The sequence below is a fragment of the Cygnus atratus genome, chromosome 5 (assembly GCF_013377495.2).
Source record: "Cygnus atratus isolate AKBS03 ecotype Queensland, Australia chromosome 5, CAtr_DNAZoo_HiC_assembly, whole genome shotgun sequence".
NCBI classification, from domain to species: domain Eukaryota; kingdom Metazoa; phylum Chordata; class Aves; order Anseriformes; family Anatidae; genus Cygnus; species Cygnus atratus.
Window position 1 is genome coordinate 15,056,426 of NC_066366.1, and position 72,089 is coordinate 15,128,514.

The following is a 72,089-nucleotide window of genomic DNA, read 5'->3' on the forward strand; positions in this document are numbered from 1 at the left end:
CCCTCTTTTAAGGAGCCCCTTGGTCCATACAGCAATGCAGCAATCTGTGCCTCATGCCTCCTGAATGAGGATTTATAGCTAAAGATATAATTTCTCTATTCCTCCTCTATAGTCTACAAATGTAAGGATAGTAATTTTGAAGTAGTATGAAGATAATGGCAGTAGCTCACAAGTAACGAGAAGAATAAGCTTGCTTTTTTGTCACCTAACTGAATGTATGACTGATTTTTTTCTTCCCTTCTAGATCCCAAGCATGCACAGCCTACTGCCATTAGAGTCTAATTAGCCTGACTTCCCTTTGACTGCAGCATTTTGCCCATGTTTTGCTCCCAGATACAGAATCTGATCCTGGGTTTTCTATTGTTTACTTTTCTTTCTGCTATTCTTTTTATTTGTTCTCTCCCTTTTCTCAGTCATTCTTCCACTATCCTCTCTTGTAATTTAGTACCAAGATCATGTGCAAACAAACAAAAAAAAAAATCAGAAAAAAATGCAAAATTGCCTACTTAGAAAGTATTATTTTTAATTGCGAGAGTTGCAGAGGAGCATGCATACTTGATTTTTTTGTCAGGAATTCTGTGCATAAAAAGAAATAGCAAATTTTTAGAAGACCCTTCTGTTTGGAACAAACAGTTGAGAAGAACTCTGTCTCTTCCAGGGACTGAATGTTCTATGGACATGTATTAAGAAAATCTAAGAAATATTGGATTACATATATGTGCATATGAAAGCTAATAAGCCATTCATATAGAAATATCTTAGGTCTAGATAATGCTATTATGTAATTTGTACTACTCAATTTAAGTCTATAAAACATATATGTAACTAAATTTGATCCTAACTCTTTGCCAGATTATGAGCTTTGGAAATAATGAAAATACAGCTTCCTTGCCATAGTACGTTCTGGCTTTCCACAGTAACATAAAATTTCCTTTCTTCTGAGTTCTGCAACAAGACTGAGGGGAGAGAAAAGTTAATGATGCCGTAAAAAGAAGTGACTTGCTTCAACAAAAGGAATGAAAGCTCCTATAATACCAGCACATTTCCTGCCACAGAACTTCACTGAAGTATTATCAGAAATTATATGGAATGTTACATAGTCTATGTCTGAACAGACTAAATTATAAACTTACACGGGGCTTACAATGCTTAAATTTCCCAAGCAACAACAAATAACTACTTAAATGATAGTTTATGGCAATCAGAAAACACAAGTGAGACCTTAGTTAACTCAGCATCCAATACAAATAGTAACGGCAAGAGGAAAAGGACAAAGTTCTCTTCAAACACATTTTTTTTCATTTCACAAAACACAGAAAAACAAAAGGGAAAATGAAGAGCATGAAGCAATGAAGCTTAAATCCTATCAGAAAGGAAAACTTGTGTCTTATTTGATACAGAGAACCTTTTCTTTTCCCTAACTAGAGAGGAATAGTTACAATGATCAAAGGAGACAATCTATACAAAATATTTACCCTTGGCTACATAAGCAGTCACAACAGCAATTTTGCTAGATTTATATATTTTATTCTAGAGACCCCAGTTTTTATATATATATATTTTTTTGCCACTTTTGTTCAAAGAATTATGGGCCACTGCCTACACAGGGAGAAGAGTAGATTGGGTTAAGTAATTAGTTGAGTGTCATGGCATCATCCTAAATTTAATTATCTGCTCTGCCTAAGACTTCCATTAGGATCTTGAGCAAGATTACACCCAACTAATGTCCAGGTTTTTGTTTACCTGTGTTACACAGTTAATCAGCTGAACTGGGAACAAAAGGCAGAAATATTTACTTTCAATCTCCTGTTCTCCCCAGACAAACTTCCACCTTAACAAAGAAGAAATGGTTTGAATCACAGGATGTATTTCAATGTTTCTCACATTTCCCATTTTTTTTTCCTTGCAAAGGAGACAAAATACTATAGGTAGCTGTTCTCCAGTAGAAAGATAATTTCACCAATCATGATATCTCCTGTGCTTATCTGTATTTTAGCCATCTAGTGTTTTTGTTGTTGTTGTTTATTTTTTATTCTGAAGCCTAAATTTTTTTTCTAGATTCCCTACACAGGTTTTGTGTTTCTCAAAAATTTAATCTCCTCTCTGCTCCTCTCCTTTCCAAACACACCATTTTATACTTTCCTTGCTAAAACTAACCTAAAACTAATTAACAGGGTGTCTGGTAGCCTCAGGGAGTGGGCAAAGAATATCTAAGGCCTTTAGCATTTAATTATTTGAACTTTTGAATTGAAATTCTCTTCCAGGAGTTATCTTGGTTCAGATGTAACTTCCTCTTTTTATTGCTCTATCATTTCTTGCCACTCAGGTCTTAGTAGCTTCCATTTAATCCTATTCTGTCAGTTAAATATTATCTTCAGAATAATATTTGTGATTATATCACACTCTCATTTTTATATCGCGCGTGTGTGTGTGTGTACCAGCAAAAGATTCTTTTCCTTCCTATGCCTATATTAGAAAAAATTTCATTTACCCCACTGACATCTTTCTTTTTAGTGCAACAATGCTTAGAAACTTCATTTGAAATTTGCAGCTAAGAATTTAAACAGGTGAGAGAGTTGAGTGAGAAAATAAAAAAAATAGGCACTAATAAGTGAAGTGATATGCTCAAGCAGGTCAGTGAAAGAGATTAGTTAATAGCAGGTACTCTAAGGTCAACATGCTGCCACCAACATATGACTAAAAGTAAATATCAGCCATATAATCAGTTCTGTGCTCATTTCTCAAGACCTGTGTTGGATGCAATGCTACCCCATTTTTGTGCATAGGGAAACTTTTTTAAAAATGCTTTTTAAAGTAGTTTTAAATTAATACATAACTTGTGGTGAAATGCCAGCCTGCATGTGGGGATTGCCAACGCTGTAACCAATTACTCTGTCCAGATAAATAATGTCAGTATACTACTGTCTTCAGTAGTGTTCAGGTGACTGAAACATGTTAGTACTTAATTTTCAAAGCTGGCAGTGCAGTGCCCATTTAAATCACAAATCTTGTACTGCAGGTATCCACAGCCTTTTATTTCGTGCCAATTACTGCATGAATGGTTAAAATGATCTAGTTTATTTTAGGGATTAAAAACAGCTAAAATTCCTTTTTTACATTTTGCATGAATACACATGAACTTTATAAGGTCTAAAGGTGCAGTCACTGGATAAATGTTTAAAGCTCCTCTTATTGTTTTGCAGCTGGTGCCTTTTTCTGAAGTATATTTCCTGTGCTGCAGACTCTGAATAAAAGCATTTCATTTTAAGAATGCAATTAGAAACACATCTGTTGTTCTAGGACCTTTATATTGAGCAAGTCCTCTATAAACCAGGCAGGAAGATTTTTAAAAACCCATTTTCAGCATACATAATCTCTCTGCCTTCCACCACCTTATTATATTAGAAAACACAATTAAGCATCAAGCTTCCCGTTTTGATCCCACAACATATAAGACCTGGTAACTGACATCTCATTCACTTCACTAGGCTTTGGACACAAACAAAACAATTATTTTTCAGGTGACTTATTTCTCTGGACCTTCAAAAAAACACCACCATATAAGGAGCCTGGGGCTAGGTAGTGGGACTTAGAGTCCTATCCTTCTTCGTGGAGTTTCAAATGAATCATAGAATGACTTGCAGCTTCACTTTTAGCCCAGGGAGTCTTAAGCTCTGCCAGTCTTTTTAAAAGCAAATGCAAGCTTTTGCTGAGGGTGGAGCTGATTTCAAACTTGCTCTCTTCCTTTATTCCACTACTGGGCAGAGCATTCCCATATCAGTTAAACTCAGAAATTAGTAACTGAAAGATGAGTATGAAAAGCTTCCTAACCTCTTAACCCTTAAATGTTTCCCATTAAGACAGTATAACTGAGCATATAATTAATCGAGTGGACATACTCCTGATCCAGTTACACAACAAGCCAGGTTCAAAAGCTTAACTGTTTGAAAAAGAACGTACAGGACTGAAACTTGGGCACTGTTCTGTACATGAGGTGGACACTGCAAGCCAAATTACAAGGTAGGAAGAATATAAGTAATCTGAGTCTTTGTATTCTAGCATCTTCAGTTTAATACACTATTGAACATAATTGTGTGTCTTTGACTTCTCTTCATGCTGGTGCCAGTCAAAAATCACAACACTGAGAATAAAAATGAACAAACATACAGGTAGCTACAGAGTTATTTTCACTCCTAATCCAGAACCATTAACTATGTTCACTCTAGTGACTCCTTAGGTACCCCTACAGATAAACAATGGATTCCCCAAATGTAAGAAACTAGCTTACTGATCAGCACACTGATGAGCTTAGCAGTTTCCTTGTTAAACAATGCACCCAGAAAAAAATAAAATAAAACAAAATATCACTAAGACTGTATTATTTATCCCTAATTCAGTCCTTAAAAATCTACCATTAGTGTAATTTCTCTGAGAAAGTAGGGTTCCTGGTACATTTGATTAGAGATTCTGATTTAGAAAGGGGTGCCCACGAAGCCAGAAATTTTAGCTTAGAAAATGAACATGCTATCTGGGCATGAGAAAACAAAAGAGCTCTATGGATCTGGGCCAAATCTCTCCTTTTCACACTCATAAATGCTGTTCAATTCACACCTAGCAAAACATTCTCTTGCACACCAAGGAAGGATTTCCTTCTGTTATTAGTTTGATGCTTTAGATATTAGTGGTTCACTCTCAGATTTTGTAAAAGACAGCTTCTTAAACTCTGAAGTATATGGTTTAGGAATGATAGTCACAGGGTTAATTATTCTTTGCGAGGTGCCATTCTTATGATGCCCTCTAATAGTGTCTCTTAATCAGCTTTGCATTGGCGCTTAACTAAAAATATCTAGAGGATAGAGTTAACGAGTACTAAACAACCCTCAAAGAACTTAAAGAAAATTTTTTTACTTGTTATTAAAAAAAAAACAATCTTAACATACTATCAAGTATTTTTAATCAATTTTTTTTTCTTCTAATTCAAATAACTGAAATAAACATGTATGCGTAGAATTTTCTTTAGACTATTTGGAACGTAGAATATATTTTCTCCTATTGATATTCCTGCAAGTCAAGGTAGTGACTTTGTGGATTCACTGCTCCTTATATTTAGAAATAAAATAATTCTTTAATAATTTAGTAACTTTTTAAAGAAAATCCATAAAAGTCTGCATTACTGTAGTGATGGTGAATAGCCATGCAACAATGAATATCTTTATTAATTGCAATATTTCAAATATTTATGTTGCATGACAATGTGTAATAGGGTATTCATGATTTTTAATTGTAGGTTCTGACACTCATATGATGCAACAGATAATAAGGGTTTAAATTTTTTTCAGGTAAAGGAAAATTCCTTCTCAAAATACTTCTTGCAGTTAAATCCTCTTCCAGGTGAGAAGGTCTTGTGCTTACCCTGAGCCTGCAACAGTAATTTGTTCTAAGATTTTCTTGATTCAAACTTCTCTCACACTAATGTTCTTACAGTCTTACTTCTTACCATTTTACTACCTCATTGTTCTTTGGTTTATGTTATGCAGAACATTGTTATATATTACAACACTTCAAGTACTGCTTATAGACACAATTACTACTTTCTTCCCTCATCAGTTCTTTCCTTTCTCATACTAGCCAGTGTTGTCATTGTTTAGTGTTTGAAATGTCTTTCTTAAAGTAGGCTCACTTTTTAAATGACTTCAAATACAGGACCATTGTCAAATTTGATTATTGGCCTATGGTCCTGAAAATAAAAGAAGGATCTTTTATACTGATCTGCTAATTGAATGGAACTTGTGTAAACATAAATGTTTCCCTTGTTAGCCTGTGTCTCCTGAAGTGCTTGAATGAGAGAATGGGAGCCACCAGAGTACCTTGGCTCATGACTATAAATTACAGCAGATCATATACTGTATTCAAAAGGTCTCTGGCTATCCAGCAAGTAGGGGTGCAAGAGAAACCCCTTTGCAGGGTAAACTCCTTAGCATTGCAAAAGTAGTTGTATGTGTAGTTAGTCCTATTCACTCTCCCAGACACCTTCCCAGGAGCAACATTGCCTACATGCTTAAGTCTTCAGACCAAAAATGGTTTAGGTAAATAAGTATGCACTTTTTCTTTTAAAACAGACACACAGACTCTAAGATCTACAAAAAACATGTTTAATAATGTGCTGGAAAAAAAGTACTCTTACTTTTTGACCAATAAAAATTAACTACAAAATAAAAAATGAGTAGGAGTTGTCACAAATTAAATAACTCTTTTAGTAAAGCAAGTAATTTTTTGCTATTTACTTAATATGAAAAAAGAGTTTATATAGAGTCAGTGAAAACAGATTTTTGTATTCCACCAAGTGTAAACTTTGCAAAGGTAGGTGTGTTAGATTTGGCATTAATCCACAATTTTATCCACACATCATCAACAGAGATCAGCTGAGGTTCTAAAAATCTATCCCTGGAGCTCTGGCACAAAGCATGGCTCATTGCCCCTTCACTTGACTTATCAGTTTACTGCTGGCACTGTATAATTTATCTGTGGTTAGTACTGTTGCATAGTAGTGAACTTTAGGATCCATCTCTGCTTTGGAGATCTCACTAAGTTAAAAGTAACACTTTTCTTTCCTATAGTCACTATACTATATGGTTAGAGGAAAAAAAAAAAAAAAAAGCTTTGGTTTACTACATGAAAAACAGATTTGAGAATTCTGACTCTCCTGTTTCCAGGTATGTGTTTGGCAAATCATGTTATTCATCTGTGACAGGAAAAGGATAATCATGTTTTCTTTAAAGAGATGATTAAATTCTGTGAAGGTGCATTCACAGCACAGATTAGCAGCATCAGCCTCTATTCAGTTAATAGTCATCATTAACTGTTCTTTCCTTATCCTTTATTTCAAAGATGAAGCAAACGTTGTTATTAGATGTTTGTACTAACATGCAAGTACCTCAGAAAGATGTGGATTTTAATTATCACAACATATGATTGTTTTCAACTGCATCTATGGATTCATCATCTGAGTTAGCACACCACTACGATGTAGCTTGGAGAAGCAATCAAAACGCAAGCAACTGCCACCAGATCTGATGGCGGTAGGCAGCTTTGAGGTTACCACTCCTCAAAACACTTATTTTCTTTTTTATCCTGTTCTATGTGGAAATGTTTACTTCTAAAGAACCTCTTAAAATAAATAATAGTAATATTGCTTCTGATGCTCTTAGATCAATTAAAATTGCCATAGGAGTCTGAGAAGAATGGTTTTCAGAACCTGTTGTCCCAGGATGTGTGATTCAGTTTGTCTCAATTACCTGTAATTGAAGGAAAGTCTCAGAACTTCCTTTCTGGTCCAGTTGCCTAGTTAGTAAAGCCTATAAAGAAATTCAAACACTTCAAAAAAGTTTTAACTAGAAGTATAACCGTTAGAAGGCCTCTAACTATTTCACATACTGGGTAGCATTTCCCCCTCACACATTTTTCTGAGATTAAGCTGCCAATCCTCTTCTTTGACTTGTTTTTCTATCCCTTAGATATAAATAGATCACTGTAGACTTCCACAGAGGCAGAAAACCATCCACCTGTACGTAATTGCACCACAGAAACCCTGAAACTCAACAGAACTTCAAGGCTTCATTGTTTTGTACCCTACTTCCATGTACAAAGTTAGCCTTTCTGAAGGCCTCTTTTCCTCATTTCACTAAAGGTACAGGTCTTTCTCCCTGTGACAAATGAGATTACTGTATTATCATTCTGATTCTAGTAGGTTTTCAGTCAGCTACAGCCTTAACCAAATCACTAATCTATCCTCCACAAAATCTTCAAGCTTCCTTTCTTGCTTAGCAGTTCTTTACAGTGAGTAGGTGTAGTAAGCTGGCACACAGCTGGTAACATCTCCATTTAACCCATATAAGTGGATCCCATGTTTTTGTAAATGAGATCATTATTGCGATATAGTGGCTGGCTTCCATGTTTTCATTGTTCTGGAGGTTAATCATAGTTCTTATTGAAGTAATAAAACTATGTACAGCTTGCTTGCTTTTTGCTGTTCATTCTGCCAGTCATCTATCTACCTATTTATCTTGAAAGCCTGGAGTCTTTGTTTCCTTCTTCATCACACAGTTTTATCAATTTTTTTCCTGTTCTGCAAATTTCTATGCTTTACTTACCTAGAAAGATGAGGCTGCAGTTCTTTACTGTCTAGACTGTATTACTAACTAATATAGATATTTTACTTTTCATTTTTCATGACAGGCTTACATATGTGCACATAATTGCTAAATATTTCCTGTATCATAAGGCAAAGAACACCCTGACTTTGGAAAATGACCTCATACAGAGCAGAAAGTTACTGATTTCCATCACTGTGGGATTGCAGCTATTTCTTTTGTTCTTAGCCATAAGAAGCATGAAAATAGAATTTATTAGTGCGAGGAATGTATCCATCTTTCAAAAATACATTTCATTATAACTCTGGTAAGCAATTTTAACCCAAATTTACCATTGCTTTAAATATAAACCTATTTTGATAGTGTTCTTCAATGTTACATATTCCTAAGTTAAAAAAATCATAGAAATTATGATTATAGCAGAGGTTTATAACTTGCAAAAACATTGAATATATTATTTTTCTATATTATTCTATTCTTAGGTCACCGCTAATCAGTTTATTAATCATATTTCTTGGATTTCAAATTTTATTAATCCTAGAACTCTTAGCTCAATATGAGTAAAAAAAAAATTAAAATAATCCTCCATTTCTTGTGCATGCATCTTTTAAACACCTCCGGACATGTTATGGACATTTATTTTTCAATGTGAGCAATGCAAGGTGAGGCAAACAGTGAAGAGGAGAGACCTGGATAAGGTCCCATGTGCCTTGTCATATTTGCATTTCCTGATGAGAGACAACTGTACACACTTGGTGTTTAATACCCTGGTTTCCACAAGGGAACATGAATTCATTTGAGGTTCATGTTTTTTATCAACTGAAGAAAAAAAAAAATCACTAAATATATATACACTTTATATATGTATATCTTTGGTAATGATAGAAGTGTTCTTGATGACTGTGACTGCAAAATAAAAATGTTATTTCTGCTTCCACATTGGGAGAATGTAAAGAAGAGTTCATAACTCATTTTTCACAAGAAAACATTTCTCTGGTTGGATATGTGGCTGTGAGGGACTTTGGGGTCTAAACAGCCACAAGAAATCACATTAAAAAAAAAAAAAAAAAAAAAGGTATTTTAGGAATTCTGGTTCTTATAGGGAAATTCTTATTTCACTAAATTTAATGGCAAATTTCCCCCTGACCATAATTGAACAGGACTTTTCTGGGTGCCTTCACTATGTGGGGTCTCTGTTCTAATTGTTAAATCACAAGTCCTGCTTGATTAAATTTATAGATTTACATATTTGATATAAATATAAGATATATTTATATATATACTAAGCTGTGATTGTTTGGAAGGTGAAAATTCACATTGTCCCCACATTGTCCCTTCATCAGGCATTTGTTCCTTGCAGCATTTTATTTGCAAATTCCAATCAGAAACACATCTGTCATTTCCAGATACCTTTCCCTGTAAGCGATCATAAACTAAATCATTCCACAGTAATTTACCCACTCCTGTTCCCTCTGTCACCAACATTCAGTCTAAAGCAGAAAATGCCTTATTAATTCCATAGCAGTATCTTTTTTTTTTTTTTTTTTCTCCCCTTTCTTTTAAAACTACGTCAATCACACTGAAATTGTGAATATAAAATATCTGGAAAAAAAAAAAAAAAAAGTCCTGCTGGATAAACGTATTTGTGAACAGAGAAGCGTCAAATTCAGTGCTTCAGAAAATTCTATCAACACCTAAAATCATACAGAAGCCAAATCAAAGGTCACAGAAATCTCTGATTTTGGATAAAGCAATGCCAGAAAGAATCACTACTTGCCACAAAAACCTCTAAATGAGTAAACAAGATAAACCGACAAAACATATATGTGCATCTTTTAAAATGGCATGGGGCATGACCAGCCCAGAAGTATTCCTGGAAGTGCAGAAAACACTCACAGGTCTAAAAATGTTGACAGAAGACTCAGGAACATTGTTTAGACATATGGGTTTCCATTCACAGTCTCTCCCTTTCTTTTTGGAGTTTGTTACCTGACCAGCCTGGTTTATGATCTGAATATTACTGCATTTTTATCTTAACTAGGATTACTACAGCACGTTCTTCTAATGAAATGAGACTTTGTGTATTTCAGATATGAAACAAAACTTTTTTTTTTTTAATTAGGACATTTTAAAATTTAAAGATAGATATGTCTTACTATGTGCAGTTATTTTAGATGTAGATACCATGGACGAAAAGCACAATACACATAAAGGTAAAGTTAATCAAAGAATGTGCTTCTCATATTAACTTTGATCAGAAAATTGTCACATGTAAGTTCCACTTATGAGCTCAACTAAGTATCCTCTGCAGGAGGTAGGCAAGGAATTCAAATGGAGCAGATGGAGGAAAGCATAAATAGTAGTGACCAACCAGCAACATAGTAGTCAGCTAGTGATAAAATCCCACTGCTTTTTTTGTCTGCCCCTGCAATCTGTCTCTAATTTGATTAATTGCCAGCAGTCAGTTAAGTCAGCAGATACATTTCTATATGCATTGGTAAGGTAATCATCATTTTTTTCCCCTTTTCTAATGAGCTGGAATTTGGTAGCTATATGCTTTAGTCTAGAGATGCTACATGAGGGATTTTTTTTTTTTTATTATTTTTTTTTGGGGGGGGGAAGGGGGGTCAAAGAGAATCTGATATATATTATCTATAAGGGGTATATTAGCTATAAAGGGTAGAGGCTGTTTGGAAAGAATATTAATTTGTCACCAACCACAAAGAAAATTATTTTGTTTCCACACCCAATTATTCAGCACTCAGTGAAAAAAGCAAAGGAAATGAAATCTCCGCATACAGAAATTTTGCAAAGGTTAGATTTTGAACTTTCTGTTGCCTGAGAAGAAAGTACTGACATTTGGGCATGTACTTTAGGGTCTTGCATTTTGAAAACACTGTCTTGTTTGCAGAATAAATTGGGAAAAAAAATATATATATATATTCAGGCAGCACCTATTTTATAGGTATAATGTTACTATCATGAAAGAATGAAAGCAGCTGTAGAAACATCTCCTTTATAAATGCATATAAAATTGATCTGCTACAACTGGCAGAACAAATTTATACTTGTCTTTAAAAAAAACAAAAGTAAAAACCTACATGAATCCCAGCTATGAAGAAATCACAGATCGTAGTACTTTAATCATGAATACACATCTGACATACAGATTTCAGCAAAGTACAAACAGTAAAGTTATTACTGCCTTTCAAAGCATGTGTCAATGTCTATTTTGATTTCCTAACTTCTGTACATTATGAACAGAACAGAGATGGAGAACAGACACCTTGTTTCCCTTTTCATTTCATTTCATGCATGTACTTTGTACATGGCCTCACCTGAAGTTATATCCATAGCTTCATCCAATAGTTATTATCAAATTAAACATTTCCACTGAATATTCAATTGCTCTAAGAATGAAGACTAAAAAGTGTGGAGGGAGAGAAAAGAAGCAAATTATTTGGAAGATGAAGTATAAACTGAAATATTTTTATTAAAGTTGAGTGGGTGCCATGAGATTTATTCCTGGGTCTGCTATTTGCACCTGTGCAAGAATTGTCACTGTTTTATTAATTTCTTGCTGCAAATTATTATGAGAGAATTATTTGAGGTGTGCCTATGATGAGAAATAAAATGGTAACTTTCAACTAGTGTTGTTGACTTATTGCCTTTGAAGATTTTCTGCTGTCTGTTGAGCTTGTTTTCTGAATTATTTTTATTTTTCCTTTTATGAAGTGATTTGCTTTCCAAAATTATTCGGAATTTTAACAAATCTAAAATATGGTAGTTTTTTGTTTGTTTGGTTGGTTTTATGTGTGTTTCATTTCCGTCTTTGGCATGAAGGCTTTTGTGGATAACTTTCCTTTTAAAATATAATTTATATACAATATCTATTCCAAAAATTCAAGGTGCATTTGGTGGGTAGTATGAATGTCTGCATTTTACAATGGACAAACTGAAGCATAGGATTGCACATAGAAAAATCAAGAATCCTGATATATGTGTGTATCCTACCTACAAAACCAGGTAGTTTGTTAATTCAAACAAAATTTTAGTTAATGGGTAATGATTTCTTATTTCTTTGTTTAGTACTGTAAGACTGAGAAGTCATAAAGTGCATTTTTTTTAATTTTTTTTTTTTTTAGTTTGGTTGACTGGTTTGTATCAAGAGATTAACAAACACATCACCAAGGAATAAGGATATTTTGTTAATAATTTGTTCAGAAATTTAAAAAAAATGTATTTCATTACAAAATCTTTCAAGCTGTTATTTATTATTTGGAAATAGTGATTAGATAAGGATATTATGATCTCCACCTTTCATAATGGAAAGGAAAGAAACTCAGCTTCAATTGATATAAAAATACATGTTTCCTTTAATTTATTCGATATGAACCAACTCTTCACCTCATTGTCTCACACTGCTGCTGTATCTACTGAAGTTTTGCTAAAATTGTTCAGTTTTGTGATAAATCAATTAAAAATAGTTGCATACAAACTCCTTGAGTAATAACAATGGGATATTTATAGTACCTAATTGCAAAACTATACTTCAGTTATTGTTTTAAATTGACTAAAAGAGAACTGGTTTTTGATTGAAATAGTCCCCTTTTCATCTAGCTTCTCCTGAAGGACAGTTTTAAATTACAGAATGCCAGAATATGTGACACCTGTTTAACTATGTTTATGAAATAGATTATAGATTATAGATTATAGCCTTGTGAAGGACTGGACTTGGTGGAAACCAAGAAGAACAAACATTACTTTATGTTAGGCTTCATTTAAATTATTAGGATAAGATTGAGATAATAATCTCAACTAATGTATCCTTACTTCTGCTAAGCTTCCAAAATTGTCATGTAACGTATAGCACTTGCAAGACACTGATATCATTTCCATTCCTTGCTAAGGAAAATAGTTTGGTAACACACTTATGAAGAAAAGCCAGAGAGAAAGTGGAAATGTGAAGGTCCTTTTCAAGACTTTATATACTTTCATAGCCATCATTTTTTTGATTTTATAAAATTGAAGTGTTTTGGGGGCTTTATAATGAGTATCACATTCACTTAATAGCTTTTTAATACTATTCGAGTTTTCATACTAAGCATTTAAGATGAGAAGGATTTTGTCTGTGAGCTAGAGAGGTATCTTCAGACACATGAGCTGGTGTTAAGTAGTATTGCCAGAAGCAGGATCAAAATTTGAAACATAACTCATCAGTCTTAACCTGGAAGCTTTGCTGCTTGCTATTTAGGAATTTCTGGTAAGATCGGGTTAGTGATCTAGGGTTTCACAGGTTAGAACAATATCTGAGTCAAAAGTCATTGAATTTTTCAAAAAAATGTTCTTTTTCTTTTTTGTTTGCAGGCACCCAGGCTCACACAGGTATGCATGCAGTATATATATAACTGTAGGTACACACATACAGTTAAACTTCCATCTAGTCTGTACTCTCATAGCTTGAATCTAGAAGCTGTATCTGTGTGTTACATACTACCTGTATTTTACTATTTCTGTCCTTATTTTTTTTCTTATTTTTGTTTTCCCTCTTAATTAAGTACTGTATTTTACAGGTTTCTTGACAATGGTTCCTAGTACTGATTCTAAACAGAATTTTAGTTTTCCCCCATCCTTAGTTTGTTCCGTGCTGCTGATAGTTATAGGACATTTCTCTCATCTCAGAGCCTATTTTCTTCATCTCCCAGAGGACTGGCCATACCTCTTGAGAGTCCTTCATGGATCTAGAGGTTTTAATAGTCTCTCTGCCTCTGTCTCTTTCTTTCCCCTATCAACTGTTGCTATCTCTGAAGTTTAGTGTTATTTGAAGTTTTTCCAAAACTAATACTTCGCACTGCGTCCAATGCATGTCCATAGGGGAGCACTGAAAGAACATACTATTTTTATTTTTGAAATACTCAGCATCTCAGATATAAAATCACTTTAACAACAACAAAAAAAAAACCTTCTGTTTCTGTCCTTCAAATCTCAAGGGAGCAAAATATGACAAAATCACTCCCAAATACTTAGGCTCAAGCAAAGATGAAATGAGTACACACATATACTCTCTCTCTTTTCCATTTAATGAACAGATATCTATAGAACCACTCACTGATTTCAACAGCAGGCTTTTTATTGTGGCAGAAGTGTATGGACCCTGGGGCATTCTGAAACTGTCAAAACTCCTAAGCACTTCAGTCTCCAAAGGCTGCTTTGAAAGCCCATCACTCTCTCTTGCATAGACAAAGACTTGGGGCCACTAATATAAATAATACATCAAAACTATGCAAGAGAAGAATATGCCGAGAGACAAGGCAAGCAGAAGTATCTTCGAGATGTTATTATATCATCACACGAAGACCTAAGGCTCTCTGAAGGACATTGTTTTGTTTTATTATGATACTTTGTCAAAAAAAAAAAAAAAAAGTTGTTCAATTAGAGCTGATATTCATCCACATATATAAATGAGCATGGAGTACACTGTGTCAGCTCTATGAACAAAATTACAAGGAACCCAAGAAGATTCATATTTGGTTTTATTTTCCTCTAAGATGATGAAATTTTTCATCTTACCATATAAACCTTTATCAGGGTCCTGATTTTGTATTATGAGTAATATGTTTCTGCTAGCTGATTAGATAAAACCCATACAACTTAGGAAACTTGAAAGGACTACAGATGATGTCCATCCTCCAGACCCCTTCATTATTTCCCCAGAACTTAATGCAATTCCAAGCCTTACAAAAACTACCCAGTTCTTCACGGTTTGGCACTTTTTGCAGTCTCAAATGAATGCTAGCAGCCAAAATATTTTCTACTGCTTGCATTTTAATGTTTGGCTTGAAGAGCGAACAAACAAAAACAAACAAACAAAAACCTTTTCCTTTCTATTTAAGCTTAAGAGATTTAAATATCAGGCCACCATTTCTTTTCTCCAGACTCACTTCTTCATTCTCATCCAATATAATTAAAACAGTTCCTTTTTAATTCTCTTCCTTGGAAACCTATATGAGAAGATTTCTGATTCCGCAAAGATGGCAAAGCTAGCCCATCCTCCCATGCAACATATGTCTCTGTAAGATCCTACAGTCAAAAAATCCTTTCCTTTCCTGCCAAGCCAGGCATCACCACCATGCCTAAGGGGTGGAGTTCTCTTTCGTTTTCATTTCAGCTGAATTAGACATATCTAGTAATTTTTTTTTCCAAGTTCTTCCAGCAGCTACAAGAAAGTTAAGTGGGTTAAAAAGATGCCTGAAGGGGTTTTGAAGATGAATTTATTATTATTATTATTGGTTTTTTTTTGGACTGGTAGATATAAGACAAACACATAAGCTAGTAGAAATACTCAACTCCCTGTAATCAACATTCACTATGGTTTTACCCTCCTCATTATCTCAACTATTATTTGTTGCACTCCTTTGTATTTCTTATCTCTAAGCTTTATTCTTGACTTTACTTTCTTCTCAGTCTCTTCTTATGTTTGCTTACGCAAATTAAATTATACATTAAGATGGAAGGAGTGCTAAACAGGTTAAGGAGTCAGTGTTTCAATATTACAGAGTATTGTGCACAATTACATGTTGTTGTTGTCCTTGTAGACAGAAAAGTGTGCACCTGGAAAACAGCATCATGATAAAAAAACGCCACAGAGAAAAAAATAAAAAATTCTAAACAAAACTGTATGTGTTTATATGTGTTGCCTTCAGTGAAAATCAGGAGCAACCTCTGTGTCACATGTCTAGCAAGTCTAAAACCATGTGACCAGTCCACTCTAAATATTTCTAATTTCACTGCATACATATTGATATAACAAAATATACAATTAATGATCACCAAAATCTTATGTGACATTTGCCTACTGTGTACCACTCTTCCCATGTTTGTAACACTAGCACATAATTAATGTTTGCATACCATTTAAAACCTGTTTGAGTCACATTCTTGAAAATTTAAGTAAGGCTTTTACTATGTTTTAAGTATAGCTTAGTATGTGAACTAAAATATTTCTGATTGCAGAATAGGTGACGTATTTGTCTCAACAAAAACTGAATTGATAACTTCTACTAATTAGGAAAAGCAGGATTTTGTGTTTTAGAAAATATAACTTTCTCAAACAATTTGGCATAGAAAGTATCCAATATATACTATGTCATTCTCACTACAAGGGAGTTCTTAGACTCTCATCTCCTATCTCAAGTTGAACCAAACTCACTATTATCTCTGAAAATTATAACTGACTGAAGTAAGTGTCCACTAACCATGTTAGCTTTCACAGTTTCCTTCAAAATATCCCTGTAATTATGCCTTTATTGCATTTGTAGAGAAGTATACCAGCATTGGCTTACGTGACAGACTTCTTGATAACAGACTGAATTGTATCACCTTCCAAAATACCCTATGCATCCTAAAGATTTCCCAGCCATACCTGGTTAAAATCCTTGAAGTAAGGTACGGAGAAATAATTGTGTAATCTCTTCTTATCAACCTCCAGTGAAAGATATTCTACTACTCGGTAGAATGTTTTAGCTTAACAACTCTTGCAGTTAGAAAGTTCTCCTTAATATCCAACTATAATCCTCTTAACTGCAAAGCAAGCTAATTAACCAGCTATTTAACCACTCTTCATCCAAAAACATTTAATAATTCATATTTTACAGCCTGAGATATGTATCAGGGAAAGAATACTAAACAGGGCAGTGGGATGTCTTATTGCTTATAGTAAAGACAAATGTTACTTAAGCCAATTTCACTTGCATATTTTCTCTTAAGATTTATATACTTCAGACTGACAACAATTCTGCTGTAAGCCATGCTGTGTGAGATGCAGTATTAATTTATGTAGCGAATGTGTATATGACTATAGCTATACATTGAATATACAGTTCTGACTATCCAATTAACTACAAGAAAGACTATGCAATACTTATTTATACAAAAATGAGTGATACTTGAGATTAGCTGAGTTCCCCTTCTTTTCAACAGGGAGAAATGGGGAGATGGGATTAACTTCCATTAAAGACTTTCATTAAAGACCTTACTAGGAGCATAATCTTCAATAAGCAAAAATATATAAAGTCTTCTAAGACCAAAGTAAGCATAAGAAAAAAAGTACTCAGGAGGGTCAGGTGCTGAACAAGAAATAGATCCAGAAGAGGGTTTTGAGCTGTCAGTTCAATAGCCACAGAGAGTGCCAGAAAACAGATGCTGCTTTCATGGCCTGGTATCCTTAGCCCACATTACCCAAACTTGTGTCACTGACCTTGTGACTTTAAAAAGTGCCAGTAAATGCTCAAAAAACTTTGCGTTCTCAAATGTAAAATAGTACATTTTCCTTCCTGGCATCTACAATCACACACAAATTATTTGTTAGCTGAGAGTGTTGTACACCATCATCATCTCATTAATTATAGTCGTAAGTGTGAATATCTGAAATAAAGTGAAAGCTAAAATTTTTAGTGTTGTGGGAAGGAGGAAAATATCATATTTATGATGTTTGCTTATGGCCAAAGGTAGTTCCACATCTGCACTAAATCTCAGGAGACATCCAGGAGGAAAGTAAATGTTCAAATTGAGCTTGGAACTTTGTTGTCATTTTGAATCTGCTTTGCTTAACCACTGATGTTGCTTCTTCTCACTGGCCCAGCCCTGCAAAGGTTTATGTACAAGTTCACCTTTACACATGTGAATAGCGCCATCAAATTAGCACCTTAAATGCTACACTTACCTGTGTTACACAGCTTAGCAGGACTGGGCCATAACAATGTGAATAATAAAAATAAATAAATAAATAAATAAATAATAAATTGTAATATTGTTATCTTTAGCATGGAATTAAACATTAATTTTGTGATGTACACGCAGACTACCTATGCCTCATTACTTTCTGGAAAAAAAAAAAATTTATTATCATAGCTTTATACAACTCTAGAAATAACTGAAATAGGCTATCATTTATTCAAATGATATAAATAAATAAAAATCTATAAACACATAAAGAGTTTGAAGAAAAATAAATATTATTTATTTCATAGTGAAAAATGAGTACGTTCTAGGAAATGATCAGACAGCAGTTTCAAAGGCAGTACTTCAAAGAAAATACTTTTTCTTGCTTCACACTTAGTAGTTATTTGCAGAGCACTTCGTCACAAAAGTTCAATAATAGGTTCAAAGGTTATTTCTGGTTTTGACTATTAAACATAACAGTGTGGATGCAATTTCTATATCCTAAAATTTGTACACCATTAATTCCAGAAAACTGAGTTAGTATTCCAAGGGGAGAATCACTCACATATATATTTTACCTTTTCTTACTTTATTATTTGCTCATCTGCTACTGAAAAATGTCACAGAGAGGATATCCAGACAGACTTTTAATCTGGTCTGTATGATTAATTCTCATATTCTAATATTTACATTTTCCACTTCTGCTTAACAAGTTAAGTGATCTAAGTCCATGAACAGGTCACAAACACTATTAATCTTAGTCACACGTCATACTGTTCTTTTGATGTTTCTTTTTTTAATGCATAAACTCTTACAAGGCCAAACTCTCAGACAACCAAGAGTGTACTGGCTATATTAATATTAAAAACAGCATCTAATAAAACACAGTACAGATACTATGTAGTATGAGATGTCAACTATTAGTGATGATACCCCAACCCTATTGATCTATTACTGATAACTATTTGAGTATAGAAATGATTGTTTAAAAGCAGCATTAAATACTCTAATTTGTAAATTCTAGTTGACATTAATCTCAGATGTTGGTATACAGCATTTCAGAAATTGTGTTCCCCAAGAATTAAAAAATTACTTTTTTTTTTTCTGTTCTCTTAAAAGTTTTATTTACATCCAATTTGTATGAGATTAATACCTTCAAGAATGTTCAATGACTTCTATGTAGTTTGCATGACTGTTTTATTACTACTACTTGCCTTCCACGGGCAATTCACCTTCTTTGCTAAAATGCAGATCAGGTTAGGATTAGTGCACTATTATGTGGTCAGTATGGTAATTCCTGTATGAGAAATGAAAATATTAGATAGAATAGAAGAAACATAATAATTCTGACTAGTTTATTACACTTAAAATATTACAAGCACCAAAAAGTATTTTGAGTAACGCAGTTACTCAAAATATACAGACAAGCAGGAAGCATACAGTAATGCAGTCTATTTTAACTCAGGCTGGAAAATAAACTTTTTAAAATGCCTTTTTTTTTTTTTTTCAGTCAGCTCCATCTAATCACGGTGGCTTTTAAACACTCAAAAATTTTAGTACAGAAAAATAATTAAGGTCATTACCCCAAACAGCACATACAGTATCCTACATTCGATATTATATATGTATCTCGTGTATTGCATTATTTTTATCTAATATATATTATTTATCAAGTATACTATTTTCTAATATATGTTTTCTATATATAACTTTTTTACTTTAAAGCCCACCACATACTTGCACTTGTACAGAAGAATAAAATCTAATTAGAAACAGAGTTAGAGCAATGACACATTCAGTTCACTACTAGCAGTTATGGCATTAAATCAATCAGAAGATATACCTGAAATTGTTTTTAGACTTGGAAATAGCATGGTCAATTCAAACAGTACTGATGCATAATATTAGTGTGTTGTTTTTTTTGTTTGTTTTGTTTTTTAAGTACTCATTATACTTGCATATGCTGAAGCTTAAATGAATAACTATAGGATTTCAGGTGAACAAATTATCCTTGAGGAGAAGAAAAGATTTCTTTAAATCATCTTCCATTGCTTCTGATCTTGGATTGGATTAAAAGAAATACAGAAGCTATTTCTTCTATGTATGCATGCTTCTTTTTTGTATAAGAAAAAAAAACCACTCTTGTTCAACACTTTTCAGCATTTCATAGATCATCAGTGAAAATTAGTCTTACATGTCAGTCATGTGCACCTTAACTCCAACTTATATATAAGCAGTTGACTTCATTTGAGGCTTTCTCTCTGGTGTGAATTTAATTACTTGTGAAAAAAGGGTTTCCTTTCTTCTCAGTCCCTGGTCAGTAGGACAAACTACACTGCGTTTGCTTAATGTAAATAAGACAACACATCAAATATTTCTGTTTTATTATTACAGATGATCAACGAATTTGCATTTTCTTCTATGTGAAGGCATTCTGCAGAGTTTGTCACCGTTTAGGTCAGAGCAATGTTCATGGATGAATCAGATGGAAAAGAGACCTGAAACTCAGAAGGGTACCTAGTACCCTAGGGTACCTAACTGTGGCTCATTTTTATCAGTTTGGAAATAATTTGAAATTTTATCACTGTTGTGAGTTCTGAAAACAAAGAAGCCACCATATGGCTACATGAAATTGTAAATGTTGATTTATGGCACTCACCCTAGGCCGTGGCATACTCAAAAAAAAAAAAAGGGGAAAAAAAAAAGGAAAAAAAAAAGGAAAAAAAAAGGAAAAAAAAGAAGAAGAAAAAAAAACAAAACACTGTCATCCTGTCATCCACTAATGGACATACCACAGCTTAATGGACATTGTTAAGAACTGTATGTCTTCCTCATTTGTGCTACCGTCCTGAAAAACACTCACTCTTCACTAAGGAAAGAATGTATGATCCTTTTTTTTGGAATAACTACCATGTTTGCAGTGCACAGTGTTCTTTCTTAAATGTTTATGCCTTTCAATTCTATACTATTGAAATCTGACATGTTTTATTGGTCAGGATGTACTTGGTCATGTTCTTTAAAAGTTACTATTTATAAAATTCGAATACATTTGAGAAAATGTCTCCATATGACATTCAAAAAATATCATTTGTTCTGATAAACTCTCCGGTGTCCATTTCTTCCATAAGAATAATAGAGTAATAGAGTAAAATATTTTCGCACAAATATGTCACGGTCCTGTTTTATTTTTACAGACCAGTATCTGTGCAATATCAAAAGTAAACTTGTGCTTCCTTTGTAAATAAATGAGTTCATATGACTTTTATTTTTTTCCCTTGCCTTTTTAGTGTAACAGTGTCATCAGATGCTAGTAGTGACCGTAAGATGTCACTATCCTATACCCTGGGTATCAGCTCTGTGACGTTTCATTCAAATCATTATTTAATTAATACAATTTTTATCTGGGTAACAGTAAAGCTGTTGAATCTGTGCTTCACCAGCATGATTTCTCTCTCGATTTCAACATTCAACAATGCTTATGTGTTTTTGAACTTGTGTTTTTAATTCTGCTTGTCTCTATGTTCTCTCAAAAACTCTGGACAGCAATCACTTCCCATATGAAGGCTACATGATACACAGGTCATGCCTGGAGAGGTATACTTCAATAATTCTTCCCATGAAGCTTTGCATTTTCAGTTGAAGATCTAGGCAAATCAGCTACACATAACCTGAAGGGTTTCCACCCGCACAAACAACAAAAAAGCATATAAGGATAGAATAAGTAGAAATGGCAACTTGTTGTTTATATGTCATCAACATGACAGAGGAGAAAATATGGTTAGTTGCACGGATATCAACCAGTTGTGCATAGATAAAAATCATACTTAGAGTAAACCTTGTCAGTAATTTCTTATACTTTTATATACGACCAGGCTGTATATGAAAGAAATGCAGAATAACAACTTGCATACCTAGTTGTGGAACTGTACAACTTTTAAGAAGAGTTAGGAAACACAGATATTAAATAGTATTTGCTCTTCTCTTCCCTTCCTTTTCATTTCTTGAAGTGCATGGCTAATAGTCTTCTATTTAGCACTCAGGATAAAGGAAAAGATAAGAAATCTTGGCCAGGAATGGCACTGAAGAGTGCTGAGAAGATTTGTTGGTCACAAAGGTGATCTTCCTTTAAAGACATAATAAACTGTTCCAGATGTATTGGTGGATCACTTTTTTAAACAAAATCAAGTAATAAAGGAAGCAAGGAAGATTATTTGTTGGACTGTAACACCAGAGAGAGTGATGCAAATTAATATTAAGGAAAACCTAATTTTCCCAAAGGCTTCACTGAAAAGTTAGCATCCTTTGCTATTTGTTAAGTTCTGAGAATTTGGTGAGGAAATCTCATTAGAATCCATATAATGAACCTTATATGATTGCATTTTCATTTACTGTCACTCAAAAGATTACTGTCAAACTCACAGTATTTCCAGTATAATCAGAAATGGGAGAAGGCTGAAACAGAACCTTATTTTTGAGATTAGTCTAAATCTCTCAAACTCATTTATGTGCTCAAGAAGCTAAAGCTCATTCTCAGAAGGGAGACTGCATCTACCTGCTACATTTGTGAGCAGATGAAATTTCTTTCTAGACACTCTCTGAACAAATCAAAAGCAATAAGACTGTACAATGTCTGTCAGTGAAACTGTACTAATACAGCTGGTGACAGACAAATTATATTAGGTTACTCTGAACACTGTGCTGATGCTGCTGGCTTAGATCATTTTCTGGTAACTCAGAACGTGAGTTCAGCAAATATTTCTCTGCACAAAATATAGGAGTAAGAATAATTTACTTATTTCTTAAAGATGATGAAACATGTTATTGTATTTTTTCAAAATGATTCTTATGCTGTATTTAGATACTTCTGAAAATTTTACACTTAATCATGACCGTCCTTTGCTGCAGTCTATATTTTCTTTGGTTAGCGCACATTTAAGATAGTAGACATGCAGTACCACCTGTCATCTCTATCACAGAATCATAGAATCATGATCCCTACAACACCAGTTTAGTGACAAGCTATTCTCTGAGTAAAGGAGTGTTCTTGATGAGTACCTTTAACTGGCCACCTTCCAGATGTTAGCTATGCTGCTACTCTTTATAGCTTTATATACCTCTTGAGATCTAGACTGAATTTGTAAGAACGAGGACAAGAGTTTCACAATTAAAACACCTTTGAAATCTCTGAGATAGGCGTATATCAAGATGAGTGCATTGTGCCTAAGCATCTCACCCTGAATTTGTGAATAAATTTTAAGAGTAACAGATGTTTGAATAAGCCAAAACTCTGAATCTCTAACAATAGTATGATGAGTAAACAGCAATGCTTTGACTGAACATTTTGTTTCATAAAGTGGCCAGTTGGAAATGGAGAAAGAAACAACAAAATGAAATGATGACAAGTGAGAAAAAAGCTGATTTCAGTTATGACTGATAAACATTCAGCTTCATTAACATGAGTTTGATGGCTGTGCCTTAATTTGCTCACATTTACCCTAAGCTGTAGTGCTAGGTTTCCTCAGATGAAAAACAAAAACAAAAACAAAAACAAAAAAATTCAGAGGATATGTCATTGTTTCCCATATTTCACCACTTACTGACATTCTTGACACTGAACATTTATGTTGCCAGATAGATGAATTTGTAAGGATTCAAAGAAATCTGCATTATCTAGAGAGAAAGCTTTTAAAAGCTCTGTTTGCTGCTTCTCTGTACCTAATAACGGATATGTTCAAGTTTGACTAAAAGATTGTTTGAAGAAAACATGTCATGCAACAATACTGCCTGCTATCAACAGTATTCTATACTGTACATATCCTGCAGGAAAAAAAAATGCATTTTCTAAAGCAAATCAGACTAAATGTGATATAATTTTTCACATCAAGTTTATTTATCTAACCGCAAAGTTTACCAGTATCTTTGTAAATAACATGACCTAAACTAACATTCTTGTGATTTACACAAACTTAGATTACAGTCCTGCCAATTCCTATTTCTGTATATATAATTTCTAATCTTTTTGAGTCCTTGGATGACAAAGATCTTATGCCTGAGGGTACAATGATGGTGATTCTCACCTTCAATACTGAGCCAGGACCCAAGGCTATTAAACAAAACAGCATGACTGCAAGAGACTCACAAAATCTTTAAAAGACAGCCACTATTCCTGATGACTTCACAAGATTTAGATTTCAAACAGTCACACGGGACATATTTGAAAGAGGATATATTGCATTAGTGAATCACTCTGCTTTTTTGTGCTTTGTAACATTGGATTCCATATCTAAATTAAAGTTAATTAGCTGAATCCATGGACCTGGCACATATTTGAACTCAAGTCTTTATAAAGCAAAGTTGTTTTTTTGTTTGTTTGTTTTATATACAACAGATAATTATTTGTAGAACTCATAGCCCAGGATGTTATATGAACTAAAATTGCAAGTTAGTCCAAAATGAGATTAGGAAAATTCATAGAAAAAAACATTCTCTGTGGTTCCCTATTGACTATTAAAGATATTAGTCCAGTTACAGCTCAAGATGAGGTCTCCAGCCAGGGATAGTACATCAGAGGAAATATCACATTAAATAAATCCTGTTCACAAGAACTGGTCCCCACTAGGGACCACAGTAAGAAACACATTATATGACAATGTAGATCTTTGATCTAAATATAATTACACAATATTTTAAATTCCAAAATGAATGCTCTTTCTCTCTTTATGCAAATGTATGTCTAATCATACTGTTTTTCTTCAATATTAGGAAAGTGATTCAGTGATTATCAGATACTCAGAAATGAAGATTAACAGTTTTCATGCCATATTCTATCCACCTCAGTTCATAAGGCTTAAGAATCACTTAGCATTCAGAAAGTGGGGTTTCTTTGTTACAGAAAGTCAATGTCTCTTGGTGGAATTCATCCTGAGAGAAATTCATCCAATCCATATGGCAAGCATACATTTAAGGCTTCAGGACTAAAACTTAATGACACTGAAATCTATGACAAAAGTCCCAATACCTTTTACAGTTTAAAGTTTACAGTATAGGAGAGCTTACTGTAAACTTTTAAAGTTTACAGTATAGGAGAGCACACTAGCACATACATGGGCCTGCCTCCGAATTCACAAGGGAGCAGGAGCACTAGGCTGCATCCCAAGGGAAGGCAAGCTGGGTGCCAAGGGTGTATAGGCTCAGCTATATTGTTACATAGAATAGATATCTACTTCTTAAGGTAAATATTAGAATATAGGCAATTCCAAAATAGACTTCCAAAAACAGTTTAAAAATTGTTCTTAAAGAAGAAACTGCTTCTAAGTGAAGAACCAAGTCAGGAAAGGCTTAAATTGCTTGTTAAAACCACATGCTGGTCAGAAACAGTCAGCAGATTCATAAAATTAATATATTCTAATTGTAATTAAACACTGAATTGCTTCTTATTTCCAGAGATTCTCCTGGGTTTGGGGAATAAATCTTTTTTTCCCCTTTCTAACGTTCATGTTGTTATGATAAATGATCCTGTTTTTAGGTGCTTTCTTGCAGTTTTGTTCCCTTCTTTTAAACAAGACAAACTAAGGTTTATAAAGAAAATATCTGTGTATTCATTTTAGCACTGATGTTGTCTCAAAAATTTCTGGGAGAATGGTCCTTTCAGGAAAGCAATGAAAAGCACAACAGAATTTTAAATCAGAGGTTATGACCCCAACACTCAGATCATTAACTACCATTCAGCCTTGAGTAAGGAATTTCTTAGAAGCACTAAACATTAACACTTCACCATCCTCACCTTACTAAAGTTAAATAGCATTGCATACACACCAAAGTAAAATCAGTATTTTTACATCAAAAACTATCAACATGATGCATCTCATCTGAAACTTTGCTCCAAGGGTACATTCTTCCAAGGAAATCATTTTTTGTAATACCTTTCTCATTCCCACAAATTTATCCCTCTCTGTAAATTAAAATGAAAGATGTTATGCTTCATTCAAGAGAAATCTAAATGAGTATAAATTGTGACTCTTCATTTGAAAAGGTTTGAAGTTTACTTTGACTTCTTAGAAAGAAATGGTAGTACAGCAGGGTTTGAATCCGAAGAGAAAATACTGACAAGAGGGACTGAAACGCTTGAGTGGGAAAACTAGAATATGAAGAGCCCAAAAATAAGGAAAGGAAGACGAAGCCTAGAAGTACAATAAATATATTAGAAGAGAAAATACAAAATCAAAGAAAAGTCTTAAGAAGACAGAATGAGATTCAGTAAAGTGATTTTTTCCATTACCACACACACGATTAGCACATCACCAGTGCACCACTGAAGACTGTCCTTGCAACAGAACCCGTTTGCTGACGTAGCTTTCTGGAGAGGAATGCATTTCTTACAAAATACAGAGAATGGTTTAGAGGCATAAAAAATGGTATATACATTTTACTACTGCTTCAAAATCCTATAATGGTTCAACCCATTCAGCCCTATGTAAAAAAATAGAAATAAAAAAAATACAGAGATTGGTGGATCTGCTAGAACTGGCTGTCAGAAAAAAATCTGTGTTGGGATTATAAATAGGACGAGTGTAGTAAATTCAGGAAAAATTCAGGATGATGTAGTAAAAATTGAAACCTGAGTAGGAGTGACAGCTTGGCTTTGAAGCTTTAACATTTTAACAATGTACATTATAGCAATCTTCATTAGCCATTAATGTTGCTTGCTTGGAGTTAGAACAGGATCATAACTAGGACATGCCTGCACTGCACAAAGATCCCTCAACAAGTGCTGACCCAGGCTGCTATGTCCACACACAGGGGTAGCTTTTGCACTGAGAACATGAGTTCAAGGCCGGCAAATCACTGTCTTTGCAATAAGCATAGACTTTGTCTCAGCAAGGCAACATAACCACAGAAGAGGAAGTACTGTGCCTGTGCAACAGTCCTTGATTTGGGAGTGACAGAATTCCTCAACAGCCATACACCAAGTCTGAGTAAGCTCCAGATGGGAATCTGGAAGTAGAAATACATGCAAAGGACACTCTGAAAGAACTAAGTCTGTTGTTTGTATGCAGTATTGCACTTTTCTTTCAGTACATTACCTGCTTGGATTTTTTTGCACAGAAAATTGGGCATTTTCCATTGTTTAAAGTAGTGTGAACAATGGTATGAGTGCATGTCTTCTGCTTTCACTTGCAGTGGACTACAACAGCTCTGAAAAGAAATGCTTGGAAGTTTTGTGGGAAGTATCTAATTATACTTGAAATTAAAGCTCTGGGAAGTCTTAAATGTGTAAGTATTTTTTTGGGTTTAGAGCTTTTCTCCTAGCTTTCTGAGAAAAAAAAAAAAGTTCTGTCTCTTGTCAAAGAAGAGATGTACATGTAGAGCTTAAAAACATATTACACTAAGAATTTAAGAACTGTATGAGGATCTTTGTGACAAGCTGAAAAATCTCTGCTAAAGAGACTACCACAGGAATATGGATGTGTTTTGCAGAAATAGCTTTCTGCAAAACAACTACTTTGTTCAATGTACTTATTGGACAAAATATACTAGGCATTCCTGCAATCATGTGTTGGTGGAAAAACAACACACCACTGAGCACTTTAGTCCCAACTGTAAATCACTGCTGCATGAGTAACTAGTAAAAAACAGTATACAGAAGAGTTCATCTAGCTTTTCATGTAGCTTTTTTCTTCATGAGAATATTTTGTTAATAAAATATACATTCATGCAGTGTATGTACAAAATTGGCTACATAATGATTAGTAGCCTATAGATTCTATTCTTTACCAAATGAAAATCTTTGTTAAATACAAAATTGAATGAAAGAATTTGCACAACACATGAAAAATAATAATAATAAGAAAAAAAATCTAGTCTTTCAGGAAGCAGCAGATTTGACTTCTCTGCCAGGAACAAACTGTGGGACTTATCAAATTTATCTGTAAGTTACACTGGACTCTCTTCCTTTTATCATCTGCCAGTGCCAGAATATGTTATAAAACCTTCAGAATCTCTTGAATAAAGCAAGTATCATTTTCTACTTAATCAGCAGTTCCTATTCAAAAGATATAATAAAACATCAGGAAGCAAGAGGTCTGACAGCTAAAAATGTACCCACTGTTTTATGTTATGTCGGACACAGAATTTAGTGTATGCATAAATGCACAAACAAATGCCCAAAATACTGTACTACCTGTTTAGCCATCTGAAACTACAGTTATACACATGTATTAAAAAGGAAATAGCTCCTTGTGTGCTCAGTTGTCTGTTCTGAGATTTGTCACAGAAGAAAGCATCTTTCACTGAGTGCAAACTAGGAAATGGATTTGCAAGCAGAATTTTTTAAGTCCTTCATCAAATATATATTGATAATTTAAATGACACTCCACTTTGCCATATTTTTGTGATATCCAGATCCTTTTAGAGATCATGAAACTAAGTCCCTTCTTTTACCTTTACCTTATCAGAAGGGCAGAATAAATGTCAAACAGCACTTTCATCCCTCTGCATCTTTTGGTTAGTGTTTAGGTATGTTTACTGGTACATGTCAAGAAGTTCAAACAGAATAATTAGCTATCATTGTAACTATTACTTAGATAATCTTTGCATTGCATTAGCACAACTCCCAGTTAGGTCTTAGGGATCTCGTTTAGAAACAGCAGAATTAGCGCATGCACCACTCCCTACTCCAATCCTTGTCTTAGGCTCCATCAGCAGAACTTTCTTCAAGGTACTTTTTCCGTCTCTGCAGTCAGTATAGCATTAGCTTCTCCTCACACTGCATGTAGGAATGCCAGCTAGTACCAACTGGGATTATTTTCCTCTAGTACAAACTCAAATTGGAAGCTGACTGAGTTTGACAACTTGGCTCTCCATTGTGCAAAAATCCATGCTTGGCAACTTCAGGTTTTAAGTAAGTGGGCTACATCTGAAGCCTAGACAAAAAGGACCCAATTTCCTGTCAACTACTACCCATCCATGAATTCATCTGAAATCTGTCATTTTACAATCTCTTATTATTAACTGTCATTAATTAATGAGAGAAATTGGGATATGAGTCATATTAGAATAAAAATTTTCTCCTAATGTTAGCTCAATATTAAATCAATTTACAGTGTTTTGCTTTTCAAGCAATTTGGCTACAGTCAGTCGATATTTGACAAATGTCCAGTTCTCTGTAGCACCGCTTTTGGAATTTACCTGTTTTAAAGACAGAGACTCTTCCTTTATTCTCTACACTTCCCATTGCTTTCAGCTTTGTTAGGCAAGGAGGTATGTTAAATAACACACTTATGCTATGACCCTCAATACAACATAGGCTTCAATCTAATTAATGACAATAGGCAACTGCCAGGATCAGATAATTGAACCTAAATTTGGTAGAGTCCCCAGATAGTCTTTGCAGCCTGCCATTGTTTCTGTAATGGACTGAGGCAGCATTGGGTCTCCTCAGCTCAGAAGTGCAGAGATATTTTGAGTTCTGCGGCTTTTACTGTCAGAGATGGTTAGGTGCCAGTACAGCTAGAGAGGAGGAGAGGAGACAAACAGATTTTTTTTCCTGCAAATAAAAGTCAGAACCTATTGTGCAGCTGATATCTGCAACTGATTAAAAGAATAGGTATAAGAATTTAATAGATTTTTATAATCTTCATAAAGAATAACTTTTTTTTTTTTTTTTTAATTACTCATCTTATGCTTGGGTCTTCTAACCCTTGGTGGGGGGAGAAAAGAAGAATAGTAAAACTTTACAATCTCTAATCAGTTAATACTCCAGAGAAGTTTAGCTCTGTGTTTGGTCAGCCAGAATGGCTGAACAGGCAACAGCTGCTCATCTGTGTTGGGAGTCTCAGGACAGATTTAATTAACTTTTTTTTTTCTTCCTAATTGCTTCTAGACTACCTACTGTGTCATCTCAACAACGAAATTTTTCTCTTCAAGCAGCCCATAATGTAAAAAGTCTGTGAATAACAACTTCATATATATAATGAAATAATCATTTTTTATGAAATTAAGGAAACATTCCTTTGTTTAATGAGGAATTCCTTTTCCCTGGATTTAATAGGTATGGGAAATGAGTAGAAAAGGATACAGGAAAAAATATGTTGTTAACTTTGTTGTGTGACTTTTTTAGAAGAATATCTATTAGCATACCATCTGTTTGACCAGAGATATGACTGTTATTTAAAGATTACCTTTTCCTTTTATCCCTTTTAAATCTTTTTTCCCCTTTTTAATTTTTTTAAATCCTTTTTTCCTCCTTTTTTCCTTTTTTTCCCCCTTTTTCCTCTCTTCACTTTAGTGTTCTGTTCCATTTCTCTCCCCTCTTCTCTCCCGTTTCTTTCCCTCTCCTCCTCTTCCCCCATCTCTTCTTTCAGCTTTTTGTTCCTCTCCTCTTTCTTCTCCCTCTGTGACTAGCCCATAAACACTGCAAATTTTCCTATGTATTCAGAATCTTTAAGATCTTTAAGAAACAAACAAGTTTTTATTTGTTTGTTTTAAGAAGTAAGCACCCACCTGAGATAAAATTACAAATAAATAACTTTAATTAAGACTTTCTTTTTAAAATAACAGAGCATTATGATATCTGCAGTAAGGGAACACATTCAAAACAAACTCTCACATATTTGTAAAGAATGGAAAGATTAAGCATCTGGTAGTAACTCACAGATAAGGTACGGAGGAAAAACAAATTGTGAACGCTACGTCAAAAAAATATTCTTTTGTTCTGAATGTAACAGAAATGGGTATGTTATTCACAAAGCCACTGGTGTGAATTATCTGCCACATATCTTAGGAAACTTTTTTTTTTTTTTTTTGCAGATACCGCCAATTTCATATATATGTGTATATATGTATATTCACTATATATATATAGTGTAAACAAATAGATAACCTCCAATTTGTTTGGCTTTTCCAGAACCAAATAACTAAAAGACACCAAGAATGCAGATGGCTGTTTCTAAGAATTCCTACTATTTTTCTGGATTATATCATTTATAGTTGATTTTAATTGTTATTTTAACTCACATTTTTGGAACAGAACTATTCAGTGTTATATACAAATAACATACAGGAATATTGAAAAGCAAATAGGCTGTTGTGTACTAACAGTTTTTGCTGAAAAGTATTTATGTCTCATATTTTGCAAATTTTGCAGTATCTATTGTGAATATATCACTGTCTAAACAAATTTAGTTCTTCAACTGAATAGTACCATTAAAGAGGAAGATATTAGTGTTATTAACCTGGGCGTCTGTGTGATTGTGCTTGGGAATATTTGCTTATATTCAATGGTTTTGGATGCTAACAAACAAAAATCTTGGAGTAACAATGACACTGAAATGAAAGGAAATAAAGGTGTGTGACAGCACTCTCCAAAGCTACTTGTGATCTCTGGTTATTTAAATACTGAAGTTATCAGAGACAAAATCAACATAATACGAATAATTTTATTTCAAGGATAAGGGATAATTTTGAATGGAAAAAGAGTGTTCTTACTAATGGAAATCCACTGTCCTACTCATCAAAAACCTGTCTTGGGGATTACCACACATAATGCACATGGAATATGAAAGAAGGATAGAAATCATAGGATACAGCTAAGCAGCTGTGAACCTGACATCATTTTATTAGGTCATATATGATATGAGAAACCTCTTCTTTTCTTTTTTGTCAGGAAAGGGAAAGAATAGAAGAAAAAAGAAAGAGAATTTAAAAAAATCTATTCAAAAGGAACCACGATTTTGATAATATTATTTTTATTTTATATATAAAAAAAAAATCAGAGCCCAGTAGACGGATGAAGAGAAAATTACTCCCACCCTTAGGGTATCTGGAGCTGAGTTAGCTGTGGTAGAAGACAGAGCAACTACATGAAATACTTTATTTTGCAGTTCATTTCTGAAGTGCAGCCATGCTATAATATCTTTCTATACCAACATGTTCCTGTCAACACTTTCTCACTCAGGTTGCCAGAGTGGGTGGGCGTATTGCCAATGCAGTCAGCTCTGAATCCCTTGAAAGCCTTTATGCCCTCTGGAGGGGGGGACAATCTGTACTTTGATAATGTGATATTAACATTGCTGCAGTTACAAAAAGAGCTGCAGAAAATACTTTAATCTCCACAATGCCATCCCACATTTTTCTTTGGGCAGTAGACACCATTTTACGCACGCCACTGTCATGTGTCTACAGCTCCTCTTTGTGGATGACAACAGTGGCTGCAGCAGAAATAGTGGTTTTCCAGCATTTTGCCTTGGCACCCATTCAGCTTGCCCCTCTGTTTAACACTGTAAGCAACCCAGAGTCTGTGTTCAGTGTTGAATTTCATCAGGGACATTGTTTTTACCTTCCATGCACTTATTACACTTCCAGAGGGCCCAAATACTTCAGCTTCTTCCAGAAACTGTGAGGTCCTTGTGAGTAGTTGGTAACAAAAATATTCCTTTGTGATCTGTTTGTTCCTTGTAATTCTGTCTTTAAAAAAATATCCAGAAGAGCAAGAATAAGCATATACTGCATATTCAAGTAAAAATAATAATAATAATAATAATAATAATAATAATAATAATAATAATAATAAAAGGCAGCAGAAAAAAGTTGCGTTAAACAGTGTACTTAATATGTTTCATAGACCAACAGTTGCCATTTGGAGAATATTTACATGTCAAATGCACTTCCAATCCAGAATTGTATTTTATACATTCCTCACATAAAGAAAGGAACAAATTTCTCAGAAATTTTCACAGCACAACTTCCAGTCATGCTTACTCAGGGTTCTTTTGTTATTTTATCCAGACAGTACAACACAGTGCTTATTTCTGACTTTCTTTTTTGCATAGCACACTCTACACTCTATATGAATAGTTATTTTGCATCTAGCTTTCATCTGGTCCTAATCCAATATCGCTAATGTCATTAGTGTCTGTCACGTAATTTTTTAGTCTGTTAAGAAATAGAATTGGAAATGAACATATGTGCAGAAACATTCAGAAGTGGAAGGTTTTGTCTCAGTGAAAAGGTCAAATACTCGTAAATCTTTGTCAGAACTGAAGCAGCACAAATGAACTGCAGTGCCAGTGGTCCAGAAATATAGTGCATTTAATGACTCAAGAAGGAGACCAAGGTTGTTCTTGAGCCTCAGCAGTGAAAAAAAGCTGTAGTAGCTTGTTAAAATTGCAGAATAAAAAATTATCCATGATCAACAATGTAGCTAACATATGATTCAGGTGTCCTGAGTAGGAAATAAGGGTAAAGCTTCTTACTGAGGAAAATACATTGAGGCTTCAACATATGGACTGGTACAAGGTAAATTGGCAAAAAGGTGCGGGAAAAATTTTAAAGGGGGAATTCTACTCTGAGTATGGGCAATGACTATTCCCATCATGCCTGCATTATTAACCATACTCCACACATGTAGTGATGGTGAATGTTCTTTTTTTTTTTTTTTGAGGTATTTTGAGATTTTTATTAGAGATGTTTCAAATGGATGATAATCAACATTTAGGTCTTTAATCTCCAAATAATTTTAGCTTCTGCAAATAGTAAAGAATATAATTAAGTGATTTGTCCACGACAGAAATGGAAAGAAAGAATGTTATAACATGAACTCTTACTTATCTTTACCTATCTTTACCTATTTGTACTTAGATCAATAGGTTATAATAAAGCATGTGAAAAAGGAATTTATGGAGTTAACATCATTGACATGGCATATCATCACGATCAGTAGTTTCACATTCCATTTTGTATTCCATATTAATAAATGAACTGATAGAAATCATTTAAAATGATACTTTTTAAATGGTAAAGCATAGCAGTAAATTTAAGTATCTTGTTTCATCTGGTTAGCAACTGACTGGAGGCTAATTATTCTTTACTGGTTTACATTTAAATTGTACAATTGTTAATCAAACTACTGAAAATCTTTGCTATGTTTTCTATACTATGATTTATACCTCTCTCTGAAATATCTGGCAAAAATCACCCAGACAAGACAAACAGTTTACATTACTTATGAACAGCTAAGCATTTTTGCTGTTAAAATTTAAGATGTCAAAACTCCACAGAGACGGTATTTCTGAAACTGGCATCCCACCGTTCAGTGACTACATCTTGTGTAGCCACATTCCACAAGTTTAAATTTTATCCACCTTTACAAACAGAATGCAAAGGTTGCAAAAAGATTACGAAGATCTTAGCCCATATCTTAAGAAACAATGATCCTCAGTAGAATTCTACCGATATCCTAAATATTTTTAATATAGTGAATTTGGGATAATTATACGGACAATGCAGAAGAGAATAACTACCAAATATGAGAAAAGATAATAAGTAAACTGGATTTCATTGAAGGCAGTTACTGCATGGAGAAGTACTGAGAAAGGAAACATTCCCATTCTGCATTTGGAGACAATTTCAGTGTTGGAAGCATGACAACTATTACATCATTCTTCTTCTTCTTTTGTTTTTGTTTTTGTTCATTTCTGTTTTTTGTTGTTGTTGTTCTTCTTCTTCTTCTCAACAATCAGATACATGTTCTTCACATGTCATTTTGTTCTAAGCTACTGCTACACCAAGACTTGACAAGGTTTTATAGCTTAGGAACTGCCCACTCAGATGGTGACTGGTCCTGGAGACAGACTGAACCATATGCCCAAACTCCTCAAGCACTGCTCTGATTTGCTTTTATATTTGCTATGCTGCTGAACTTGGCAATTCCAGAACTTCAGAACTTCCAGCACTAGAACTGCTATAGTCTCAGCATTGACAGTCTCCCTTACACCAACGGCAGATAAGGTGTATCTGCCATTACACCTAGAAGTAAGTCTTTTGATCATCGATCAATCATCCTTTGGAATGAACACTGTTTTAAAACTCAGTCAGAGAGGATCCCTAAAATATTATTTTGAGACAATATAAAAGAATTTTTGTCACTGAGTATAACTAAGATGACTAAAAAAAAAAAAAAAGTCTTGAAGGAGAGAGAAAAGATTCCTGTCAGTTACGTTTCACATCCAAGTTTTCATATTTTAATAGAATCCGGTTTAAAACAGAATGTTTGTGGTTTTGTTATATTGATGCTCAGGCCTCTTAGAAGGATAGTTATCCTCATATGGGACAATTCAGCTCTTAGAACATTCATCTAGGAATTAAACACATCAAGCCCCTCCATTATTGTGAATTGCAAACTGCACTCAGACTTGCTCTGAACTCCAGGCTTTTTTTATTTTTTTTATTTTATTTTTATTTTCTTTTATTACACATTTAACATCTGTTAGATTAAATGCAATCCAGTAATCATGAGAGCAAATGATTTCTATAAATACTAAAATACTTTCTATAAATGATTTCTATAAATACTAAAATTTCTTCTGATTTTGCCTGTTGCACAATTAACCTCACAGTCTAGAAATCACTTGGCTGCTTTTCTTTAAATACAGTTTTTAAGGCCCATGTACTCACGAACTTGTAGACGCCTACACCCCTGCCATTTCACTAAGTATTATGTATTTAGCCCATTTTGGCAGAGGTGCCACGTTTCTAGTGCACAAATTAAAAATATCAGCCTTTGCCTTTTCTTAGCATTATGCAATGCCCTTGACAACAGAAATATCACTTGTCTTATAACTTACACCTTCTTGAATAGTTTGCCTTCTATTTTAATGCTTCTCTGACTGATAGAATATTAATAATGGTTAATGCTCAAATGATGTGATCCACCAGCTGCAAACAGGTAATTTTGTTTAAATAATAAACTAATTGAAGTTAATTGAACTGTAGAAGCAATGGAATATGTGCAACAGTAGCTCCATTTATATTTTATTCCTATGGTAAACTCAATTAATCCATTTTCATTCCTTTGCTATCAAAAATAACTGCCTTTGCCTCTAAAAATAAAAATAAGTACATGGAAAATAATTGCCTGTAAAGACCTTTGCCGCTAATAAACCACATGAAGAAAGACCTTATATATAAACTCAAAACTATTAATTGATACTGGTGTTTATAGAGGCTGCAGATGAAAGAATTCTGCATCAGAAAAAATCATTTTCTAGATTGAAATGACTTTGCTTCCAACAGGACCACTGACTTAATCAGGGAGCGCCTGCATAAGTAGTTTCAGTGAAACTAAAAGATCAGATCCAAACCTTAAACGTACCTCCATTCAGATGCAAGTATGGAAATACAAGGGTGATAGCAACTATAAGAGCTTACTACAGTTTAAATATTGCTGCTTTTGTAGTTATACATTTGCTCTAAAGCAGAAGTAAATTTAACTCATCCCACCATACTAGCATAGTCTTGTTAATTCAGGGCAACTGAACTCCATAAAGCAGAGTACAGCTGCCACATGGCGTGGTGCTGGGCAGCACCACCTTGCTGTGGTGCACGCAGACTAAAGAGGCCAGCCCTTGTCTAGGAAGGCCTGTACCTATTCCAATGTATGCCTTTTAGAACACGTGCATATGCTTTTCAGTATGATCACCTTCTGCAAACCATGCGGAAAGAATATTTTATGACAGGTGTTGGAGGAGCACTAATCTGAACAGGATGTGGATTTGATTTACCTAACAGTCCCTACTAGCATAATTAATGTTATGCTTGAATATTCTTATCCTCACACTTAACAATCAGTTTCTAAACAACTAATTTTGAAAATTATTTTGCAGAGGAGAAAACTTATAACTGGTTGAGGAATTCAAGAAACCTGTGGAGTTGAAGAGTATTCTACATTACCAAGAAATCTCATCCATATCAGAATAAACCCACAGTAGCCATATCCTGAATTTACAGAGTATACAGTACACCAGATTTTGAAGCTAGGAATGGCATTTAGGTAACTGTTTTATATACTTAGTCAGGTATAGTTCCACCTGTAGCTTAACCAGAGTAAAAATTAAGTCTTGTACAGGATTACTCTGTAAAACAAAGTATTTCACTTTACATCTTTAATCAGAGCAGAATTTGTTTTCAAGTTTATTTTAACATATCAAAGCAGTCATTTCCAACATTGCCAATGCTATCACTGAATTCAGCACAATAGTGCTTGAAAATGTAGAAAATATACATGTGATTTCTGCTTTCACAAATATTTCTTAATTCCCGTACTCCAGACATAGATTACACCTACATCAAAAAATCTTAGCTATACAGAAAAGGGAAAGAGGCAAATGCCGTATTAGTGAGTCATTAAGTGTAAATAATAAATACCATTTGCAGTGTATGACATTATTTTGATGGGTGTTTTTGATACCAAAGTGCTGATGCCAAAGATGCTTTTAACTCAAAAGATGAAACAGGATAGCAGGATAATGTTCACAAGATACATTTGTAGACAGTTGAATTGCACATTGACAATAAATAAATAAATAAATGCATTTTGAATGGACAGGAAAGGTCTCTTCTCATCATTGATATGTGTTCTCCAAGATCTCAGTTTTTGTTGAGAACTCATTGACAAAAAGAGTGCAATTTTCTGTTTCTGTTTAGCTCCTGCAGTAAGTAATTTTTCTCTACAATATAGGGATTACAAAGTTCAGTTCTGACAAGTGTTAAGTAACACATATCAGAGGTAGAGATAGTCTAATACCCCATTTACACACATTACAGACCTAAGTTAAAGGAATTAGATATGAAAAAAACCCTGTTTTCCATTTTGATTATTAAGTTGGTATCTCTTCTATGAATGTAGCTGAACTAAGCTAAACAAACAGTGCACAAAAAAGGTAAAGACTAATGAAAAAAATACTATCACACTAGTGTGTAGTCCAGTATTGCAGTGTCAGCTAGCCTTTACACAGAGCTGGGTATCTCAAATCTCAAAAGGATATAACAAATTTAGGGTCATTAGAGATTTTTATTAAATTAAATTAAAATTAATTTAATTAAAAATTAAGATAATATGTTTTCTGTATAATGAACAAACTATAAGGAGAGTATAAGAACACAGAATGGTTTACAGAAGTTATATAGCTTATATGTAATATAGTTATGTACTGATTCTCTCTTCTTACTTTTGTCTTAGAACACAAGAATCATAGAATCATAGAATATCTGAGTTGGAAGGGACCCACAAGGTCAAGTCCAACTCCTGGATCCCCAAAGGACCACCCAAAAACTCAGACCAAAAAAAGCCATTTTTATACGGCTAAATTGTTAAAGGCAGAAATAATATCTTTGGGTATATTTGCAGAATATCTAGAGAAATTAACGAAAATTTTATTATAGTATCATAGAATAAAATACAATAAATTAGTTTTCAATAATATTATTGAGAATGTATTTAGCATTCTTGGAAAATAGATTTAAAATTATTTTGGTATGCAAGAAAAGTCATATGAAAGAAAAATAAAGTGAAAAAAAAAAGCTTTGAAAAATGAATCTGCTTTTCTCAATTTTTCATATTTCAAAGTTGCTTAGTTCACCTTCAATTAGAACATACATTGCATGCCTATGAGCAAACCTGCTCTCAACACAGAATTTATAATGAAGAATCCTTCACTGCAAGATATCCTGGAAATCTTAGACCATCTGATTTGTAGCTGATTATCTGCTTAAGAATTAATTAGGAACACATGTTAACTGTTGTGATAGCAGAATTGTTGACATTTGTCTTATATGTCTTTTGAAAAGCAATCATTTTCCAAAATAGATTCCAAAATAGGATGAAGTAATGAAATAAGAGGCTGTCTTCATTGGAATTAAGATGTATTCTCCTTGTCTGAGAATGATCCTTAAAAGCATTACATTGTAGTTTTCAGTGAGTCAGGTATCAAAAATATGGCATTCTTGAAGCTCTTTCCCTTATCAGTGGCATCTCTCCTCAACATGAGAAACATAATATACCTAACTGTAACTGACACCATAAATAAGGAAGAAAAACAAAGTAGCACGATGTAAACTAGAAAACTCAATGAGACTCAGCAGCTAAAGGATCACTGGAATATATTTTTATTTTCTTGGTGAAGTTAAATCTCTTTTCACTTTTTCACATAGAATAAATTCTTGCAGTATTTATATAATTGCCCTTAGAAATACATCAGACATGGAATTTTCTAAAAATGACTTCTTCCATTAAAAATTATTTGTTTTCTCCCACCATACTTTGACTCTTTAAATAAATGACTGAGTGGAGTTTGTATGAGTACAAATAATAAATTATTGTGACAAAGTAGGTGATCAGACATCAGCTGGACTATTGTAACTGGCCACTTTCATATTCCTAGGCACTATGTAAAAGGGAAGTAAAATGCCTGAACTTAGACTATCATTAGATTGCTATTTTTTGTTAATCTTCATAAAAACGTATCTCAGTTGTACTGAATTATCTTTTGAAACTGGTAGGAAAAGAAAATGTTTAAACTCTCTACTCTCCAAAATTTCTTGTTAATCTTCAAACAGATTCAGCTATATGATAACACTTGTGCATTCTGGGGTGAGAAATGTTAAATGTTACAACTCATGCCCAAAACTTTGGATACTTTTGACTTGCATTAGAAAGAAGAATGCTAGCATTTTATCGAAGCCTATATAGAGAATAACACAACATACAGGACAATGGAGAATCAAATTTTCTTTTGGTGGGCAGGGAAGGAAAAGGGAACAATTTTTCATCCTAAATTGTGGTTCCTTAAGCAGTATTTACAGCACCAATCAATAAACCTACTCTGCAAAGGAATTTTCTACCAGTATATTTTATAGTCAAGGACAGGAGAAAGCTCATAATAATATACATATATGTAAATGTACACACACAAATTTATATTTACTTAATTCATATTTATGTGTATATAAATCCACATTCAATATGGATTTATACACTTAAATCAGCTATATTAGCTGATCAGCTATAGGATTTATATCAGCCTCAGCTAAATCAGCTATATGTTTTAAATATCCCTAATTTCTCTACTCAAACAAGAATAATTGCACCATCATAAAACATTTTATCAATTCCTTCGTAATGCCTACTCTTTGTATAATAAGTTGTCACACTTTAGCTATGTTTTTATAGTTAAAGCTACAGTTTTACAGACCTCAGCTGTAATGTGTAGGATGCCTTAAACTGCCAAAATCTACATTAATTAAATTTATAAGATAAGGAATAAATTCTGATCTGGTAAAATATCATAAACGCTTACAAACAGGAAAATGACTAAACATGATGTAGACAGAGGTTTAGATAAATATGCCAGGGAACACCTGCATTAATAGCCTTGCACATCAGGAAAAAAGAAAATCACTTAAGTAAGTCTGACATATTATAGGCTTACACAGTAGTTGGTATAAAAGAGATTTGCCACTTTAAATAGATCTATGAATGACCATTAGTACTAACTGTCTTTCTCCTGATATATCAAAGCAATTAGCTATGTTCTCTCTGGCAAGAAAAATAATACTGTCATGTCAAGGACTCCATTTAGAAGAGTTCTTCTATCTGATTTTTCATAACACATCATTAGTGTTTTCCCTGGAAAAGCTAGAGAGAGAGCAAGGAAAAAAAAAATAAAAAAATGCAGTGATCAAGTTATACGTAAATCCTCATAAGTGCAAGTCCATTATTGTAAAATTATATTTCCCTTTCACCATCTTCCATCAAGTTGAGGGTATTTTAATCTGCAGTGTATATGAAGGCACTTCTTTCCTTTTAACTGCTATTACCCACTTTATGATCATGATTATTGTTGGAAGATGCTATAATTATAAAGATTAATTAGTAGTCAGAGCAAGAGAAGCACATATCTTACATTAGCAATGTGTCAGATTCTAAGACTGACTGAAGCTTTCAAACACAAAAATGAGATTAGAAAATCAGAAGGCTTGATAGGTCAGGCAAGAATATGAAAATGTATTTTTTTGTCATCGGGAATCTTTTGTGCTGGTATGTAAAAATGGTAATAAATCATTCCACTTCTTCAGAACATCTTTCTTAAGTTTGTAAAAACTCTTTAAGTGCTAATTAGGTAAGAACCCATCAAAAATCAAATTAGGAACAATTAACACTCATTGCCATGGATAAGGAAAAATAAAAGAAGGAAACATACTTGGCAGCATAGAGACTTTTGTTAAGGTGTTTTACGTGAAGTTAGTACACATCAAAGTACTTTAATGCATAAGAACTCAAAAATCGCAAGGTATAGTTTTCCCTTTGTATAAATTAATCCTTATTCAAGCAGAGACGAGAAGTTCTTATGAAGAATAGCTAAAGATATATTATGTTGTATGTCATTATTATTAGAAACAACAATCTCCTGAGTAAACTCAAACTCTTGGCAGTGTTATACAACTATAATTTACTACATGGCCTTGTCACAATTCTCACATCAGTGATCCCTAATAAAATTTCTCTGTTTATGTTTTCTCTTCCAATTACCTTCCATTTCCTTTGCTACTTTGTGGGCTGATATTCTCTCTTAAATAAATTAAATAGCATTTCAAACAATTAGCTTTATTAAAAAGAAACTACAGAATATTTAATTTGGAAAACCATATTGTTTTGGAAGCTGTTCTGTATCATCAAGAAATACATTTACACTTTCTGTATGTTGTGCAGAACCATATATCATGTAAAGCACCCATTTAGCATATTATAGCTTTCATTTGCAGGCTCTTACCAGCCTGAAGTTCTCAGAATTCTTTCTTCAAGTTCCTATGTCTTCTAAATATAATCAAGTCATCCAAATTAATTAACATCTATAGGAATTTCATGTCCTCTACAATTTTTCTAAGAAACTATTGAAGTATTGAGAGTGTTTGAAGCCTCCCTTCAGTTAAGCAGTTGAACAGAAGTCCAAGGAACAGATGAAAGCTGTCTTCATTTTATAATCATTTACCAGGGGTTCAGGCATTCTCACTTCAAAGTCCCAGAACTGGAAATCACTCATTCCCTGAACTATCTAACAAGCAGACCAAGGAATCACCTACATGAAGAATAGGATACATACATTTAAGGTCAAGTACATATATGAGAGTTGATCAAAATTTTACAATTTCTGTTTCCTGAGAAGTTCAAATATAAAGGTTTATTTCAATGTGAAATACAGGAATTTAAAGCTGCTCATCAAAACCAAACATAATTCTTCCACATGCCACACCATCATGAATTTACAGTGAAGCAGAGCCTGAAGCCAACTGTAGCTTCTCTCTATCTGTCTCTTCTTAAAGGCTAGGTTTGACAGTGACTGCTGACTGTCATTGCATCAGAATCCTCAGAGTCTGCAAATGAGATAAATTTCCCTGATAAATGCACCTGTGAAGACAACTGTAAATTTGTTAGTCTTCAAAGGGTGTTAGTCTTCAAAGGGTGAATCTGAGCAATGGATGTAGCCTCACTCACTGTCCCGTCCCCAAATCTTTTTAACAATGAGAAAATAAGAAAGAATAATATTAGCTTTCTTCCTAAGAACAGTTACCTTCCTTCACTGCTAACTCACAGTATTAGATAGATCAACTATTCAGGGAATATATTTTTAGTTTATGATATTTTCTGTTATGAAGACAAGAAATTTGCATGAGAAAAAGAGAAGGGTTGGATCAACAAGGTAGAGAAAGGTGCCACATCACATTATTTTAGAACAGTTAATGTATTCTTAAAAAATAATAATAATAATAATAAAATAGACTTTTAGTACTCTTTCTCTTTTCGTATTATGTTTCAGTAGAATCCAAAGCATAGATTCTGAAGCTTAGGTTAAGAGCAGATTCAGTACTTTAGGTTATTGTAGTGTTGTAGCTTCAAGATAACACTTATTCTACTTATGCTAAGAGATTTTTTTACTCAGTTTAAGAATACACTCCCAAATTATGAGTTCTTGATTTCATGTAACAGCCTAAACATTGGAGGACTGAATTTCTGTAGACTAGAAAAAAAGACTGGTTGGTGTTTGAAACAAACCCAAACTACCATAGGAATTTCCTGCCCCAATTTTTCAATAATAATTGCTTGTCGCCAGGATGGGATTTCAATACAGCTGTACTATATATATCCAGTTTTATCATTTCTCAGGGGGAATTAATTTCTGGGTTCATTTTGTGAGTTTATATGGAAGAAATATATTTGAATGGATACAGAATGTTGTCAATCATTCAAGTTCTGACAAAGCAAAAGCTTCAAATTACACTGTATATTTGTGTGTATTAAATCATCAGTATTTTAGAGCTGGAAATAATTGTGTGTTAGCTGTCAAGATCCATTCTTAAGTTTAGATGAGATAACTGAGAAGAACAACCCATCCGGTATCACTCAAGCTACTTCAGACTAAAATCACAGATTTACCAGCTTCACCGGCAGCAATGTCCATTGGAACAGTAGATAACAGTATTTATTGCCAGATTGCACATACTACAGGTTGTTAACCTTGGGACTATGATGCTGCCTATAAACTTGTCTGGGAATAAATATTACAAAGTGGATGATACAGGAATATTTGTGTGTATGTGAAGATGGCAACTCTATGTCAGCAGCCTCAAAAATTTTGTTTTATTGCTTCCCCCTTTTTTGATAAGTGAAACATCTGCAAATTAGCAGAACATGAATAAGATGAGCAGATTTCAACTTTATGAAGAAGGTCATATCAGATTGTCTAAACACAAAGACCTGCAGCTGCTGAGACACTATGTTCCTTGTGGAATTACTTGGCAAATCATTTTTCTCCTACTCCTGCTATACCGTGCAGAAGATCACCACTACATGTCAAGCCAATGAACAAGACAAAGTCCAATGTTTTCACTTCTAAGATTTTTGTAAATAGAGGTGATTACCATCAAAACTGCAGAAAACAGTCATTTGTTGGACACATACTTGCTGAATACTTTCTAGCTTGAGAGAAAAAGCAAATGGACATGAAGAATTACTTGTATTTTAGTCCCCTTCAGGGAAAGACATTTTAGTATAATTAATTTAATAAATACTATTCTCATATAGATCTAAATTGAGTGAAGTTTGTCAACTAAACAGGCAAACTGTACCCTGAAGAACTGTTGTGGTCTAACCTAGCAGGCAGCTCAGCACCACACAGCCTTTCGCTCACTCCCCCTCCCAGTGGGATGGGGGAGAGAATCAGGAGGAAAAAAAAATTAAAATCTCGTGGGCTGAGATAAAGACAGCTTAATAGGACAGAAAAGGAAGATAAATTATAATAGTAATGATGATAATGATAATGATGATGGTAGAATCTACAAAGTAAGTGATGCACAATGCAATTGCTCACCACCCACTGACTGATGCCTATCCTATCCCCAAGCAACACCCCACATAGCCAGCCACCCCATCTTTATTGTTCAGCACAATGTCACATGGTGTGGGACATCCCTACTGCCAGTGTAGGCCAGCTGTCCTGGTTCTGTCCCCTCCCAGAAAGTGTGCACCCCCAGCCTCCTTTCTTACAGGTCAGAGTGAGAAGCTGGAAAGGTCTTGGCCCTCTGTAAGCACTGCTCTGCAACAACTGAAACATCAGTATGTTACCAGCATTATTCTCATCCTAAATCCCAAACACAGCACCATATCAGCTGCTAGGAGGAAAATTAACTCTATCCTAGCCAAAATCAAGACAAGAACCTAAACAAAGAGAAACTAAGTCAGATCCACTGAAATGTTCTTATTAGACTTCCTAACTGGATGAATTGGATAGTTCATTTTATCTGCAGCCTTTATTAAGAATTAAGTATTATTACATTGTGGACTACCAATAAAGCTGTCTATGTTACTGATCTAATGAATTTATTATCTAATGAAGGCATGGACTTACAAGTACAGTGGGAGATCATACCATGCAATTTCCACTCTAACTGCCTATTCTGGAACACTAATCTGTTTTACTTCTATATTGACCTATTCTAGTCACAGTTACCAAAAATACCCGTATGTGAGGTTATGACAAAATCTGGGAAGCTTTGGGAACTGCACAAGATGCTATGATTTCATTATACCATAGTAGAATGATTGCCTGTTATAAACTGAAATCAAATTCAGATTTCTACTACAGAAGCCCAAGCACTAGTCTTGAGTTTCATAGGACAAATGGTACTGAGAGGTCAGCAGCAGACTGACATAACTATATTGCATATTATTATAAAATATTATAAAACAGCGTTTCTGAGCAGCCTGCTTCAAACAAAACTGTTCATGAATTTTGGTTTTCTTTTATAAACAGGCCACATTTGAGAGTTCTGATGCATATTGTAGCAATGATCTAGACTGAATAAATGACTTTCCTTTCAAAAGAAATGGACTGACTTACACTGTTAGAAAAAATTGTGGCCTCTTCAGCAAAGAACCAAAAATCCCTTGAGGTTCTGACATAGACTGTGCTTAGAAAAAAGTCAATATGCCATGCAGTGTAAAGCTCATACTTTCTCATATCAGACTCTCGACTCCTCAACATTTCTTTCCTTTTTTTTTTTTTTCCCAACATGTCTAAATGTCTGCATTCCAAATGCAATCAATTTTTATACTATATCAGACACTGACTACACTCTGATCACTCAGGTTTTATCGGCTATTTGCAAAGGAGTTTGCAAGAGGAAAAGAGACTTCTGAGAAGATAGAGAGGATGTTAAGGTAACAGCCAGAATACATAATGTCCTGGGACTATAAATAAGTGTTACTTATCAATTAATGGAAGTGTTTTGGTTTGTTTTTTGTTTTGTTTTGTTTTGTGTGTGTGTGTGCTTTGGTTTCATTTTGTTTTGTTTGTTTGTTTGTTTCTGGGACCAGACAGAAACAGAGTCTGACTTCTGTAAATGACAGTTTTAAACAGGTTTGCAAATTCTAACCAAAACTTTCTACACTTGTGTAAACCTTGACATTTCTCAATATCACCTTTGATCATTGACATTGAAGTAATCCTGAAATGAACACAACAATTAACATTGCTTTAATCACTATTATAAACCTCCTGAGAGCAGTCACTGCAATAAAATTGGCATATTAAAGAACGAAAAAATAAGTGCAGGTGGAACTAAACATGATTAATGATCAGACAACAGCTTCCACATGAAAAGAATATTAAATAGTGTTGTACTGTTGTCAGAGGCAAGATTATTAATGTGTTGGCTTGTTTGTTTGAATAAAGCACAGGGCAAGAGGACAGATAATATTCATAGACACCAAACAGTATTTGTGCACTGTTTTATAAAGTTAGTTTTCCACACATTTAAAATATGGGTATTTGTAAACCATGCTGGATATATGCAATGCATGATAGGGAGTATCTGAGATTCTGTGATGCAGTTTTCATATGAATTTTAATATACTATACAATTTCCTTTATAGAAATAAAGATCTAGCAGACTTTGGGTAGAAATTGCATACTAGCACATACTAGCTTCAGGACTGAATACAGTGTTGAATCCTTGTTATTTTGAGTTTGGGACTTAACTACCAGCCTGCTCATCTTGTAGCAAGTTTTTCTTCATAACATGATGTAAAACAAAGAAGAAAAAACAAACTTTTCTGGTGAACAGGAACAGACAGAAAGAAGAATAACAAGAATTTTTAAAGTGGTTTTATTTTCCCCTCTTTGGTTCTGTTTATAGAATAAAAGACAGAAATCATCATTTATAGTATTTAAAATAAAAATAAAACATCTATACAGAAGCTATTCCAGTCCTTCACTCATACTTTTTGTTGTTAATGAGGCATTATGCATTAGATATATTGTTTCACGCAATACAGAATGTGTTCAATGTGTTCAGTATGTGCCTAGTTCCAATATACCCAGAAATACTGTGATATTACACTGTGCTTCTTTCAGATATGACACCAAAGCTCCTTAGGCAGATATTACTTTTAATTACCATTATCATATAGAAAACTTACCATAGTACAAGATAAATGCTTTATATGTCTATCACTGATGCTATATAGGTCAGTTTTATAACTGAAAAATTATTGTATATACTTAGATTATTAAAGCTGAATACCAAAAAAAAAAAAAAAAAAAAATCTTGTTAAGCTAAAGGGGGAAATTTGTCAGCACTATTTCCAAGTTCTTTGTTTTAATCTCTCATTGAGGAGCAGTTTAGTTATTGAATCTTAACCCATTTCATTCCTGAACATAACACTACAGCTTATACTTTCCTTCCATCTTCTTTCATCCTTTCCTTTCCTGCTAGTTTTTCCAACCATTAACATTGTTACTTGATATTGGAACAAAAAGCAAGTCTGAATATTATGTTTAAAACTTCTGACTGAGCACATGGAATTTTAGCACTCTCTTTAGACTACCAACATGCAAAATGATAAAAATAGATTCATTACATTTTCATGCTGATGCTTTCTCAGATCCTGCCTTCATTCTGGGTCATACAATACTGACATTGAAAAGTTGTGTTGGGATCTTTTTTCCCTTTCAGTCTACCTCTCTCTTTTTTTTTTTTTTTGGCCTGTACCTCTCCTGCAAGCACGAATCTCCTTAATGCAACTTAATATTCAAAAAAATATTGTCAAGATCAAGGGGAAAAGATAGGGGGGTTAAAGCAATATAGAGACAAGTGGAATTTACATTATCGCTTGATTGTCTTAAATTTTTACCTTGCACAACTATAATCAAATATAATTTTCATTAATATTCTTCATTTATTTTATTGCATTCCTTTTGGCGCTGAATCTATATTAGTCTTAGTCACTTTATAGCCTATAATAGCAATATGAGGGCTTATAATACAAATATTATTTCACAGAGCAATGTTCACAAACGCTTCTACAACAGATATATTGATTGAATCCCATATAAATCACACATGCATACATGTGTTTTGATTATGTCAATCCTTGTGCCTTACAATTTGCAAAACTTTGGAGAAATATATGCAGCTTTTATCTTAGAAATAAACATGGCTAAAAACTTTGATGAATGAGAATAAAGTACTGAATTGGAACAGCACAGAACATAATATGATACTGTGGACAAAAAAAAAACACATTTTTTCAGATGTTAATCCTAATTAAAGATGTACTCTAAATATATTAAAGGATTTAGAATATTTGCTTTAATTGTATAAAGAATTATGAATATGTTTAAATGTGATACATTTGGATAAGAACGTAACCATCATTCAATGCAAAATTCAAAAATATTTCTGTGTAGTGGGTAGGACAATGTTGGCATATTTATTTAAAAAAAAAATGCAGTTTCACAGAGTATTACACACCTACTGGCTTAATCTAGTTCCTAAATAACCCCTTCTACAAGATTTGAAAGGACCCTCACCTATACTGAGCATGCAGGTATAGCAATGAGAAGAGAACTTGTCATGAAGACAAAACATTAGTCTACATATGTTAATGCATTTTAAACCAGATTTTCTTTATTATTATTTTGAGTTACATATGACATAACAACTGGAAACTGTACTGTGGTGATGGATTTTTCTACTTTTTCTCAGTAGCTACAATGAAATGAACGAATGTAGGCTGACTCAAATCATACTTCTAATTCAAGATGTATGCTGTGGAAGATTAAATAACTTAATGAGAAACAGGAAATTAAATTATTTCCAGAAAAACTCATGTATTTCCTCTTTGTCAACTATGACACTTGATACCATTTTATTTTATTTTATTTTATTTTCAAAGAAAAATGGGGTTGATGAGTATTTTTTATGGAGTTACCCTCTCTTGCTAGTGAAAGCAGACTTAAATAGAGAAGGTAGAGCTAAAACACAGATTAAATTTTTAATTTAGCTTCAAATTTGCAATGTATATTACTAAATTAATTTTTAATTTACTTTAAAAAAAAATGTGACACAGGACTGACAACTCTATATACTCTATACTTTTTCCACAGATGCTAAAACAATCACTACATTCTGTGATCCACTGTCTTTTCCTTTACACTGTCAGTCACATACTTTGGGACATCAGCCCCTGTAATTGCAAAGCCGTGAACTTTGTTATAATCAGAATATTGCATTGAGAATCCTCTGTGCGTGAAGCGTGGTCTTTATTAAAGAACCACACACGTATATAGATGGAACACATATATAGATGGTGTGTATAGATATACACACACAAATATAGATGGAGCTGCAAAAATGGAATGTTAAATACATATATATATTGGGCCTATCTCCCTTGTCTGCAGGACACGTTTGGAAACGTTCAGCATTTGGAACCTTAATTGACTAGTATGAAGCAGAGGATATGTATTTATTTATTTGTTGGTTGGTTGGTTGGTTGGTATATTTTTGTTGTTGTTCACAGTATTGTCGACTTCCTCTAAAAATGTGAACAATTGGGTCAGATGAAATGTAAGGGAAAGTGCTGCTTCTTTGGGGGATAGCTAAGAACCTTGACTAGGAAGAGTTTCAGAGACACAGGATTATCATACACAAAGAATGAAAAACTGACTTTTTCAGGTTGTATTGGGTCGGGCTAGGATGTTAACTTCCCCTGCAGCAGCCCATACAGTGCTGTGCTCTGCACTTGTAGCTAAAACAGCAATGGTATCACACCAGTGTTGTGTCTGCTGCTGAGCAGTGCTGGCACAGCATCAGGACTCTCTCTAACCCCCCTAGGGGTGGACAAAGATGTGAGAAAAGAAACATCACCAAGGCAGCTGACCTAAACCAACCAAAGGGATATTCCATACCATATGATGTCACACTCAGCAATAAAAGGTGGAAAAAGGAGGAAGAGGGGAGGGGTGGGCTCTCGTTGTGAAAACGTCTGTCCTCCTCCCGAACACCGGCTACGTGCGTTGAGGCCCTGCTTCAAGGACGTGGTCAAGCATCGCTCATTTGTGGGAAGTAGAGAGTAATTTCTTTCCCCTGCACTTCCACATAGCCTTTACTTGTTTTGTTTAGTTTTCTCTTTCCCCCTCCCTTTTCCCCTTTCCTTTTTTTCCCCTTTAGTTAAATTGTTAATTGTTTAGTTAAATTGTTTAGTTAAATTGTTTAATTAATAATAATCTTTCCTTAATAATTATTTTTTTTTCTTCCCTTTAATTAAATCATCCTTATCTCAACCCGTGAGTTGTTCTTTCCTTTACTTCTTCCCCTCCTCATCTAAGGAGGGGGAGTGAGAGAGCGGTTGTGGTGTTCAGCTGCCTAGCACGGTAAAACCACCACAGCAGCTCATGAGTGAGACAAAGACTTTTGGAGAGAGACAACAGGCAGGTGATGAAAAGGTATTTCCTAATGTATTCTGCAGAAGTTGTGGCAACTCAGGAAGTCAGATTTGGCTGAAAAGAAGTTTCAAATCAAGGACCTGATCTGAAAGAGCGCATGATGTTTTATTCAAATGTTAATTATTAGCATTCGCTTTAGAATAAAAGTTCTTTTTGTCTTGTGGTCCCGTCAGAGCAAACCTATTTTCTTATATCGTTCTGTCTAGAATTACCCACATTACTATGAGTCCTGACAAACCTTCCGAGAGAACTATACAACTATAGTTGTAGAATTTTTCATCTTTTCTCATAGTTAAGTGTTTTGATCAATTTTGTTTCTTTTTTTTAATTAATTAATTTATTTATTTTATTAGTTTTAATTATGTGATCATCTACTTGACAAATTTTATCCAGCACTTCATGAATGACCATCAAAATCATGTTGTATGGCTTCATAATAATTATGACTTGTCAACTAGTTGAATTTGAATTGGTGACTGTGTCAAAGAAAATGTTTGGGTCTTTAATAACATCCCATCTATAATCCATCAATGATATTCCTAATAACATATGTACCCCTGTGTTAATAATATTATGAAACAGGAAAGGTAGGTCAGTTCTTATAGTGTTTTGAAACAGGAAAGACAATCCTGGTCTTATAAAATACATTAGTGGAAATAATTTCACTAAAGGAATGAAAAAGGTCAGGGATACATGCCTTGGGAACAAGCTTGGTTGCTTTTATGGAAGCAACCATAAAATGCCGAACAATATGTTGCTAATTTTGTTTCCAGTTTTAGAAGCCCCTTGCAATGGAATGAGTCTAAACCAGACATTTTCTTTTCCAACCAACAATCATTTTCAATTATCTTTGCCAACTTTTAAAACTTCGTTCAAAGAAGCCAGATTGTTCTGGTCAAAAGTGTCATCCAATTACTAGTGTAATGGAAACAAGGTAAAGGATTATACATGTAATAGCCACCCAGAGAGAGGACGTACATTTACAACCCATAACATTTACGTAGATAGATTGTAGGCATAGTAAACAGCCACAGGAGGGAGGGAGAGAATAACAATTACTCTAATTGAGAGGGATAGATTGTAATTAACATTAAATACTACACAGAGTGAGATTTTTGTAGTAAGAATGACATACAAGAGAGCTATATAAGACACATTGGCCTTCTTGAGAGACAAGGTAGTGAGAAAAATAAATAGGATATTTTACATCAGGAGAAGTAGTTCCATAGATTAATGAAGTTGTAAGAATAAGTATGCTTTCCACAAAAGCCAGAATGACTTATTTTTGGTGAGCCTTCCTTTTGTGTCATTTTCAGTTAGGAAATAAAAACTAGCTGATGTTGCAAACAATAGTTGGAAAAGGAGAGAAAGAGGAATGGGGAAGAAAATCCAACACTAGAACCCTAAAATAGGAGATTTATTTATTTATTTATTTTGTTTACTTATTGATCACACTGAAAAGTGAAAGCCCATCTTCTTATCGTAAATATGTATGAGGTGATAGGCATATTCTTCCACAGAAAATTGGATTTCTGAAAACACAGAAAACAGGCAGAATTGAGCTTCAAGAAATTAAGGGTGAAAAAGATATGAGTTCTCATCAACAGGATGATTTATCACTTTATCCGTGAAGGCTGATAAGTTGAAAAGTACAGACTAGATCTCAGAAAATGACATTTACAATGAAAATTTTGTTGTATAATATTAAATTATACTTGTACAATATAATATATACTTTGTATATATTATATAATATATACATAATTTTTGTATAATATAATATATACTTTGTTGTATAATATTAAATTATTAAAATAATATTAAAATATGTATAATATAAATATTAAATATTATTAAATATTATTCTCTGGCAGAGAAGGACCTGGGAGTACTGGTTGATAGTTGGCTGAATATGAGCCAGCAGTGTGCTCAGGTGGCCAAGAAGGCCAACAGCATCCTGGCTTGCATAAGAAGCAGCGTGGCCAGCAGGTCTAGGGACGTGATTGTTCCCCTGTACTCGGCTCTGGTGAGGCCGCACCTCGAGTACTGTGTTCAGTTTTGGGCCCCTTGCTACAAGAAGGACGTCGAGGTGCTTGAGAGAGTCCAGAGAAGGGCGACGAGGCTGGTGAGGGGTCTGGAGAACAAGTCTTACGAGGAGTGGCTGAGGGAGCTGGGATTGTTCAGCCTGGAGAAGAGGAGGCTCAGGGGCGACCTTATCGCTCTCTACAGGTACCTTAAAGGAGGCTGTAGAGAGGTGGGGGTTGGTCTATTCTCCCACGTGCCTGGTGACAGGACGAGGGGGAATGGGCTAAAGTTGCGCCAGGGGAAGTTTAGGTTGGATATTAGGAAGAACTTCTTTACTGAAAGGGTTGTTAGGCATTGGAATGGGCTGCCCAGGGAAGTGGTTGAGTCACCATCCCTGGAGGTCTTTAAGAGACGTTTAGATGTTGAGCTTAGTGATATGGTTTAGCGGAGGACTTGTCACTATTAGGTAAGAGGTTGGACTGGGTGATCTTGGAGGTCTCTTCCAACCTAGACAATTCTGTGATTCTGTGAAAGATAAACTCCTTCCATGCTTTACTAAATTACTAAATTGAATTAATTTTCTTCCAATAGACTTTTCTGTGAAGTGGTATATGGGAGAAATTAAATTTCATCACTGATCTGAGGCGGCCTTCTGCAATGAACTCTTGTTTAACAATACACTTTTCACTACCTGAATATCTGGCCACAATATTGTCTGGGATTGCAGTGCCTGTTGCTTTGTTTACTACCATTTGATGTATAACACAGTTGATATCAGAATAAGTTAGGTAATTAGCATGCAAGCAGAAAGGAAAATCTGATCTATTTGCCAGTGCTTACAATTACAGGCTTTTCTCAACAAAATCTGGAACAGTAAGGTATAAAACAAATGCAACATTAAAACAATGCACTTATTTAGACTGGAAATATATTTAGCAAGGATGTATATATCATAGTTCTCTTTTCTATTTTAATGCAATTATGCACAAGGCCAACAAATGCAGAAAATACTCCATAAGCGAAGACAAGGCCCTGCCTTCACTATATAGTAGGTTCACCCTGAGAAGTACATGGAGGTTTTTTAAAATGTACTTGAAGTACTCAAGGTAGAGCCATTTCTCATTAAAGCAAGTAAAAGCATCATAGGAATACAGTTCACTCAACCCCAACAACACCCCAAAGGCAATCTCCTTTACATCTAAACTCTTATTAATTTGAATTAAATGTGAACTAGATCCAAAATCAAAGCTAACTTGAATTGTCTTTCATGAAACATAAGAGGAATTTTTTGAAACTGGATTTTCATTATTTCAATATCCTGAAATGGATATCCATAGCTAAGAGTAAAAACAAAAATATGGGAACATGTAACCTTATTGAGGTTAACAAATCATCATCATTTGATTAAATAATGTGTTATTGACAAATTCCCATTCATAAGAATCCACTTTCTATTGACTATTTAACTAAAATTAGGCAGTTATATTTCTGTGGCTACAGATGGAGATATAAATTCTTTTTTCATTTAAAAAAAAAAAAAAAACTTTGAAAACTGATAAACAACAATAAAAATAGTAAGGAAAGGGGCTTTAAAAGTGGAAGGAAATATAGATATTTTTGGTTGTATCCAAATTTTCACCTATAGGACTCAATATAGATGCATAAAGATGACTTCTTTGAATAACAGAGGTTAACAGAGAGAGAAAATTCTAAAGGGAAATCAGAAAAGAATGGCAATTCAGACTATATAAGAACCTTTTCTTCACCTCTGTGAGGACTCTAAAAATCCTAGACACAACACTTGGATGGTATCACTAATCTCCTCTAAAGCTGCAGTTTTAGACTTTTTTTTTTGCGGTTATTACATATAGATATAAAAAGAGCATATATAACGTCCTTTTTTATTTTTTTTCCTTTTTGTAAGGTGTACAAAGACTGGTGTGAAAAAGCAGACAAAAAAGAAAGCAAAACGCTGTTTTTCCTACACCTTGCTCACTGTCATTGACCGTATGTGTAACGGATCCACACCTTGCTCTAAATGTTGTGTCCTATATATGTTTGTGTTGAGCAAATCTGAAGATGCCAGTGTAGTACAATTTCTTTTTGTTGTTGGTGGTGGTTTTTTTTTTTTTTTTTTTAATCTTCTGGATTTGTAATACTACTATTCATCTTCAAAATATTATTGCCAGATAGCCTAAGCTTCTGCATCCATTACACTTTAATTCAGTGATGAAAGCAGTCTGTTCTATCTCAAGCAAAGTGCACGTGTAAAGCTTTGCACATAATGCTACGAAAAGGTTAATGATATCTAATACTGACAACTCACAGACAATCACAAATACAATTTTTTAAAATTCAACTGAAGAAATTCTATAACTAGCTTTTCATTATTTTCATCTTCAGGCATTTGCTTGCTAGTTGATTCTGGATTCCCTTCTTAAAAAAAAAAATGCTGTCAGTCTTTGGTAATTAAGAGCTGATTAATCACATTTGTTGCATCTGATTTTGCTGATTTTGCTCTGTTGAAATGAATCTTGCATTTAACTAATGGATGATAGTGATGAAAACAGAGGACATTTTAATCACTAAGGACTGGTGATAGATCATTTGCTGATTTAATTGAATTGTTACTTGACTGCATATTATCTTAGAGGTTACTGTGATTTGAATTCAAAGGCGGAAAGCATATTGTAAGGTAATGTGAAAAATATGTTTATTTGTTGCCACTAGGTCAGAAACTACTGATTTTATTTTCTACTTGCATTTGGAAAATTGAGCATTAGAAACTGGAAAATAGAGCATATTTCTGGAGATATTCTTCTCCCCTTGCTTCTCTGGAGGTTTATACATAAAAACATGGAGAAAAAAAGAATATTTGTGTATTGACAGTGTTTGCTAATTGAAATACGTCTATTCCACAGCCACATAGTTGATTATGCAGGTTTATAAATTCCTTTGTGCAATGCTTTAAAAAATGTAAGCATTATGGAAGAATTATTGTCTTCTAGGTTCTTTATTAAGATTTCTATTACTTGTTGGTTGTGTTCATTAATAGGCTTTCACAGCACATTCAAATCTTAACTCTGAGTGATTACTATTTTTGCCTAATTTGAAGAAAGGGTCTACATAAGAAATTAGTAAATTTATTTAAGAGAAAATCAAAGGGGGACAGAAAATAAATCAATCCTTGCACCTGCAGAATAATTAAACATCTGTATTAAAGAATGTAGGAAATAAGGAGGAAATGCAACAGCTGTAAAGAAATTGAACTATGAAATAGATAATCTAATATTGTGAAAAATTACACTTTTTTTTTGCTCTAAGATTCCACAAGTCTGAATAACTGTAACTGATAAACCAGATATTTTATGAGGGTAACTAATAGGATCTACACAAAGAAACAGAGTTAGGGTACCCATAAATGAACAATATACAAGTAAGATTTGTCATGATCTTAAAAGTTATGTCTCATAAATCTTCTGCAGATCCTTAAAAGAATTGGGAAAAAAATACAAAAAAAAAAAGTATGGACAAATGAAATCAGTTAAAAAAAAAAAAAAGCTTTTTGTAATTTTAGTGAACTTTTTATATGGTCCTCATTACCAAAGAGGAAAACAAGAATTACAGAATAAGACTAAATTATCTGTTCTCACAGTGAAGGTCACTAGTGACCTTCCATAGGATCTATATCATTCAGTGCACACATGCACATGTGAAAAAAGCTGTGAATAACAGTGACAGAATTTGCTGATAATCTTAAATTATTTGGTAGAGACAGAATCTGAATATGAAGAACTGCAGAATTTCCTTACAATACCCAGTGATTAAGTTATAAAATGTCAATGTGAAAATTGAATGTAGTTAAGTACAGAGTATCCCTCGCTCCACTCGATCAATTTTAAGTTTACACACATAGCAATGGGCTCACAGCCTAACCGTTACCATTCAGGAATAAGACCTTTGAGTTATAATAAGTAGTTCTATGAAAATACCAGCTCAATAGCAGCCAGAAGAATAAACTGAATCCTAAAAATTATTGGGAAAGAAGTAGTGACTAAAATAAGATAATCATTGTGCTGCTGTAGAAATAGATGGACTCCATGGAATACCAGTAACTTTTCCTTTTCTCTCTCAAGAAAGAAACGGTAAAGATGGAAAGGATTTAGAGAAAGACAACAAATATGAGAAAAGGTATAGAGCATGTTCTATATGGGAAATGATTGAATAAATTAGGATGAAAAATTCATGAAGGAAGAAGACCACAGAAAGCTATTTAATGATGACAGACCTGGAGAGCTGAACAGTTATAATGAACCGTCACTCCCTTCACTACAAGAAGGGTCTTCTCACTTGCCTCTTCATTAAATATTTTTGTACTTTTTTAGCAATGTACACTTAAACATGTAAGCATAAACGTACTTTGTATATTCTACTATCTAAGCCTTCATACCACCAGGGTTTCTTTCAGCTTGTGTGACTTCCAGAGGTATATTAAAGAAGCCTATTGATGACAGACTATAGCTTCCTTTTTCTATCAGAAATCCCAGAACACTTATTCCCTTGACAACTGCTAATACTACTTTTAGGATTTTTTTATTTTTTTTTCCTGACTAGTGCATAAAAAGAAGGAAAAAGATTTATTTTGTCCTGTTTCTTGTTATATTATGACATCAAGGAATGGACTAGCCTTGAAGAGGGCAGAGGATGGGCAAAGGCCAATGGGATTCATCCCGTTCAACACGGCTAAGTGCCAGGTCCTGCACTTTGGCCACAACAATCCCATGCAGCACTACAGGTTTGGGGCAGAGTGGCTGGAAAGCTGTACAGAGGAAAAGGATCTGGAGGTTGATGCTCACCTGAACATGAGCCAGCAGTGTGTCCAGGTGACCAACAAGGCCAACGGCATCTTGGCTTGTATCAATATTAGTGTAGCCAGCAGGACCAGGGAGGTGGTCATCCCCCTGTACTCTGCTCTGGTGAGGCCTCACCTTAAGTACTGTGTTCAGTTTCGGGCCCCTCAGTACAAGAAGGACATCGAGGCCCTGGAGCATGTCCAGAGAATGGCTACGAAGCTGGTGAAGGGTCTGGAACACAAGTCCTATGGGGAGTGGCTGAGGGAACTGGGGTTGTTTAGTCTGAAGAAGAGGAAGCTCAGGGAAGACCTTATTGCTCTCTACAACTACCTGAAAGCAAGTTGTGGGGAGCTGGGGGTTAGCCTCTTCTTGCAGACAGAACTAGAGGTTCTCAAGTTGTGCCAGGGGAGGTTCAGGTTGCAAATTAGGAGACGTTTCTTCTCAGAAAGAGTAGTTAGGCATTGGGGCGGGTTGTCCAGGGAGGTGGTGGAGTCACCATCCCCGGGGGTGTTTAAAGAAAGGTTGGATGTGATGCTTAGGGACATGGTTTAGTGGGTGATATTGGTGGTAGGAGAATGGTTGGACCGGATGATCTTGGAGGTCTTTTCTAATCTTTATGATTCTAAAGTGTTGCAGAAACAGCATAATTTTTCCGCAGAAGGCTAGGTAGGAATATAAGAACAAGCAAATATGTGTAAGAAAAAGGGTGTGTGAGAGAGGTAATAGCAGCAGTTCTAGAAAACTGTCCTAGAGGGAGGATTAATGTCTAGAAATAAAATTAAGGAACATTTGATTTTTTTTTTATTACTATTTTTTATTTTTACTGGCTTTATGAAGCCTCCCAGAGGGTTTTTGTTTTCATTTTCCCAGATCTTCAAACAGTATTGTCTTTGTTATAATTACATTCCTTAGTCTGATGGGTAAGGAAAGTAGAGTTGAGGATCTAAGTTGCAAGTGACATAGAAAGACCTCTTCATACATGTGATGTAAGAGGAGAAGAAGCACGGCAACCTGTAACCCTAGCTCTCAGTTATCTCTTTATATATGCATACAAGGTTGTGAATGTAAAGAATGCTTTCCTTGCTTCTCTTGCCACAACTGGAAAAATAAACAAACAAAACCTCAGTAAGACATTAACTATTTACTTGCACTTTTCTGACCATGTTTTGGTTTTCATTATATTTCCTTGAAAAGGTATCTCAAGACTTGCAATTTTAGCTGTGACTGGAAATTTTTGTTCTGTTTGGTTTTGGAGTAAGTGAAGGCAGATCCTATATCTAACAGGTAGCTCTAAACACAGATGATATTTAGAAGTGATCATGTATGATGTAGATGAAGAATGTGCAAACATTTCAATCTCTTCTGAAAAGTCCAGTCACTCCTTTCAGCTCTGAGAAGGTATTCAGTCTCTTCAGAGTTCTGTTTTTATTCCTTTTTTTTTTCCCAGTTTTCTCCAATGCTAATTAGCTCTTAGAGGATCTTGATCCTGATTATTGTGTGATATACCTAAAAATGTTGTAAAAGGCATCCCACGCCCCACAAAGGCAAACTACATTCATTTTTCTAAATTCTTGTCACAAAGAGGGGAATAGGCAGAGTAAAAATCTTTATTGGCATGTTGTCCTAAAATGTAGCTTTGCTGACTCACAAAAGATATTTTAGTACAGATATCTGTACTCTACAGAACTGTGATTTATAAGGCTCTTGGAATTGCTGAGAATATAAATGAATTTGAAGTACTGTGTAAGCAAACTTTAAGTCCAAGCAGTCTTCATGATCTAAACATTACAGTTGCATCATCATTCCCAGAGTGGTCACTTGCTGCTGTATTTTCAGCTTTGACTAAGTTCTAGGGTTTTCTACGCCAAGTAATGGTAGGTAACAGTAAGTAAAAGTACCTACATTTACAACACTGGGAATTAATCTCTTAACAGAGTTCATTCACCAGACTTATATTTATTATTTGTTGATATTATATTAAATTTATTAGAATTCATTTAAAAAACATTCAGTTTAAAATTTTGTGAGTATTCTTTCAAGCATATCAAAGACAGAACAAAGCAGATATCTTCTGATTTAGGGACTGGAGAGAATAGTGACATTATTGTTTTAAGGGACAGCAAGATACTACTCCTCTTTTCCCCATCTACTTTAACTGACAGTCCATTTCAGCAACCATTGATACCTGAGATCCAGTCTAATAAATAGCATGTCTGCACATACTGCTAGTTTTATCTGTCTATCAGGGGCTAAATCTACACTAATCCTGACTGTAGAACTGGAAATGGAATTTGGAAAGGGTCAGGAGAATTCAGTCTATTGAATTACAAGCCAGGGCTTACTGAAGTTGCTCCGCTACTAACTAGGACTGATTAATTTTCAAAAACACAAGGTAGGGCAGAAATTATCTTTGTTTTTCAGCTCAGAAGTCTGAGGTATTTGAGGATTTTCTTCTTTATATCTTTTAAAAAAAAAAAAAACTTTCTAAAAGCAGCTGCAATTGTAAGCAATGTAAAAGAAAGGGAATAAATAGATTTAGTATTTGGTATAATGCCTTAGTGTAAATTATAAGCTGGGGACTTCTAAAATATGCACTTCTTAAAGTCTTTTGCCAACCACTACAAATATTTAGCAAAGATTTGCTTGAATCTGAATCCTAGTTCCAAATACATCTAGGAAGCCAGAATTCAGATCTGAAATTCATACTAGTGTTCTCACAAGGATGAGAAAAGCAACTAGAAGACAAAACCATTTGTTTTAAACATGTGACGTGTCAGGGTTTGAATGAATATACATCGTGTTGTGCTAATGCATTTTAATAAAATGCACATATGTATTTGCAGAGATGCTTTAGAAAACGTGGTGGTATATTGGCATATGTATTACCTTAAGAGTCTTACATTAATGTAAAATCTTACAAAGACTTGACACTTTGATGCTGGGAGGGGGAAACCTTTAATAGTTAGCAAAAGAGAAATCCCAGTGGAATTTCCTGTTGTCATGGAAGAACAATCCCAGAATTAAAATGAATGTTTTACAAGAAGAGTTACTCCTCTCTAAATTAGTAATGTTTTTAATATGGAGGATAATCTTGGATACTGGGTCTATGTCTATATGGATTTTCCATTTTCAACACAAGAAAATATTTTCTTCTCATTAATTTAGGGAATACCCTGTTTGAAATTTTATATTGAGTTGTCTGTGTTTACAGAAGTAGAGGACATAGGAGGAGAAAGAAAGAGGTGAACCTTGTAAATAGATTCAGTGTTTAAATTCAAACTGTTGCCATTTAAGATTTGTCCAAAACTGTAAATGGTTGCCTGGCTAGAGATGCATGCCATCCTTCTTTAGTGAATTGTTTAGGAGTTTATAAAAGATCTAACATCATGGCACTGCAACTTCTAAGTGTTATTCTCCTGTTAATACAGATAAAATAATATGATAAAAGGTAGTCTAAGTGTTCTAGACACTAAATGTTAATTTGAAATAGAATATTACTTTTATTAGTATTCTGTATGGAGGAGAGGTTCATTGAATGGGATCATCCAGCAGATCCAAACACATAGTGGAGTCTTAAATATCCAAAATGGCACTAAGCCACCCATAACCTCCTTAGTTTCTGTGCTAATTTTGGTAAAGCAGTATAACTGAATTCTTGTCAGTTATATTACTGATTTAGCATATCAAAAAGCCAAATCAACTCCAATGCCTTTTGAGGCTGTCGTAGGCTAAAACATCTAAGAAATTCTGTTTGAGAATTTCAGAAAAACTTCCAAACTTTGACTGTACAAAAAAGACAAAGCTTTACAAGATCTACCTATTGCAAATGTGTTATACTTAGACCATTGCCTGGGGGAGGAAAGAAAGAATATTAAAGGTTTCTTTGTTAAAACCATTTTGAAAACTTTGTCATTTCATTCTTTTATTTTTAAACTCATTCTTGGGAAGCTTATACAGATAAGGACATCTTGAAACCATATTAGGTATGAAGTGATTCCAATAACAGCTGACTGCGTTGAGGCCATTAAAAGCCAATCCTTGTAGATCTATGACAAGGGGTGTCCTGTTGGCCAGGAAATTAGTAAATTGATGTGAAATTAAAGGTAATTAGTCATCACACTTTCACAAATCCTGTGAAAATGTTTTAAAAGCATCTAACAGCTGTTGACTGATAAAGACAAATAGTGTAGTTGATGGAGAATATTTTAAGTGCTACTAACAAAAATGTTAGCATTCCATGAAAGGAATACATGACAGCAGCAAGATCAGAAAAGATGGTGCTGAGGAAAAGGAGTCATGGAAACATGGGTATCAGATGTGTGAATCTGAGTAAGTAACTGCCACAGACCGCAGCCTGAGTTTCTCCAGAGTAGTTGTACGTAGTGACCAGCTAAGCTCATGTGAGAACTTTTTCCCTCTTGTTAGTATCTTGCTAGGTGTACTAGACTATTTGACACACATGACTGTTCCCCATTCTCACCCCTCTTGGAAAAAAAGAAACTAATGTTGCTCTATTCTTGGGCACTGATTTAAAGTAGTCTATCAATTGAAAGGCTGTCTAGGATAGCAGCATTCTGTATCTTGATAGAGACTGTTTATTACTGTCGTGTGTGAATTCCTAAGGATCGTTCTATGGACAATATTGCATGTCAGCTGAAAAGGGAATATAATGTTTATAATACAAGTGTTACCACTGCTGCTTTAATTTACAGTTTAGTTTTGTTTTGTTCATTCCTTGCATGTGCTACCGGCATGTTTGTATCAAGAATACGAGCTCCCAGGACAAACAGCTAATTACAGAAAACTTGACATCCCTATCCAAATCCAAAATTAAAACAATTCTTCTCACCATAGGCTTATGCTGCTTTGTCTGTAGTTAGATCTTTAACTTCATTGTTATTACATTTTCTTGGCAATTCTCATGATCCTAGGTTCAGATCCTCCTGAATTCTGCAGACTGATTCCTTGTTAGAACTCACTGTTATGTAGGAATCAAACACCAAATCCAAACATCTCTCCATATTGAAGAACATTGGATTTAAATATTTAGTTGGGCTTTGAGGCCTTTGATACCACGTATCAGCGCAATTAGTTTTATAATTAGTGTTATAAACCTTAGTTAAAATAATTTAACATTTCAGCTGACATGAATTGGAAAGCATTGTGTAAAAGTGTTGGGTTTTATTACAAAGGGAGATCTGAGAATGTACACACTCCAAAAACAGTTTTTGTGCTTATGAGATAAAAGTTCTGTGATTATACTTGGTCACTTTAATGGAATAAAAGTACATAGAATACGATTTCTGGCTTTCTACCGGTCCATGTGTGCCTGAGCAAAGATCCAGTGCAAACTGGTCTGATATTGGCAATGATGAAAGAATTCAGAATCTTGTTTGAAGGCAGGGTTCTTTTTGAAATTCTAAGAGACAAACATTCCCCAGGTGTCTTGTCCTACAGCTCCTTTTAATTCCCATACTTGGGGAAATTCCCTAATCACTTTATTAGTAACAACAGTCATACTGTATTCCAGCAAAATCCTGGTCAGAGTGTCAATCAAAATATGCTCATGTTGTGGCTGCTAGTACTTCTATTTATTATATGAAGCTATAGGAAACTATGAAGAAATTTGCTCCTAAAAAACTGAAGGTTTTTTTTTGTTTGTTTTGTTTTGTCTTCAGCAGATGACAGTACTTCTCTGGAGAAAACATTCTAATGTGTGTTCAGACTCAGTCTCTCATACAGAGAAAATTAAATATCTATCTGCTTTCTACAGTGAGCTGTTATTAAAAAAATAAATAAAAAATCGCTCCCCTGCAATAGCTCCTTCAGGGACTGGAAAGTTAGGTGTATTATGATACTGATATACTACCTTCCTATTTTCAGGTTTAGCAAAAGGGTTATATGCAGTCAGCAACTGGTAGTCAGAAAAGTCAAATCTCATTTTCTGAGATTTCTTGTAAAACTATTCTGAGCCTTTATGCACAGATTTATGAAACTGAATTAAGCAACCTGAGTGTTAGTTCAAGCAGGAAGCTTCTACTGAGGGAAGGAAGACTGAAGGGGAAAAAAAGACAGAGAAGATTGAAATTTTAATTTTAAAAAGTTTTAGCCATCCCCAGTATTCAAGAATTGTTCTGTCCTAAATCTGAGAGCAATGTTGCAGGAGGTAGATGTTACTCTTCCTTTCTCCAAGGTTTACTTTGCTCACACTTCAGTGTCTGCATTGAAAAGTCCAGCTATGAGAAGGACAGTTAATAATTTGGCCACCAATAAAATAAAGAGTAATAATAGGAAGTGGGAAAGAAATGGGACCATATAATAGATCCCATTCTGATATTCACTGTTCTTCACAAGACATTCAGGATATGGAAGCCATGACAGATCTGGTGTTCTCTAGCTGTGCCTGTGACTAACTCTTAAGTAAATCTTGTAGCATTGAAGGGTAGTATAGCCACATGACTTTATGCTTTATATCCAATGAATACACACCACACTGAGTAGTGTTTTTTTCTGAGTACAAGAGTTCCTTCTTTCTTTCCAGATAAATTGCCTAGAAAATGAGCTTCCTGTTCTGTAAAACTTAACTTACACTTAAAAAATACGTTTGCATTTTTACTGTGAGGCAGAATAAACAACAAGATTATTCAGTAAATCTGTGAAGTATTTACAGTGAAATAGAAAATTATGAAATTTTATTGAATGTTTAAATTCTGATTCAAAGGAAGTACTACCCACTGTTACTATCTAAGCCATATCTTAGAAGTTTGAAGCTCTTCAGCATGAATCCCGGTCTTCTGCCTTAAAGAATAAAGGACTTTTTTTTTTTTTTTTTTTTTTCCTCTCTAACAGTAGTAACAAATAAATGCCTGTATGGAGTACCTACAATTTATATATATATAGCCACTCGGCTTGCTACCTATCCATACAATATGAAATTGAAATATTGTTAGTTAAAAGTTTACTGTTTGTTTTGTTTTTTTTTTTGTTTTGTTTTTTTTTTTTTCTTACAAATTGCTTCTATCAACTGTCTTTGGTTGGAGAAAATATATCATCCTTTTTATTGCTGAAAATCTTTGTGTGGAAATATAGTCTTGATTAGAAAATGGCACTTCCTGATTCAATGTGCACATATCTTTCATGAAAACAATTATACTTGTTTATAAGTAGTAATGTGGAGCTTTAAATAGCAATTTGTTTTCTGAATGCCTCCTCTTTTAGTTGGATACACGTGCTGTCTTTGACGTCTGTTTGTTTGTTTGTTTGTTTGTTTTTTCATCTCCTATTAATGAATGAAAGGAAAAGGTCTGATCACAAGAGGGTTTATCTGAAGCAGTGATGAACCACAGAAGAGAGAGGATTAGGGAGACCTTCCATTGCTATAATCTTTATTTTGTTTTGAAGTGTTGGGAATAAGCTCAGCAGATCATATAGCCCTCAGTTCCCCCAGACAAACATTTCTTTTAATGTTCAGGACAAAGGTTTGTCTCTTTTGCAGAGAAGTACTTGGGGGTTCTGGTGGACAAAAGGTTCAACATGAGCCAGCAGTGTGCACTGACGGCCCAGAAGGCCAACTGCATCCTGGGCTGCATCAAAAGAGGTGTGACCAGCAGGTTGAGGGAGGTGATTGTCACCCCTCTGCTCTGCCCTTGTGAGGCCCCACCTAGAGAGCTGCATCCAGGTTTGGGGCCCCCAGCACAAGAAGGATGTGGACCTGTCAGAGAGAGTCCAGGGGAGGGCTACAAAGATGATCAGAGGGCTGGAGCACCTCTCCTATGAAGAAAAGCTGAGAGAGCTGGGCTTGTTCAGCCTGGAGAAGAGAAGGCTCTGGGGAGACCTCATTGCAATCTTTCAATACTTAATGGGGTCCTATAAAAAGGATGGGGGAGGACTCTTTAGGAGACAATTCTTCACTGTAAGTGTATGAGGCACTGCACCAGGTTGCCAAGAGAAATTGTGGATGCCCCATCCCTGGAGGTGTTCAAGGCCAAGCTGGATGGGGCCTTGGCCAACCTGATCTAGTGGGTGGCAACCCTGCCTACAGCACGGGGCTTGAAACTAGATGATCTTTAAGGTCCCTTCCAATCCATGTCATTCTATAATTAACATCTTTAAAATTTCCAGTGATGGAAATTTCCTAGGCCACATTATTGTTACTTGATAATGTAGAATTTATTATTGTAAAAAATAATTATTGTAAAAAGAATCTGCATTATCCTCTTCTCCTCTTCAATTCCCCTGCAGCCTGTCGTAGACAGTTTCCCTTTCCCAGCTCTCTACACGCAGAAAATAACTTTTTTTTTTTTTCCAGGAGTTATTCAACTGAATTAATATAATTTTAGTTACCAGGTATCCTTCACCATTGTCTACTACCTGAGCAGTTAACACAACTACTACTAATAAAGTGTATTTAGTGGCAGTTCAGAGCAGTTTCTGATTTGCTATTAGCCAAATTTTGTGTAAAAAGCACTCTGTTCATATGTACAGTGTTTGAGACTATGATAGACCTCAGAAAGCATAGTTAGTAGTAGTTGCAAATGAATGATCAATGGTTGAGGGTGATCATTTCATCTATCCACTTGTGACACTACAGAACTAAATGCAGCATTTTAAGACCAGATTTTTAAATCATGTATTACTTGTTAATGAGAAATTCAGATTTTTTTAAATTTTCCAGTAACTGACCTCCACAGAAGTTTGTCTACCATACACTACTTTTGAGTATACATTTTTAGGTACAATGAAAACTGATATCCTGAAATTACAAGGAAGACAAAAAGCACTGAGAATAAATTCAATTTCTGGGCTGGCTTGTATGGTAGATATATTTCTCAGAACACTTTTAAAACCTTTATCGGAGATAATAACTTTCAAAGAAAATAATTAAAATGAAGTACAAAATGGCAATGGGATTTTCATGAAAGTTAATATTCTTTATCATATGGACCAAAAAACAAGACATTATTAAGACTTAGTGAATCATTCAACTGTTGGTATTTTGAAGATGTATATCCAACCTTCCAACCATATATGCATGACTATGCACTTTTATTTTTCTGTTTTTCAGAATCCATTTCTTGTATATCTTTTGCTCTTAAGGCTCATCATTTTGTAGACCTAACTTTTGTCCACATCCTCAAAAAAGCTTGTCACTGACCTCAAGGCAAAGATGAGGTTAAGCAGTACAGTAGTGATTCTGCTAGCAATTAATGCCAGAACAAGTAGCTTTGAGTATTTCAAATGATACAAAGAGGAAAAAAAAATCTGGTGAACAAATAGAATTAATATTATCTTTCCTCTTCAACTGCAATAACCAGGATAACATTGACCCTATACTGGCTTTCCAGTTAACCTTGACTCATAAGAGACAGCTCTCACTGGTTTTGGAAGAATTTGAGCAGGAATATCTCCTCATAGATAAGAGTTCTTAGCTTATTACTCTGGAATATTTTTATTGCTTTATAGACTTTCTGCAATGAGTTTGCTTCTATTTTAAGGGGAAGAGGTTATTAAGATTTGCAGAAGTGTTGGACTGTGGAACATTGTTCGTTGCGATGAGTTGATCAGGATCTTTGATTAAGCTCTTATGACTTAAGGTGGAGACTGTATGCTGAGCTCAGTGCACTACACACTTTGCACTACCACACTAGCATGCCCTTTAAACTGTCCATGCATCACTCAGTATCAAAACAGCTCCAGATGCATGAATAGGGGAAAAACCATTAACATCCAGATTAGAAAACAAAACCTAAGTCTTCTACTCAGTTTTCCTATTAGTTTTAATATCTTCTTGCAAGACTGACTTCTGGTGTTCATACTTGCAAGTGCATAGGTTAGCATAGTTTGCTTAAGGATAATGCAAAAATAATCCTCTTGATGTGAAGTCCTGTCCATTGGAAGCCCATTGGATCCTAACTTGCCTACTTATATGCCAGGCAACATTTATCCTGTGCCTGTGTGGTTGCACAAATGGCTAGGTGATTCAATTGGCTTAGTCTCTGAGTTGCGTCCATCTCCCCAGACATTTGCATCACCACTGAAAGTGTGAAGGCTATGAGGTAAGCACTCAAAATGCAGTCATCACTGGCCCATGAAATTTTCAGGTGAGTCTGATTTAGTGTTTCCTATCTTCCTCTGTCTTGGGACTTTCAGGACACGGTTATATCCCAAACTGAAGCTTTACACACACTTCAATTTCAAAAAGTGCTTTTGGAGATCTTACAGTTTGCATGTGAAATTGTATAGCTCACTCTAAAGTTGAGCCTTCTCTCACTGGGAATGCTGGATCAGTTTTCAAGATCTATCTCTAACTTTTAACATAAGATTTGAATTCTGTCTATTCAACAGCTATGCCTAAAGTGTTGCCGCAACAATAGACCTCCCTGAGATTCAGATGTAGGGTGATGAAGACTCTCTAAGGAGCATTACTGTTTCAGTTCTACTTCAGTTTTTCTGTCATCTGCAGAATCTTCTCAAGCACTTTGGATGTTTTCTCATGAATGTATTAACTGTGCAAGACCAAGCACGTCACTCCTTTTAAACCTGTTCTTCTGCCACAATATTGCAAGATGCATTTTATTCTAGTTTGCTATGTTTGACACATTCCATTTACATACTATTTTAACTTATGCTATAGGCTGAAGATCTCTTTTTTTTATCTTTTATTGCCTATGTGTTTTCTCAAAATCATGGTATCTACTATTGTGCACCTCTTTGCAGTTAAATGTAAAGCATTTCTGGCTGACAGTTCTCATCTTCTGCTCATGACTCTCATGAAGAATTTCTCTGAGGTAACAGACCTATTGCATTCTGTTGGTGCTTGAAAAATTTGTTAGCAATCAGCAAGTTAGTATTGCATGATTTTCTCCTTTGCATAACACAACAAATGGTTTCAGCTTTCTGTGATTTTTTTCAATGTACAGCTCCCGAGGCTTTGCAAGGTGGCAGCAGCAGAAGAGGAGGAGGAATTTGAGGTAGCAGTGCCTTCTGCGGTGACAAAAAAGGAGGAAAATTCCTAGCTTTTTTTTTTTGGTTTGGTTTTGTTAAGCATGTAAGTGGAGGATTGCGCTATCTTCCAAAAAAATTTTAACCAGTCTGAATTTTATCAGAGACTATCTAGTTTACTCATGAAATACAGCAAAAAGAAATGTAAAAGAAATGGACATAGCAATTTAAGAGGAGACATCTGTCTCCTCTTTATGTTGTTCATAAATTAGTTATTGCATAATCCGGAGGTGTTTGCATGCTGATTTTTGTTTAACCTTGCCTTTAGGTCTTCCTTGATACTCTTTAAAAGAGAATCCTTGTAGGAAGTACAGCAGTTCCACAGGTACTTCACTGTGAGTTAATAAGAAGCTTGCTTTATGTTTCATTTTGCTTCATTAGCAGAAACTTCAACATATAATGCAATTCAGCCTCATTTATTTAATAGCCTTGATGGAAAATAAGTAGCTCTTTGGACAAACTGTCAAGAGAAAGGGGTTGGCTGATTTTAAAGGATGCAAGCCAGTTAGTATTACCCTTCAGTGCCATCTGGTCTGGAAAACTAGCCAAAATACAGTCTGCCAAACTCCTGGAATTCAGATAGGAATCCCTGATCTGAAAAAAACACAAGAGATTTCATTGTCCTCCACACTTTCAGAAACCTATTGCACAATGATGAAAGTTGTGCAACTTGCTTGTGTAACCCCTTCACTTCTGAAAGGGTTTCATTTTGTAAAGATATACTGTACCTGTGTAAACAGGGCACAGGTGGACTATATTGTTAGAATAGAAAAAGCCAGTACATTGCCTTTTAAGGAAAAATTATCTCATGCTCAGAGTACTGACATAAAGGAGAGTGACAGAGAGCACATCATCACCAGCTGTCCCAGATAAATATTTTACACCCATAATAGTACTACATTAATATTGATGATATATTGATATTTTCCACTTTTGCTATATAAATTAATGAACTACTGGAACAAACAGCCAGAAGGAGTGGGATGATTTGTTACTCTGTAGATTCCCCAATTTGCTGTCTTCCCAAGGCTACACGTTATCAAGAATAACAAATGGAATTCATATGGCTCCTTCATTAGCATGCATTAGCTGTATCACAGTATGCCTCATGGTTTATTAGGGTCAGTTCAGGAGAACCTCCATATCTTCAAACAATCTTTCTCTTCTGTAAAGAAAAGTAAAAAAAGAATTAGGATATCTTTAAGGAAAAAGCTTTTCAGTCTGTTTTTGGTCTCTTGTTAAGTTGTAGAAGAATTGACAATAAAAGTATATAATTTGATTACATACATTTTATTATATAAAAAATATATACTTTTATTGCCAATCTTTATTAAATGGGTTCACCCTATTAAACTTGTATATAACTTGTATTTTCTAATTATGTTGTTTAGAAATGTACTAGATGATTATCTATCACTTCTTAGTCAAAAGACATTTCCTGATTTCTGGAGGTTGCACTCTGTTCTTTCTGTTTACAGTATCCATAGGGGTCATTGTTGTCGGTCTATTTATATATATAGTCTATAGAACACAGTCAAGTTTGCCATATCACATTCTGCACAGAAACATCGCAAAATGGGCCCTAGCTCAGTTTATAATCTAACCTAGGCAAAAGGTGGAGAAAGACAATCCCTCATTTTGCCAAAGTTCTATACAGCTCAGTGTCACCTCGGGAAAGAAGACTGTTTCACTTGTAGCACTGTTAATCACTTAGGAGAAAAATAGTGAACGAAACAATAACACTTTTTAACCCTGAATGATCAAATGTGATCTTGAGTTTTCTTTTTTTTTTTTTTCTGGTTTGTCTTTTTCTCCACTGACCAATCAAATTTCTAATATTTAGCTAGGAGGAAAACAAACAAACAAACAAAAAAACTTATATTTAGCCTCTCTCAGACAAGAGATTGAAGAACAAATGATGCTTTTACTGGCTTAATGGTTGAGCTACCTGTGAAGAAAGAACCACAAGTATGTAATCAAGCCAGGCAATCCAGCATAGTTTAGCTATTGGTTTGTTTTTACTGTTTTCACAGACAGCTAATGGCTGATGAAGATTTTTAATCATAAATGTTACCACATAATTTGATATCTGTGGACAGTGTATTTGATCTCTTTATATTCTAGAGACTTCTATTCTACTGAACATTTTTGGAGCTCATTAGCACGTTGCTGTAGATATGATTACACTTTCAGTTGGCACAGCATTTTCCTGTTGATTGCAGGGTGGTAAATGGCTCCCTTCAGTGCCTTTCTCTCTCATCTGGAGCACAGAGCCTAACTGCTGTGACCACTTATGTGACAAATTTGGCAGATGCAAGATCCCAGATGGAAAGCTCTCAAATCTGTGTTTCCAGTGTAGCATCTGGGTATTTGATTGGCTTCCTGGCTGACTTCTTGTAAGATCTCATGGTTGTCTTCTACACATTTCAGTTATAATAGCTGCAGTGAGAGTTGTGGAGCTGGGTAATACCAGACTATAGACTGGACTTCCAAATTTGCATAAGGCTGTAACTTAAATAAATAAATTACCTTACAATATGATATTAATCAATGAGCTAGTTAGATTTCTGCTTCATTGCTTGAAAGTGAATGTTTATTGAGGAGGTGGAGCATTTGCCTGTCAGTTAGGAGTCAGATTTGATTCTCTGTTCTGTGACAGTTCAGAGAATTAATAATTTTAAAATGCATTGACATGGAATGAAAGATACTAAGTAGGTGCAGGAAATTATATTATTACAAATATTCCTGAACTTGCCATAGACCTGTTCAATTGCAAATGCTTTATGTTAACTTTCTTACGAGCTAAAAGGTGCCATTTGTTTTTCACTGTCCATCAGCTGGCAAATAAGATACTAAATATACTAATATTGTAACTAAGCTAGGACAAAATGTTAGAATAAGCTAAGGAGTTTCAAATGGATATTCTGTAATCTTTAAATCCTGTTATTTTGCTTGTGACAAACTAGTTTGTGTTCTTCTTTGAAAATACAGTATATGTCTAGACAGCAGTTCCTTTCAAATCCTTCAAAAAATCTCTACACAGACCATGAATTTAAATTTGTGTTGGATATCATAATAATACCTAACAATAATAATCACAATAAGGTGTCATGATACTACTACACAGAATACCTCCTCAATGAAACACTCATCAAGTTCAAAAACCATGAATGGTACTTTTAATGTGCTATGGAAAACCTGTAGCTCATCCAAACCAGACGATGTTTTTATGCACTTCATGCAGTATCTTCTCTTGTTAAATATATTAAAAAAAAAAAAAAAAAAAAAAAAAACACTAATATCAGTAACTGTGAAAGAGCATCTATTACATATTATTCCTTTATTTCTGAATTTTGAAACTCCTTTTCTTTTGTTATTTAGAAGAATACAATTATTTTTAAGTATATTGTAATGGTATTCTGAGCATGATCGTTAATAAACATAACAAGTAACTTAAACAGCATCAAGCACAGTGATGAAAGTCCTGATTCCTCATATGATACAATATAAGTAATTCAGTAAGGGGCAAATTTCAGCATGCATTCTGGATTCAGAACAAGTATAACCGCCTTCAACTACCTTCAGATATATATACAATTTGAAGATCCAGCAAGTGTTGATATTAAAATGCATAAACTTCCTCCTTAGGAACATGTCACAGCAGAACTGTGAAAGTTACAGAACTGTCACATTAGTTCAAGCAAGGCTTCGGGCTGAAGTTTTTGTGAAGTGTTCAATTGCATGTGTGCCTTCCAGGGAAATGAGACCTCTCACTCTTTCCAGTTGTTACATAGGGATCTCAGACTTCAACTACTGGGGTGCCAACCACTGAACTATGATGACTATTCCTAAATGACTTTGTCTCTTTCTAGCAGTTTGCTGTTTTGCCTTTACAGTAGTCAGAATGACAGGGATGCAAATAATAAAAAAAAAAAATCCTTCCTCACTGTGAATTTCTACTGCTGTCCATAATGTGTATAGACTACTTTATCTTATAACATGATTAGGCCCTGCATAATTTATGGGGTTTATGTTTATTTCAATAGCAGCAGTATTTTTCAAAGTACTTAAAATTTTACTTTTCTCTTCTGGATTTATAAGTAGTACCACAGGAAAAAAAAAAAAGTCATGAAACTACTTAGCAGGGAGTGCTGGAGCCAAGTTTTTTTTTTTACACAAAATGAGAAATATGGATAGAGATAAAATTTGCAAACTTGTGAAGA